At 52.7% G+C, this 61,883-nt stretch overlaps 2 protein-coding genes across 9 annotated transcripts; both read left to right on the forward strand.

Moving 5' to 3' along the window:
* The first annotated feature begins 15,460 nt into the window (after positions 1-15,460).
* Positions 15,461-35,476, forward strand: LOC118935963 (granulocyte-macrophage colony-stimulating factor receptor subunit alpha). Of its 4 annotated transcripts, none has more exons than XM_036932669.2 (12): positions 15,461-15,562; positions 20,662-20,763; positions 23,052-23,194; positions 24,186-24,309; positions 27,158-27,287; positions 27,385-27,557; positions 30,368-30,501; positions 30,788-30,817; positions 31,470-31,605; positions 33,034-33,130; positions 33,975-34,056; positions 34,319-35,471. In XM_036932669.2, exons 1-12 carry the CDS (start codon positions 15,502-15,504, stop codon positions 34,412-34,414), a joined length of 1,308 nt encoding a protein of 435 aa, XP_036788564.2. In that variant the 5' UTR covers positions 15,461-15,501; the 3' UTR covers positions 34,415-35,471. The 4 variants fall into 4 exon arrangements, with proteins under 4 accessions (XP_036788564.2, XP_036788565.2, XP_036788566.2 ...); XM_036932670.2 differs by having other exon boundaries at positions 15,471-15,562; positions 23,061-23,194; positions 34,319-35,476; XM_036932671.2 differs by having other exon boundaries at positions 15,471-15,562; positions 23,064-23,194; positions 34,319-35,476.
* A 3,707-nt stretch (positions 35,477-39,183) lies between these two features.
* LOC118935958 (granulocyte-macrophage colony-stimulating factor receptor subunit alpha-like) lies at positions 39,184-60,386 on the forward strand. 5 transcript variants are annotated; one of them, XM_057495333.1, is made up of 11 exons: positions 39,184-39,283; positions 42,047-42,140; positions 43,284-43,426; positions 47,262-47,388; positions 47,504-47,633; positions 48,180-48,364; positions 49,427-49,566; positions 53,062-53,085; positions 54,940-55,075; positions 59,507-59,587; positions 59,755-60,386. In XM_057495333.1, the coding sequence occupies exons 2-11, from the start codon at positions 42,068-42,070 to the stop codon at positions 59,823-59,825; spliced, it is 1,110 nt and encodes a 369-aa protein (XP_057351316.1). In that variant the 5' UTR covers positions 39,184-39,283; positions 42,047-42,067; the 3' UTR covers positions 59,826-60,386. The 5 variants fall into 5 exon arrangements, with proteins under 5 accessions (XP_057351316.1, XP_057351313.1, XP_057351315.1 ...); XM_057495330.1 differs by having other exon boundaries at positions 39,187-39,283; positions 59,507-60,386; XM_057495331.1 differs by having other exon boundaries at positions 39,198-39,257; positions 59,507-60,386.
* The last annotated feature ends 1,497 nt before the right edge of the window (positions 60,387-61,883 follow it).

A 61,883-nucleotide genomic window follows, 5' to 3' on the forward strand; every position in this document is an offset into this window, starting at 1 on the left:
GCAGGGGATGGTTGACCATCATGCATGTGCTAAATGCCATCCGATTGTATCCTTAAAATGGTGCACTTTTTAAGGAGAATTTCTCCTGCAGCATTTTAAAAAAGATCCCGTGTACTCAGTCTGACAGGTCTGCCCAGCAGTGCCTGTTCCCAAAGGGAGCAGCTCCATGGATGTGCATATACGCAGAATGCAGAACCCAGGTGGAGAGCTCAGCAGGGCCAAGATGGGCAGCCCCCTGTGCCCACAGCGGGCCATCCTGGATGCACCCCATTGGCTGAGCACTCTCCCGGGGCCCGGCCAGCACCCCCTGAAATACAGGGAACCGTGACGCTGTCCGCAAACCTCATTAAGAATAATAAGGGCAAGCCCAGGCCAGTGTCCCCTGTGCTGCCCGCCCCAGGCTCACCTCTCCACGCAGTCTGCTCCCAATCTTGGGATGCAAAGAGGAACTCGGCAGATAATGTGTAGACGGGGCATCCACACTGCCCAGAGACTCCCGAGGCCGAGAGGAAGCCGTGTGGAGGGAAATTGCAGAAGTGGGTTTTATTTCAATTTAAACTTTATTTTTAGAGCAGTTTTAAGTCGACAGCGAAGTTGACGGGAAAGTACAAGGACTTCCCAGATGCACCCACCCCACACGTGGTTCCCTGTCTTCACATCTTTCCTGAGCTGCTTCTGTTTACAAGCCGTGAGCCGATACTGATACACTGTGATTATCCATTCATTAGTGTCAGTGTGTGATTAAGGTGCTATCCCTACAGGATGCATTATTACTAACTAGACATTGGAGAGCAGTTTAAGCAAGCAACCTATCTTGGTGCACATTGTGTGAGTTTGCACAAAGGTGTTACGAGAACAGGAGGACCCAGAGTATTTCTCTGTATTGGTGACATTGGCCAAAACAGGACGTGAGACCACATGGAGCCAACCAGGTGTCTCCCCTGGGAGGCGTGGGGTGGGGCTTTGTGGGGTGTGTCTGCGTGCTTTGGGGCCACAGCCACGGTTAGCTCAGGGGACACTAGCCAGCCCCATGGTGTATCACCTGCAAATGTCCCCATGGCTCATGGTCCTGACCCATCCCCCATGGCAGAGGCTACGGGGGTGGCGCACGGTGGGAGCTGCATGAAGAAGAGAAGCAGTCGGAGCCAGAGGCTGATCTATGCAGAGGCATGACGGAGCCATGCCCGGCGGCTGTCACATCGAAGTATCAGGTACCCGCTTTCCTGAAGGCTGGAGGGCTTGTGACATCTGTCAGCTTTTCAATATTTCCACCTTTCTTTCTTTCCCATTCCAAACGCACATTTGCTTTCCTAGTTCATGAGGACCACTTTTCTTAAAGAGCCCTGATGGTAAAGGTTTCAGGCGGCACCAACTGAGATCTGTCCCCAGGGTTTAATGCTGGCACAGGTGTGGGACTGGTGGGTTCCTTTCCCCAAGAAACTGCCTTTTTTTTTTTTTGCCCTTGCTTGCATCATGATACAGGACTTCCCCCCACCTCCAAGGGACCAATGTTCTGGTGTCCCAGCCTGTTCCTAGCAGCTAGTGAGATGCTTGGCTGCACATTTTGGACACATATGCATTTTAACTTATGTAAGTGCTTACAGCCCAAATGCAGGAAATACAGGAAAGGGGTCAGTCTCCTGACACGGAAATTCTTTTTACCTTGAGAATAAATATTCTGCATGAGAACTCTGCCGTCGGGGGGAATTACCCTCCTCCCCCAAAGCCTGACTTGCAGAAACCGGCCTGGGAGCCCTCAGAACCATATGCTGAGGTTAATCTGCTGGCTCAGAAAAGGCGCTCGGAAATGCCAGAGCAGCCCCATGAACTTTTCTTTTCCTGGTTTAGAAAACCCGGGCTCAGGTCCCACAGGCCGTCCCGGCGCTAAGGGGATGGGGGTTCACAGATGGAGGGAAAGCTATACAGGGGACGTGCCCTTCCTGGATACCAAGGGTCTTGAATGGCCGTCTCTGGATTCTGGTTTAACAACAGGGTAAATGATGGAAATGTGTGGTGAGTCTGGCATCTGTGGGGTGAGTCTGGGAATTGGGGGTGAATGCAGGGGGGTTTCTGGCGTAAGTGGTGGAAATGTGGGGTGAGCCCAGAGGACTCTGGGGTGAGTCTACAAATTTGGGGTGAGCCTGGGGTCCTTGGGGTGAGTCTGGGAAATTGGGTGAGACTGGGTGTCTCTGGGGGTGACTGTGAATCGTCAGAATTCTGGTGAGAAATCCACGGGTTCTCTTGGAAAAGCGTTCACATTACAAAGGTAACTGCTGCTGCTTCTGGGGCACAGCGGGGAGTCCCCCTGACATGCAATCAAACCGGGTGATCAGAGTCAGCGGGTGGGCCAGGAGCGGTACTGCCAGAGAGGGACTGTGGTCTGAGGGCAAGACCGCAGGAAAACCCGAGGGCTGCCCGGAGACACCCCCAGACTCGTGTCCGCGTTCTTGACCCCAGCTGGGGAGTCCCACCCAAGAGACCGGGGAGTAAAAGCCCCCTGAGTCTTTCGAGGTCCCTGCTTCTCTCTGCCCTTCAGATTTCTGGGAGCAGAAGCCTGGAGGGAGTTTCCATAGCCGCGTCCACAGAGAAGGTCACCCCAGAGATAAGGGTGCTCATCTCCTATTAGATTAGAAAAAAAAGACAACCCATTTCAGAGCCGGTTCTGCAACCGCCAGAAAGATAACGGAGCCGAGCTCCAGCCGGGGGCTCGGAAGGAGGCTCCTCTGGGGTGGGGCAGGTGCCCCCCAGCAGGGAGCCCACCGGGGTGGGGCCGCAGGCTGGGCTCCAAAGGGGGCTGAGTGTCCCCTTGCACACAGCTCATCACAAGCACAGCAGTCATTCCCGGCTCTGGCTGACACTTGGAACCGGGAACACAAGCCGCAAACTGTCTCTCCGCTGCTGGCGTCACGGGGCATCCCCAGGAAGGGGGAGTATGCGCATGTTTGGGAAAATCTGTGCTTCCTGAGGAAGCTTCCTGGGTCAGCCGGACACCTGGTGCCCCAGGCGGCACAGACAGGGGCAGAAACCCAGATGCCACAGTCCCCAGCTGCGTGGGGCGCCAACCCCCACAAGGCACGGTGGAGGACAGTTCCAGGGTCAGCAATTTAGCCACTGCCCAGGACAGGAAGCCCCTCTCCCAGCCCAGCCTGCCAGCTCCTGGTTTCCAGAGACGCCTACTGACCCCTAGTGACCAGAACTTCCAGCCCAAGGCAGAGCCCCAATGGGGAGCCCCCACCCCAAGCCCGCAGGATTTGGACCTCTCGTCACAGACCGGCGCTGCCAGGCCTGCCTGCAGTCACCTGAAGCCGGATGGCACCCAGAGGCTTTGGGCTGGAAACGGGGTCACAGCTGTTCTGCCCGTGCCACACACACCCCGTGGGTTGAATTCTGTCCCCAAAACCCATGTGTTGAAATTTGAGCCCCTTGAACTCAGGAATGGACCCTAATTTGGAAACAGGGTCTCTGCCGATGGGATTAAGTACAGGATCTGGGGTGAGGTCGCCCTGGACGAGGGTGGCCCTGCACCCAGTGACGGGTGTCCTCATAAGAGACGAAACAGAGACAGACATAGAGGGGTTGGCCACGTGGGGCTGGAGGCAGAGACGGGAGGGACGCGGCCACGGGCCCAGGCCGCCTGGAGCCCCCGGATGCTGGGAGAGGCAGGAGGGACCCTCCCTGGGGCCCGTGGAAGGAGCGCAGCCCTGCCCCGCAGGGTGTCATCAGTCCCACCGCCCCTGGAAACTGACGAGTCAACTTCCCGCTTCCCGGGGTCTCCCAACCCGCAGATACAGGGCATGGCCAGCAGGTGGCGCCGGGCCCCCTTGCAGGGACCGTCTGTGTCCAGAGCGCCAAACTCCGCAGGCCGGGGGCGGGGCGTCCCCCAGGGTCAAGGCCCTGCCTGGGTGTGGAAGTTTTGGCCGCTAGGGGTCACTGACACTCCCTGGAAACCCCAGGCTGGCGCGCCTGGCACCACACGGAACGGAAAGGTTCAACTGGGGGGCAGCTGGAGAGAGCCCGCCTGGCATCCAGGAGACCCCAGGGAAGGAGGGAAAGCGGGACCCCCCTAAGTCTGCAGAGGTAGCTGGACAGTGGCCAGGGGGCTGCCCAGGGGCTGGAGAAGCCACCCACGGCAGGGACGTGCCTGAGACGTGGTGCAGGCAAACCAGGGCCACTGGGAATCAAAGTCCAAAGTCCAAAGTCTGGGCTTCAACAGCCTCTGGGGAGGCACTGTTCAAGGTTAACTGTTGGGAAATACTCAGCCTTTGCCTAATTTATAGTCACAAATTACAGGGAGTGGGGGAGAAAAAAGAACAAGTCTTGTCACACAGTACTTTATCCACACAGACTTTCCTGGCTGTACGGTCATTGGCCCATCTTTCTAAAACACGACAGGGAATCATTTATACTCTATTGTGGTTTGTTATATACACAATATCATTAAATTATATCACATCATATTGCAGAATCACATATATTTTTCCCCCTCTTCTTGAGGTGTAATCAAGATCAAACCCAAGCAAGGGTGATACGATGGAAGGAAACTGCATATGATTTTACCCTCGTATTCTCATCAGGCTATGAATAACATGAAGAGGCCGGGAGGACTCTCCCCACCTCCCAGGCTAGGGGACCATTTGAGAAAAAAAATCACCAAAAACAGAGTGCGGCCTGAGCTGGGAATTTATAAGGGCTTGTGAAATCATGTGCAACGATTTATTGTTAGAATTCTAGAATGTGCCGAAAAGTCATGGTGGTCTCAAGATTACCGTATTTCACGAAGTTTTATGCCGGATAGAGCCTGAAAATCCATATTCTCACATTTGCCAGAAATGCAATTTTCTGTAATTCATGCTGTGTTCTGTTGAACTTTGGGGGTTTTAGAGGGATGGTGGTGGGGTGGGGGACGGGTGGATAAGCTTTGTCTCTGGATGGGAAATGGCTCAGACTTGGAGCCTGGCCACCCAGAAGGCCCCAGAAGACAAGGTCACGTGACGAGAGATTTCAGGACTCAACCCTGGGCTCCAGACACAGTTGTAGGAGACGCAGGGGCTGGCAGGCAGGAGGGAGAGAGTCCTGGGAGAGTGGGAGAGGCCCTTAGCGGCTCCCGGAAGGGTCTCAGAAATACAGATTTTATGTGGAGTGATTCTTGCAAAGGTTAAACTGGTCAAAGTCACTAAGATGTATACTGAGGTTTGGACTTTTTATATAAAATACAATGTATATATTATATGTTACATAAAATATAGTAGATACATATTACCTAAAAATACAGATTAGATATAATATATACATATAGATATGTGTAATATATAACATGTGTAATATACAAAAAATAAAGTATACATGATGTAAAATAAATGCAAATATATGAGATTACATATTGCATAAAAGTGTATGTAATATATAATATATATATGATGCATTATGCATATGATACATAACAACATGTATTATGTGTATTACCTAAAAGTAGATTTTCTGTTACATAAGCATACTTATGACTGTATAAGAATGTATATATTACATAAAGTATAGTAGATACATATTACCTAAAAATACAGATTGGATATCATATAATAAATGCATATAGATATGTGTAATATATACAAAATAAAGTATATATGATGTAAAATAAATGCAAATATATGAGATTACATATTGCATAAAAGTGTATGTAATATATAATATGTACATGATGTATTACACATATGATATGTAACACCATGTATTATGTGTATTACGTAAAAGTAGATTTTCTGTTACATAAGTGTACTTATGACTGTATAAGTATGTAATATATAAAATGTAATGCAGGTATTCCATAAAGTATACATTGTATGTAGTAGAAATATAGACATATGTATATAAACAATATGCAGTATAAACTGCAAGAATGTGTATCTTATGCATAGTATAAATATATATGTTGTATATAAAATATAAATGCATGCATGAATAGATTTATGCAGAGTATAAATACACAGATTAGACATCATATAACATGCATATCGATATATGTAGTGTAGATAGAATGTGTGTAATGCATATAAAATATATAAAAGTATATACGATGTATCAAACAAATACAAATATATAATAGGCTACATATTGCATAATATGCAATATAAATGTAATATATAATATATACATGATATATTATGCATATATGTAATGCAATATATATTGCATATAATGTGTATCACCTAAAAGTAGATTTTTCTATTATATGAACATATATATGACTATATATGTATGTAACATATGTAAACAAATTATTGTCAATAATAGAAATTATAGACTTATGCAATATATACAATGTACCTTATACATCGCATGAATGCATATGTTATGCATAGTATAAATGTTATGCATTAAATATAAATACATGCATGATCTATGTTATGCATAGCATAAACATGTTATATATAAAATAGAAATTCATGGGTAACACGTAAGACTGTCTTTGGCAGGGTTGTGCAGTCAGGCAACTAGAGAGCTCAGCCGCCTCTCACTCCAAACAAATGATGTGACCTATTGGCCCAAGAGGGGGCATCTCTGCTTTGCTGTTTTCTGAGACTCAAAGCTCATCCCCTAGTGAGGCTTCGTCTTCGTGCCCTGGAGGTGAGGGAGGAAGAACCCACCAAGCAGGTGAGCCTGCAGAACCTGGCCCAGCCTCACAGGCCCTGGGGTTGGGGTGGCGGGGAGGTAGGGCCACTGCCCCCTCCCCAGGAAGCTCTGAGGCCCACGTGGCCCATCAGGAAGTTACAAAATCCCGCTGGAGCTTATTTGGAAACACGTCTCACAGTATCCGCTAGCAGTTCTGGGAAAGGAGATGTCACAACCTGCCAGGGCAGCACCCGCCCCAGAAAGCTTGCTGCCGGTCCCTGCTTCAAGTGGGAGTGGCCGCCCGCCTGCCCTCTGCCCTGCCCTTCTCTGGAAGCGTGACAAGGACTGCCCCCTCCGTTCTTCTCTGGAAGGAGGGTGTGAGCAGGGAGGGAGGACAAATGTGACCAGGAAAGGGGGACAGCGGGCTGGATAGGGCAACTTGGCAAGTGTGAAGGGCTGGGACTTCTCAGCCTCTGCAGCACAGACATCTGGGTCCATACCACACTCTGGGGTGAGAGTCCGGGGTTCTGTAGGGTGCTGAGCAGCAGACCATGTCTCTGAACCCACCACCCCCAGAAGCCAGGAGCAGAGCCCCCAGCGTGACACCCGAAAATGTCCCGGACATCATCCTGTGTATCCTGGAGGCAGGGGTGGGGTTTGAGCAAGATCTCCCTCCACATTACTAACCTCTGGTGGAGGTCATCTGGGCAAAACAGTGTAAGTGCAGCCTTCCGTGGTGGTGGTCGGGGGAAGGCGGATTTGCAGTGCAAAGCAAATGGGAAAATACCTGCTCAGGGGTCCACCGTGGGCCAGGACCCCAGCTCTGTGCATAAGTGAGCAGGCAGACCTCACAGGGAGGAGAGTTCTCCCCAAGCTCTGGCCCGCGAGGTTCAGGTCTGTTCATGTGCCCCGTGGTGGCGGGCATGGACGTGCACGCTAGGAAGGTAAAGGAGCAGTGATCCCGTGTCCATTTAGGGAGCACGCCGCATTCTCCCCTCCTCCTGGCACACCCCAGGTCACTGTCAGCTGGGTTTTTATAAGGGAGGGGCACCAGGCTGAGGAAATGTCCCCACTTCCCTATTTACCAAGTGGTGTCAGCGGAGCTGTGCCAGGGAGTTATTTCAGTGCAGACGGACAGGGCAAAAACTCAAGGGACAAGGAATCTCTGAAATCAAAGGGTTTACGGAGCCATTGCAGATGGTGCCTAAAAGCACTGAGCTCCTGGCACAAGAAGTTTCTGCTTCTATGGCTGGGAGCTGGGCACCCGGTGAAGCCTCAGCCTGGATGGCGGGGAGGGTTCTTGCCTCTGAATGAGAAAGAATCCTCCAGCAGGTCGGAAGAGTGTGGGGAAGGAAGGAATTCATTCGGAGAGGAGTCATAAAGGGCAGCAGCCTTGCAGGCAGCTGAGGGCATTAAAGTGCAGAGGGAGGGGGCAGGAGTTTGCTGAGCTTCTGGGCACAGGAAAGTCCCCCTCACCAGCTCTGTGTGCACTTGGATCTGCACAGTGTGGGGGCTAGCTGCTACCGCCCCAGGATTTTGGGAACCTTGGAGCACGGGATGCAGTGAGATTATGTTCTGAGAACTCCCCAAAGAAGGGCTATTTTCAGACAGGCTCCTGCAGGCACAGTTGCTCGGGGTCATGCAGACGACTGGGAGCGTGCAGGCCCAATTCTGAGCTCTCAGCAGCCCTTCCCTAAGCACCAGGAGTAAAGCAAAGACTAAGGGAAGGCTTGGCCGGGTATCCGACACCCTGTGCCCTCGGCCAGAATCAGGAACATCACAGGACGGGCTGTGCCTGGTTGTGCCTGTCACATCCTAGCCATTCAGGAAATGGACGTTGTCTCCATTGATTAAAAAAGCAGATCCATTACCAGGAATAAAAGCCGAGGCATTCGTGCATCCGTGGTGAGGCAGGCAGAGCAGAGCACTTTGGGGAGGAGGCACTGACGGTTGGGAGAGTTATGACATGACGAGTGTGGGGTACAGCTCAGGGTTCCCCAGAGACACAGACTAGGGTAGGTGGCATCTCATCAGCTCCTCCGGGGATGAACACAACGCATGCCCCATCTCCTTGCGACCAGCTCTTCACCCAACAGACCCCAGAAAAATCAGAATCATCCCCGGGGTGCCCCAGTGGTGTCTGTTACCACGGATGGAATCCCTCACCTGTGGGATGTTCCTGACAGTCCATGGGATTGTTGAGTGCACCCTAGTACACGGGGTGTAGCAACCCGGTCTAAATAAAGGCGTTACTCCTCAGTCCTAGAATAATACTTAGAGATAATGCGTTGGGACAACATAGATGCAACATTCTTACCATGGACCAACTGCAAGATGTGGAAACAGATTGTGTTGTATGCATAAGGGTGGGTCTCCACCTCTCCCACCTGGATGTTTCTTACTGTATTTGACCCGAAGTATCATCTGGTTTTACATACGAAAAGGGAGATCTTTATTTTAGGAAAGATTCACCATTTCAATAGTCCCTTTATGTAAGCCAATGTGGACGAAACATGCATTTTGTTACAGAAATGTGATAGAATTAATTTGGGCACCCCTGTCTTCAGTTAATGGGTTAATTTATCACCCTATCCCTCCTTGCCCAGGGGCCTGGTGGCTCACCCTGTGACCTGTGTGTTCACGGTGTCTCTCATCCCCCATGTCAAGAAACAGCTGGAGAACTACAGGACACTGGGAGTTTGGGGTGCCCTTCTCACTTCCTCCACCAAGCTCCTGGCCCCTTCCCACCCCCCTGCTGAAACCTGCTTGCACTCTAAGGAAAGGAACAGAAGGGGGGCTCAGGACCACAGATGGCATCGTCTCAGAGAGAACTTCAGGTCAGGAGAACGGAAAAGCCCAGAACAGCTCACATGCTGCGTGTGCAGACGTGTGTGTTTCTAGTGTGGCGTGCCCGTCTGTCTGTGTGGAGGTGAGCGTGTGTTTGTCCCCCTCTGACCTCCTTTAACAGCTGCCACCCGTCTTTGGTCTGGACTCTCCTCAGCTCGGCTCCCAGCCTACGCCTGCATGTTCCAAGCTCACGGCTCTGCACACACTTTCGGACACTGCCGTTCTCTCCCTGGATTCCACGGCGTTCTGGGCTCCCATTCTCTTCTTCATCTTCCTCTGTGCCCAGTCAAATGCCCAGTCCGTGGAGCTCAGTTTGTACCCTGCTGGACCCGAAAGCCCGAAAGCCCCCTGCCACTCAACCTCCCCACACTGACTCTCCACCTCTGGCCCTGCAGCCCATCACTGAGACCCTCTCATGACTAAGGACACCTATTCACACCCAAGACCCACAATCGGGACCCCTCAGTTCTCTTTTATGCCCTGAGCTCACCCACCAGTGACTCTCAGTAATGATATTCCTCCCCAGCTCCTGTTCCTGCGTCTTCCCCGCCACTGCCAACACCTTAAATGCCTCCCTGTGCTTCCCCATGGGGGTGGTGGCAGGGCATGTGAATGTGACCATCAGGGGTCCACGCACCAGCTGCACAGTGTCCCCTAGGGGCCTGCCAGTCTTGCAGAATCTCGGCTGCCTAGACCTACTGAGTCATAATCTACAAACAAGGTTCCCAAGGGGCTCTGCATGCGTGAGTCTGAAAATCTGCCCAGCTAGCCCCCATGAATACATGCCTATTGGTTTCCCCCCAAAACACACCTGCTTTACAGCTCCAACAGGGGTCTATGGTCAATCGGTTCTGTCTGGGTGGTGGACATGGAACGTGAATCCAAGCAGCTAGCCAGTGCCCCCTCACCCGGAACCATGGTCACGGGAAGACGCCACCTCTCCCTTTCTCTTTCCACTGCTGCTATGGCCAAGTGAGCCCGGAGCCTTGAGGGCTGCCAGAAACCCCCACCGCCACAGGAAAATCACCCTGAGGACACCAGAGAATGGCCACATTGGGGAGCTCAGTCCCTTGATCCAGCTGTGCCTGCAGTCCGCCTTCCATGGGTACCAGACTGTTTCACCCACGTTGAGCCCCCTGACCCGTGACGGCACTTCCAGACTCTGTGACCTGGCCTCTGTTCTAGTTTCCATATGGCCCCTTGTGCCTACTATCGGGCATATACCCAAGAGAAATGTAAACATACATCGTAGCAAAACTTGTTGCCCATGTGTCCACAACAACACTGCACACAAGAGTCAAAAGGATGCCCGCGCATGGACGGATGGATAAACACAGTGTGGTCCAGCCGCATACGGGAATATTATTCAGCCAAGAAAAGGAAGGGCATCCTGATACACACAGAACAATGTGGCCGATCCTTGAAAACATCATGCTCCCTGAGAGACGTCAGACACAGAAGGACACATAATGCATGACTCCATTTATATGGCATATCCAACACAGGGACACCCATAAAGCTGGAGAAGGTAAGTAGTAGCCAGGGGCAAGGGGGGGCAAAGTAAGAGGAGTGACAGCTTACTAGCTATAGGGTTTCCTTTTGGGGTGAAGAGCATCTTCTGGAAGTAGGTAGTGATGACGGTTGTACAATATTGTAAGTTGTACCTCATGCCAGAAATGATACCTCCCTAAATGGTTAATTTTTCTGCCTTGTGAATTTCAACTCGATTTTTAAAAAGGTAATGAAGCAGTGATCCATGCCACGACCTGGAAAAACTTCAAAAACCTTCTTCTAAACCAGTCACAAGTGACTTCACCGGGGGTGACTCTGTTTATATAAAGCATCCACAACAAGCTAATCCATAGAGGCAGACAGTGGGTTAGGGTTGCAAGGGCTGGGGGAAGGCAGTGTACAGTGGGGATACTGAAGGGGTAAGGGGTTTCTTTTGTGATGGGCTAAAAATGTTGTGTGATGGACAGTGGTGACAGTTTCACACATCGGTGAATGTACCCCAAACCACTGGATTATACACTTTAAGTGAATTTTGTGGGACGTGGGCCATTGCATCCTGAAGCATGGCACTGCCTCCTGTCTGTGCTATTCCGGGTTCCTGGAGCACTCTTTTCCCTTTGCCTTCTGCCCGCAGACACCCCCAATATGGTGATTCAGCCGAGGGGTCCCCCAGGCACCCAGAGTGCCTCAATTTCCACACGAGTACACACAGGCATTTGCTTCCCTTTGATATGGGACTTGTGAGCTTCTGGGGGGTAGAGAGTGCTTCTCAAGGAATAGCATCCTAAGTTTCTGAACGGGTTCTGGGGCTTCTGGAATTGGTTCTGTACTTTGATTAAAGGGTGGTGATCACTGCCCAGTAGTGAAGAGAGCAGACAGTCCATGATGTGCTGTGACACTAGAAGTACAGCACATACCACTACGGGATGCTCGTAAGGACTTCTGCCTCCAGGCAGCCTTCAGACTTGACCTTCAACATGCGGTCTTCCTTGGGTCTCAGCCTCTGGGTCCACCCTGCAGATTTGGGACTTGCCAGTCTCCACCACTGTGTGAGCAGTTCTTTAAAATAAAGCTTCTACTGACAGACACATCCTACCGGTTCTGTTTCTCTGGAGAATTCTGATTGATTCGGATTCTGGACCAACCTGTGGTCCCTAGAAGGTGGCCCCGAGTATGGGATGTGGGAGCCCCTATGTAAGAGTTCTGTTAATTTGCCCATTTAGAATGATGGTAATTCATTATCACCATCGCCATCATCACCACCATCAAAGGAAGGATGGATTGTTGATCATGTGCACCTGAGAAATTGTCCTCTTTCTTTATTTTCAAGGGAAAGGGACCATTCAGGAGGCCTGGGTGTTTCTAAGTTTCTTTCCTTGCTCACTTCATCCCATAGATGAAAGAGGAGGGTATGAGGGCATCTTCATCCACTGTGTCAGGCACTTGATCATGTAGAAATGAGCTGCGGGCACCCAGCGAAGATGGCAGTGGCCTCTGAGTCACTGCTGGCACGTCAGGCACCAATGGGCTCCTTGGAGTGCGTGACGGGAGCTGACTTCTCTCTCATCCAGCAATGCCAGCCGTGGTGACCAGCCCCGAGGCCCTGAGAGATGTCCAGCCCTCCACATCTGCTTGGCTGGAGTGACAGTGCCAAGGAAGATGGATGGGTGCTGCAGGGAACAGACTTACATTGCCTGCATTCTGAGTTCCTGGAAGGCCGCGCTATACCCACCTACTTCCACATCCAATTCTTAGGAAGTAGCCTACAGAAAGGTTACGAATTACTGCATCAGGAAAAAAAAAAAAAAAAAACCCATATCCCAAATAAAATGATGATTGGTGTGTTTTGTTAAAGTTGCGGAGTCTCCTCACCAGCTGCCTAGTAGGATAGTGGTCACTGCAGTTGACCCCCACCCCCATGCTCTCCCCAGGCAGTGCAGCAGGACCCTACCAAGCTCCTCAAGACCAGGCAGGGTATCCCTCACCCTCCCTTCCCTTGTCCACACCCTGGGGGGAACTCTGAGCAGATCTGGAAAAGCCCAGGAGCAAATAGCTGAAGATGGAAAGCACAGGTCCCAGGTGTTAAGTTCAGGGAGAGAAAATCCCAGGACAAAAGACCTCTAAAACTGAAATCACTCAAAAGGAGAAATAAAGTGTAAAACCCGTTGATTGCTTACAAACTGTGGTCTGGGGCCATTTCTCTTTCCTGCTCCAGCAGAAGCAAGCCAGCCCCCCACCCACTCAACCTCTCAGGTTCATTTAAGCCCTTGGTCGCCCAGGTAATTACCCATTGATATGGAGATGGACTACTAATCTCCACCCCTGAGGAACACCTGTTGATATGCAGATGCACCAAAGCCAGCTGAGATATCCTGGAAATATTACAATTTTACCCACACCAAGACACATCTTGTTCAGCCCATTAGTTATTAGCTTTTTCTGTGTGTGTCATGCTTGGCCGGACGTGGTGCCTGCACGGCAGTAAATAGGAATTGTGTCGGGTTCCCTAAGACACCTTCAGGTTCAACAATTCTCTAGACAGAATCACAGGACTCAGAAAAGCTGTTACACTCATGGTTCTGGTTTAATACAATGAAAGGGTGCAGATTAAAATCAGGAAAGGCAAAATGTGCCTGTGACAAAGTCCAGGAGACCGGAGACTTGAGCTTACAGGTATCTTCTCCTCTTGGAACTGTGGACATGCCTCCTTGTCCCAGCAACAATATGTGACAACATGCATGGTGTATTGCCAGCCAGGGAAGTTCACCAAACTCTGGTGTCCAGGATTTTGCCTGGGGTCAGAGTCACACAGCGTGGAAATACCCACAGGACTGACCTGAGTTCCTCAGTGACCAGTCCCTCCAGAGGTCTGATGTGGCAAGACCCAAAGCCCTAACCTAAGTCGCATTGCAGCACAGAATCTCCTGCCTGGCCCAAGGCTCTAGACAAACAAATGCACTCTTATCAGGAGGGACGTCCAAGGGCTCCTAAGTGACCTCCCAGAAGTCGGCCAAGGGTCAGACCTTTCTTTGCAATGGGCAGGGTGTGGACAACCCAGGTCTGCTAAGTTAACTCTTTACCACACAAGTGTGTTCTGGGATTTTCCATGCTGCAGAGACTCAAATGATAAATGACGGGCAACCCTTCCTTCCAGGAAAGAAGCTCAGTGCAACGTCTTCACATCAGTTCTCCAAATCTCTCCCTTGATTCCAACTCCCGGCTAGCTGTCCCACTTCACGGTTCCTCCGGGAAGTTACTTAAACACGCCAAGATTGAACACTGCCTTTCCTCCCCTAAGTCCATGCCCTGTGCCAGGTCCTCTTATTTCTGCAGCTCTGATAAGGCACCAACATTCCCGAATCTCATCAACCCTGAAGCCCTAGTGAGTGTCACGGAGGTGTCGTCTTGTGTGGACAGTCTTCTGCTCCTCAGCTTCCCGAGACCGCTAGGGAGGGAGGGTTCTCCAGCACAGACACTGCCATTGGGAGGGATGCCCTGGGCCAGTGATTCTCTGCTCACTTCAGCCTCAACGTAGACAAGGTTATGTGTGCATGACCTCTCCAGGTGGTTCGTCAAGTCTGCTCAGAACAGACACCACGGTGAGCCTTATTCTCTTCCACGGGACACTGCCAACCCACATGTGCTGTCGGGTGACCTTCCAGCCCAGCCTGCATCCGTGCCTCTCGTCATGAGAAGATGCCCACCACTCTCCCCAATGCTCCATAGCCCATGTGCACCAGCTCTGTCCCGTAATGCCCCTGGGAGTCAGTACATCCTCCGTGCCCCCTGGCTAGCTCACTCTTCCCATCTCCTCCTGCAGAGAACCCCCCCAGGGGACATCCAAAGGTGTGTGTGTGCCCTAAGTCCCCAGGTCTCTTCTGCTCAGCCTTGTCCCAGCGTGAACTGCAAACCTGCTCCCTGCAACTCCGGTAGGTTTTCTCCCCTGAGGTGCTTGGTGAAGGTCGGGTAAATTACTCCAAGTTGGCACCAGTTGGAGTAGACTTGGGGAACTTGTGCTCTTGAGATTTTAGGGAAGATGACCTTCTCTGCTGGTGCCGAAGGGAGTCCTTCCTTCAGGAACAGGGAACCATAGAGGCATATTCTGTCCAATCTGCCCTTCACCTTTGCTATCATTACAGTTCCAATGAAAACTTCCACGTTATGAGCATCTCCTCCCCGGGCTTTGCAATGGCACCGAGAGCTGGTGCCTCAACACATGTCTTCTGTGCTTGGCTTCTCCCAGCACTTTTAGGCAGCACGAGGGGGTTGTGAGAGTGTGTGTGTGTGTGTGTGTGTGTGTGTGTGTGTCTCCCACTGAAGCTTAGCCATCCAAAGGGGACTATCTTGGGAGCTGAAGACTTAGGCTTCACAATGAACTCACTGACCACACACAGGTTTCCCAATTGCATGTAGTGAGAAAGCGCCGCAGGAAGGGGGAGGGAATAAGGACAAAAAAAGGAAGTGTTGCACTGAAATGCCCCTGCAAGGTAATCAGTATGCTCACTTACTGACCAGGGAGAGGGTTGTCAGAGCCCAATGTTGGAGCCCCAAGGAACAGCGAAGGACAGCGGGTTGACGGGGAGCCTGGCGCAGTGGGGTAAGGTGGCTCCCATCCTGTGGTCCTCAAATGTGTCGGGTCACTACAGCACGTTTTCCTCCTTCAGCTTCCATGGCTGGCAGCTCGTGGTTTAGGTCAGTGAGGACCTGGGGGTAGGAAATGGGGACTGCTCGATGATGAAGGATGCCCGCTGAGGAGGTACCCAGGCAGTGACTCCAAGAGCCTGGGGGGGCACTCCCTGGCAGGTCTGAATTAGCCTAGGAATCAGCTGGCTTGCATGGGAAGTGTGCTGAGTTTTTCATGCCAGCCTGTGCATGTGAGAATTGAAACCTGGTTTGGACGTGGTCCCCCAAGCTCGGATGCATTCAGAAGTGGTGCATGCAAGCAGTCATCCACAAGGGGAATCTGGGCAGACATTCTGCTGACAGCAGCTTATCTCAGAGCTCGCAGCAGTCACCTGCAGAGCCGTGAAATCGAGATTGACCGCATGCCCCAGGCCCCCGTGAGCTGGGAATCCAACCTCGTGCAAAGGTGCCCCACGTCCAGCACCGCTGGGGTCTCTGACCTCACCCAGTGGGCAGAGTCAGAGCCTGTATCTGAGCTGTGGTTCCTGTGCCTCGAGTTGGAGAAGCACTAAGAGATGGAGCCCAGCATCTTCCTTCCAGGCCACAGCTATATAAAGCTGAAATCTAAAGAGGAAGAGAACTCAGTCTGGTGAGAACTGAAAGAAGAAGAGAAAGTAGGTAGGCAGTCAACCCACCAGCAAAAATATGATACCAGGTTTTGTGTATAGGAAACACCCAGAATGGAGAGCGCATGGAGACGGAAAGGAGATTGGGGATTGCCAGGGATCTGGGGCAGGGAAACAGTGAGGGGTGGCTTAATGAGGATGGGGTCCCCTTTTGAGGGGGGATGAGAATGTTCTGGAACAAGACATGCATGATGGGGAAACATTGCAGAAATGCTAAAGGCTGCCAAGTTGTGCGCTTTAAAAGGGTGCATTTGGCACCATGTGAATTTTGCTTGGATTTTTTTTTAAGTTGAGGCAAAAATAAATGAAAGGAAGCAGGGAGACCTCCCTGGACTCCAGTTTTCTAGCCACGTCTGTGCGGACACCGGGAGCTGCCCCCTGATGGGTATGGAAGTAAACAGCACCCGGTCATGGTATACCCCAGCACCCAATGAATCATCCCGCCATTTATTCCATGCAGTGCCCAAATTGCCCTTCGGAGGGCTTGTCACGGTCCTTGGCCAAGAGCCGTACAACATGACTAGCGGTTTCATCCAAACAGCACTGTTTGACTCTGGACCCCTGTGCCTGCTGCTTTGGGGTATTGGATGACTCAGTTGCTTTTTTAAAGGCAAGTTTGCCATTTTGCTCCATCATGATGAGCAAGAAGCCAGCGGGGTTGTGAGGAAGAAGAATGGGGAACTGTCTGGCCAAGGCCAAGTTTCCCTATGCCATAGTGTAGGGCGTCCCATTCCCGTGAAGAGGGTGGGCATCCGCGGCCACTTGCAGCAGGGCATCTCGCCAGCAGGTGCGGCGGAAGGGCCTAAGAAGGAGATGCCAGCTCACAGGCCGGTGGATGGATGCCAAGAGCACGTGTGGCCAGATGGGGACCTCGGGAGCCTCAGAATGCAGTCCCCACGTCGCCCTGCCTCACCACCCACACTCCCCCTGATCAGGGGAAGCTCAGCCCCACTGGCAGGGCGCTTGACAAACTGCAAGTGTGAAAAGCAGAGCAGAGAGGAGGCAAGTCAAGCAGAGAGGGAGAGCGCGGTGGGCTTAGATGAGCACAGGGTCCTCCCCGACGGCCTCTGGGCTGCAGTGTGGAGGCCCCTCGGCGCCGAGCGCTGCTGACCAGACCTGGGAAGAGGCTGGGGGGGCAGATCCTGCTCACAGGTGGAGTAAGGCTGGTGCTTCCCCATTGCGCCGAGAAGGGATGGGGGGCTGGCAGGTAAGGGAAGTTGAAATAAGTCTGGTCCGTGGCTTTTATTTCCTCTTTGATAGTAAATGAGGTTTTTGCAGGAGGAGGCGGGCTCAGGGAGGTTGGGAGGCAGGAATCTGAGGCTGGGGGTTGTCCCGCATGCACATGGGTTGGGGAGGTGGTCACATTCTCCACCACTGGGCTCCAGCTGGGACAAGGTGGAGAAGGTGGGACAGGTCCAGGGGGAGAAAGGGCTTTGGAATCCAGATGAGACCGTCCACCCTTCACTCCACAGATAAGGCAGAGAAAGAGGCAGGTGCTGAAGGGTCCAGGAAGAGGTGAGGGTAGCCTGGTGCTGGTGGGCAGTCAGCACCTGGGACTGGGGTGTGACTGACGTGAGCAGGTGTCTGAGATGGGCAGTCAGGCAGTGACAGGGGGGACGGGATGTGCGAGGGCATTGGGGGCATGGTGACTGGACCTCCCCTGGGCAGACACTGCACAAGACTAAGTAGGGAAGGGATCGATCAAGGAAACATCTACAAGCGAAGAGCACAGGAGGGTAGGAAGCAAATTTGCACCCCCAGGAAACAAATACACCAAAAAGTCAGCTTTCCAGAGGTTTCCTCCGTGAATGTGAAGAAACTACAGAAAACGGGATCATGTCCCATAAAACAAGGGGAACCTCAAAGGAAAGGTCAAGCGTTAAAAGCGCATGTGGACGTGAGGGGTGAGCAGGAAGGAAACACGCGCGGAAAGATGGAAACATTCAGGGACATAGAACCTCATGGCAGGAGTATCAACAGCCCTAAATGCCATTAGGGGAAGGGGGCTCAGACCTGGGGCCATCACCCCAAACCCAAGCTGAGGGTCCCATTGAAGGTGGCTTTGTATGAGGGCACTTGGCTTTTGTGCTTGTGCTTTTAAAAACACGTTTAATGAACTGTATTTTAGAGCAGTTTGAGGTTCACAGAAAAATTATGCGGAAAGTCTGGGGGTTCCTATACACCCATTTGCCCTTGTGTATGGCCTCCCCTATTATTAGCACCCTGCAGCAATGTGCTATATCTGTTGCAACTGATGAGACAGTATTGACACATTATTATTGATTAATGCCCATACTTTGCAACAGGGTCCCTGTGGCTGTTGCACATTCTATGGGTTTGGACAAACGTAAGGGTGTATATCCACCATTATAGGATCATGCAGAGGAAATTCACTGCCCTAAATATCCACCAATATCAGGATGGAAATCTGACCCACCATTTCTTGTTCCACTCCCCAAAATCCAGTCCAATTCCTGCGGGAAAGTCAGAGCAATGAGAAACAGAGTGCCTGTCATTTCCCCCAAAATATCTTAAAATCAGTGCTGTGGGTCAGCCACGGCTTCAAGGCCTACGGAATCGTGGGCCAGTCAAGGTTCATACTGGACGACGTGCTGGTTTACAGGGAAGGCTCACCAGGGAAGAGGAAATCCCCACACACGCCGTCAGGGAGAGATACTGAAACTCCGTCTCAGGAAGTTGACTCTCCAGAAGAGAGAAGTCGGCCATATCGGTTCCTGGTTTTGAGGTCACACAGGCTTTGGAGTAGGTGGGGGGACGAAGGCTGGTCCCTGGAGGGGAGATTGGGCATCAGAGTCACTGAGAAATGACTAATCTCCCCAAAGATGCCGGCATCCTCATCCCCATGTAGTGGGCAGAACAAGGTCCCCAAAGATGTCCATGTCCTTCTCCTCGTGTGTGGACAGAATGACGTCCCTAAAAATTCCCAGGTGCTGAATGGAATAATGTCCCCCAAGTTGTCCACATCCTCAACCCCATGCGCTATGGATGTGTGGCCTTCCATGTGGTCGAGGACTGGCAGATACGATTCAGTTAAGGACCTCACCATGGGGATGATCCTGGCTTATCTGGCTGGGCTCCGTGTCATCACAGGCGTCCTTATAAGAGGGAGGCTGGGGTCCAAGGCAGAGGAGGACATGGGATGAAGGAAGCAGAGGTGGGCGTGACAAGCCATCAGGATAGAGAGGGACCCACAAGCCCAAAGGCACCTGTAGACGCTGCAGCGGACGAGGAAGCCAACTCTGTTGGGACCCTCCAGAAGGAAGCAGGTCTACCCACGCCTTGATCTGAGCCCCATGCAACCCTTGTGGGACTTGTGACCCCCAGAACCATAGGAGATCAAATGCACAGGTTTTGAAACGGCTGATGTAGTGGGAATCCGCTGCCACAGCACGAGGCAATGGGGCACAGCTCCCTTCGGGGGCAGGAAAGCACCCGCGTGGTCCCGCTCTGCGAAGGCTGTACATGCACATCGCGCTCAGACAGCGCATACACCACACAAGGGGCCAATTCTCTGCCTCTCCTCCTGTGCATGTCAATACCTCCCTCGTTGGATGAGAATGACGTAGTGAACACATCGTGGAAAATGGTCCGAGATACACAAGCTCCCAGCATCGAGAGGCTACAGATCAGTTTACAAAATGTCCTTGTGTATTGTTTATAAGACCATTCATAGTTGTAGGAATAGACATTACTTACATGTAACTCATATTATATATAAAATTGTACGTAAAGATAGATATTATCAATTAGATATGTCTTATAAATATACACCAGGGAATAATCAAGTGATTTGTGTGCCTACTTTTTTTACATATGACATCCCAAACTGTCGTAGTCCCACCGTCAGCAGAAGCTTGCTCTAGCACAGTGTGCTCCAGAGAGACGCTCCGCTCAGCGTGTAAAATGCGTGTGCAGAGCCCCGGGGCACTGGGGACCCATTTCCTGGGGACAGAGGAACAGCTATGGCTGGGGGCTCACAGTATCTTGGGGTGGAGAGGTGGGAAGCCCACTGAAACACGCTCCCGGTCACACGGCACACGGGGACCTGATCCTCGGCCACGGTGCGCGGCGTTTTAGTGCCTAGGAGCCAGGGAGTTGCTCCTGCAAGGGACAGACTGAGGGAGGCAGGCGGTGACAGGAAGGTGGCCCCGTGCCCACACTTCAGGACAGGCTCTCAGTTCCCGAACCTGCAGCCCCTCGGCAGCTGACGGTGACCTCAGGCTGGCCACCACGCTGGAGGGGGCGATGCTTTTGCCCCTGCGTGAACATCGCCCTGAGGATGAGGAGAACATGGCTGGGATGTCTGCCCCCAGTCCCCCACCCCCATGAGAGCCGATTTCCTCAAAACATGCCTCTCTCCCTGCAGCACTTCCTTCTCCATCGGCCAGCCCCGTGGGCCCCCTGGCAACAGCCTTTCTGCTGTCTCTGTTTCTGCACCCGGCGTCCCTTCTGACCCAGGAGCACCGGGGTAAGTGTGTCCACGCGCTGGACCCCATTCCTCACCGCCCTGTTCCATGTCATGGCTATGTGGGAACTCATGCCGATGCCTGTGTCCGATTTCATGGGACCTGCGTACGTGGGGTCGGCTGGCTGGCGTGCTCACCCGCTTCTGGGGAGGCTGATAAATGTCCATGCACTCTGCAGATGAAAAACTGAGGTTTAGCCATGACTGAAGCTAATGACCGTCCTCAAAGGGTGGGGCCGGGATGAGGACCGGGTCAGCCCTGCATCAAAGGATCTCCTGGCCCCACCCATGGGCAAAGGGGTGTCGCCCAGCAAGGGGGTTGCAGGAGGGACTGAGTGACTTAAACAGAAGGACAGAGGAGATGAAAAGAGTAAGGACTCTGGAATCCTGGCAGGGGGCAAAGGCCACAGTAACTGGGTACAGTGTGCTGGGGAGGGAGCAGGAATCACCACGGCCTGGGGGGACTGATCACATCAGGGGTGATTCAGGAAGGAGAAAGAGTGTAGAAAGTGCAATTTAGAAGGAATTCAGGTGGTGGGGTGTCTTGGAAGTAGGCATTTCCTGGGCTGCTGTCTGTTAAAAAATCAGTGCTGACCAATGGTGTGCGGGGAACAAGGACCGTGGTGGAGGGTCAGGTCCTAGAGACAGCAGGCTCCCTCCAGGTGGAACTCACCTGGTGGCAGGAGTTCATGCAGGTGCAGGAAGCTCATGTACAAGCGGCTCCCGGGGCTGGACAGGGACGCCATGATCCCCAAGGAACACGATCAGGGAACCCTCCCCGGGGCTGCGGCTCCTGAAATGACCGCTTGGGAACTGCTGGAGTACAGTTCGCTTTTGCAGCTCTTCACCAGCCTTGTTGGGGCAGAGACGTGATTGCTTTATGTAGCAGAAATGGAGACCAGGGAACAGAGAGGTTAAGCAATCCGCCGAAAGTCACACAGCTGGTGCGAGCTCAAACCCACATACGTCTTTCCAAACGTGGTTCTGTCTGAGTTGAAAATATGGATGGTGTGCGCACCCCTGTCTCTGTCCTCCCCAGCTCTCCCAAGACACTGTACAGGTTAATGGTGAGGTGGCTGCCTCCCTGTCCTGCATGAGGACTTATTGGGAACTGCACATGGAGTAGGATCGACTCCACTAGCTCTGGAGTCCCTGGGGGCAGGCAGGTGCAGGAGCTCGCTAACACCAGGAAGGAAGTGTTATTCCAGTGTATCTGCATTCCCAGAGGTCTGTTGACCGTTCAGGGTGTTCCTAGTTGGGTATGAACTCGAGAGCTTTTATGGAACCCACAGGTTACAATGGAAGGTCCAAGATCTGTAGATGCCTTGGGGACCGATGTTGTTCATCTCAGAAGTTTGATGTGAAGGGAGGACTAAGCCTGTGGGAGACCATGGGGTTGCTGGGGAGGGAGGAGGGTCAAGAAGCCGAGGAGGTGACTCATCGGGTTTTAGGGCCCGGACACCCGGAGACAGGTGGTCTCTGGGAGGGGCGCACGGGTCCACAAGTGTGAGAGCGAGGCACCGCACAGAGACACTGTGCAGAGTGGAGTGAATATACAGCAGAGAGCAGCCAGGACATAGTAAAAGCAGTGCCCTAGCCCACGATGTCTGCAGCCGTCTGAGCAGGGAACCAACCCCCTGTCTACAGTAACCAGCCCTGGAAGCCAGCCCGCTGGCCCCAAGTCCGCCTTGTGGGAAGCAGATTGCTATCTCTAGAACAATCCAGGAAGCTAGCATAACTTCTGGAACAATCAGTCCAAAATGCCCAGGACTTGATCAATAACTGATGGGTTCCGTAGTCTTGTCTCTGCTTCCAACTTAGGATCAACCAGAGAGAGCTGAAAATGCTCTCCTAACCAGTCAGTTAGGATACCCTGCTTCTAGTTAGCCACCCACATCTTCTCCAGGCCAGCAGCCTCCGGCCGGGGCACAGCCCAGACTGCCTCTTGTCCACTATAAAACTTGCCCACTCCACGGCCCACTCTGCTAAATGCAAATGATGGCGGCGGAGTCCCTTACAATAGCCAGTTCTGAATACAGTCTGGTTGTTTCCACTTGATTGGTCTTTGTTGACTTCCACAGTAGATATCTCTGCTTGGAGAAAGGGCTAGGAGAGATGGAAAGGAAGGTGGTTCTGAGGATGCACCAATGTCCTGGGACCGCCTGGGAGCAGAGAAGGGGCGACAGCTTGTCCCAGCCCTGATCTTTGCTTTCAAGACATGGGACGTGTCTGTTTGGGGGAGTGGAGATGGGAAAAGAGTCATTTTTGCATCCAGTAACCACATCTTTCAGATTTTCCAGCAGTAGAGCCGATCCCCAGTCTAAAGATGAAGTTCGACCCCAGGAGAATGACGTTGACTTGGGACTGCCAAGAAAATGCCACCTACGTGGAATGTGTGATGTTTCACAAGGAAAAAGGACCAATCGCAATAATGGTAAGATGACTGTGATGTGCGCAGTTCTCGTCGATCTAGAAACAAGATAACAGGTACAAATGAAACACACGTGCATGACTTGGGGACATGTCTAAGAATGACAGCTCTAGATGCACAGCTCAGAGCTTCTGTGAGGTCAGACCCAGCAGAAGCTACAGGGACTTAAGGGGGTGGGACCCTCAAGGACAATCAGCTGCCCAAGGGACAGGAAATGGGGCTGGCTGGTAGGAGGAGAGACCCAGGGAGCAGGGATAGGTCCCAAGCAGACACTGGGATGCTCCCAGAATTCTCAGGGATATCTTTCAGTGGGATGTAATTTCCAACAGTAGTGATCCGGAGAAAAACAAATGGTTATTCTGCGACCTACAGACTTCTGTTCCCCTTCGGCGGGTGTTTCTTAGGGGAACTTCCTGCGTTGCCTGCATGGAAGGGCAGCCTTTGGTCAGTTGATCCATCAGAGATCACCCACATGGTAGACTTAATCCTCAGACAGAAATGGCAACAGTCCTGACAGTTCAGTGAAAATATACGGACTTGGATACAATGTAAGCATGAAGCCTGTGGGAGGCTGGTGGGTATGAGATAGGACAAGAAAACTCAATAACTTAAAAGAGGGTACGTTAAGCTCCACAAAGTGTAAAGCGATGAGGGATCTTGCTGCTCAAACGTGGTAACCCAGCATCCCCTGGGAGCTTGTTACAAATGCAGATTCGCAGGCCCCCATCTGGGACTAGCCAAATAGGAATCTGCTCTTTAACAGGATCCCTGAAATGTGAGCTGGATTCCGACCTTCTAAATGCTGCTATAGGCCATCAGGTTGGGGTCCCACCTTCAAGCTGGCCTGCAAGGCATCGCCCCAGAAAAGGCATATGGGGGAGATTTCACGAGGGGAAGCAGATGGTGTCACAGGGTTGATGTAAGAGCAAGGGACATGAAGCTGAGTGGAAAGAAGCCTGTTTTCCTAATTCTCTGGCTGGTTTTAACTTTGTAGCTTACGGACAAAAAATGTCGCTGCAAATTTCCAGACTCTTCTCTCCATGGAGGTGTCACACTCATGGTTACAGCAAATATCAGCCAAAGACTGATTTCAGAAAAGCTGGTCTACCCTAACCCAGGTAAGGAAAACATCACAGTGACCCTTCTGCACCCCCCCCCCACTTGCATGGAGTTGGATCTCCCCTTTTTCGACTTTATTGAAATATAATTGACACGCGGGAATTATGCATGTTTATGGTGTAGAAGTTTATGTTCTAATATACATATACAGTGAGAAACAATTACTACAATCAAGCCATCTACATATCCATCTTGTCACCTACTTGCCATTTTCTTTTATTATTTTTTGTGTTTGAAATATACTCTCAGTGAATTATGAGTAAGCAGTATGTTATTATTAACTATATATGTTAACAATATGCTGTACTTTAGATCTCCAGAATACATTCATCTTATAAAACAACCTTTGTACCCTGTGACCAATATCTTCCATCCCTCACCCTGACCCCCAGCAACCACCATGATACTCTCTGTTTCTATGAATTTGTCTATTTTAGATTCCACATATGAGTGAGGTCATACAGTATTTGTCTTTGTCTTTCTCTGACTTATTTCGCTTAGCATGATATCTTCTAGGTGGCTCTGTATTGTCCCAAATGACAGGATTTTCTTCTTTTTATGGCTGCATAATATTCCATTCTATATATGCACAAAATCTTCTTTATCCATTTACCTGTGTATGGATACTTAGGTTGCTCATGTTTTGTCTGTCGTGAATAACTATATAATGAACACAGGGTGCATAGATCACGTTCGGATCCAGATTTCTTTTCCTTTGGATTCAGAAGTTGGATGGCTGGATTACATGGTAATTCTATTTTGATTATTTTGAGGAACCTCCATGGTTTCCATAATAGCTGCACCAATTTCCATTCTCAAACAAAGGTTCCTTCTCTCTCCATCCTTGCCAACACTTATTATCTCATCTCTTTGATAACAGCCATCATAACAGGTGTGAGTTGATATCTCACTGTGGTTTTGATTTGCATTTCCCTGATGATTAATGATGTTGACCATCTTTTCATGTAGCTGTTGACCATTTGTATGGCTTCTTTGGGAAAATAAATATTCAGACCCTTTGCCTGTTTTTTAATCAGATTTGGGGTTTTTTGTTTGTTTTTGCTGTTGAGTTATTTGAGTTCCTTAAATATTTTGGATATTAACCCCCGATCAGATATCTATGGTTTGCAAATAACTGCTGCCATTCCATAGGATGCCTTTACATACTACTGATTACTTCCTTTGCTGTGCAGAAGCTTTTAGTCTGATGCAATCCCAACTGTCTAATTTTGTTTTTGTTGCCTGTGCTTTTGGTGTCATATCCAAAAAATCATTGCAAATCCAGTGACAAGAAGCCTTTTTCCTATGTTTTCTTCTAGTATTTTTACAGTTTCGGGTCTTATATTTAAGTCTTTAATCTACTTTGACTTGACTTCTGTATAGGGTGTGAGATAGGAATCCAGTTTCATTATCCTGCATATGAATATCCAGCTCTCCCGCAATCATTCAGTGAACAGGCAATCTTTCATCCATTGTGTGTTCTTGACCTTCCTGTCAAAGATTAGTTGAGTGTAAGTGTGCAGATTTACTCCTGAGCCTCTAATCTGTCCCGTTATCTATGTGTCTATTTTTATTCCAGTCCCACAGTATTACGATTTCTGTAGATAGGCAATATATTTTGAAATCAGGCAGTGTACTGATTCTCACTTTGTTCTTCTTGCTCAAGATTGCGTTGGCTACTTGAAGTCTTTTGCAGTTCTGTATGAATTTTGGGGTTGTTTTTCTCCATTTCTGTAAGGGATGCCATTGGGACTTTGACTGAAGTGATACATCACTTTGGGTACTATGGCTACTTTAACAATATTCTTTCCATCTATGAACATGGGATGCCTTTCCATTTATCTGCGTATTCTTTAATTTCTTTTATCAACATTTTATAACACTCATTGTAAAAGTCTTTCACACCTTTCGTTACATTTATTACTGTTTATTTTATTCTTTTTGATGCTATAGCAAACGGGGTTGTTTTCTTAATTTCCTTCTTGGATAGGTCGTTGTTAGTGAATAAAAATGCCACTGATCTTCATAGCTTAATTTTGTATCCCACAACTTTATTGAATTTTTTGGTTAGTTATAACTTTTCTTTGTTTAGTCTTTATGGTTTTCTACATGTATGACCACATTATCTGTAAACAGAGAGAATGGTACTTACTCCTCTCCAGTTTGGATGGCTTTATTTCTTTTTCTTGTCTAATTGCTCTGGCCATGACTTCCAGTACTATGTTGAATAGAAATGGCAAGAGAAGGTACATTTGTCTTGTCCCTGATTTTAGAGGGAAAGTTTTCAGTTTTTCACCATTGAGTATGATGTTATCTGTAGGCTTTTCTTATATGTAGGCTTTATCATGTTAAGGTAATTTCCTTCTCTACTCAAATTGTTGAGTTTTTATCACGAATGGATATTGAATTTCTGTCAAGTGCTTTTCATGCAGCTATTGAGATGATTATGTGGTTTTTCCTCTTTCATTCTGTTAATGTAGCTGATTATCAAATCCAATTGATTTGCACATGGTGAATCATCCTTGCATCCAGGGATAAATTCCACCTGGTTATGGTATGCAATCCTTCTAATGTGCTGTTAGGATTTGGTTTTCTAGTATTTTGTTCATGATTTTATTAGGAATCTTGGTCTGTAATTTTCCTGTGTCTTGTCTGGCTCTGGCATCGGTGTGATGCTGTCTTTATAAAATGATTTTGAAAGTGTTACCTCTTCTATTTATTGGAAGAGTTTAAGGATATCTATTTATTTTTCTTGGAATGCTTGGCAGACATTCAAACCATGAAACCATCTGCTCCATCCCCTTTTAATTCTCATGCATAACATATTTTATCTCTGCCTTTTCCCAGGTGAGGAGGGCACAGCTGCCCAAAACTTCTCCTGTTTCATCTACAATGCGTATTTCATGAACTGCACTTGGGCAAAGGGTCAAGCAGCCCCCGATGATGTCCAATATTTTTTATATATACGAGACTCCAGGTAAGTGTTGACCTCATGTACAAAACCATAAAAAATACAGGGAAGGGGGGTGAAATGCCTTGAATCTTCTGATTCCAAAGTATTTGGAATCTTACAGGAGAAAAATTGAAAGAGAGTGTCCTCGTTACATAGACGACTTGAAAATCCACGTGGGATGTCACCTCAAAGACCTCTCGGGATTGACTTTTCATAATTATTTCCTGGTTAATGGTACCAGTCAAAGAACAGGAATCCAGTTCTTCGATTCCATTTTGTCATTAAAGGCAATAGGTGAGGACAAGGACTTGTGATTTAATGTGGTTAATACACCAGATTCCTGGGATGTCGTAACAAACGACAAATTGGAAGGCTTAATGTGATGGAAATGTACTGTCTCACAGTTACGGAAGCCAGAAACCCAAAAGCAAAGAATTGTCAGGGTTACTTCCTTGTGGGCGTTCTAAAGATTCTCTGCTCCCTGCCTCTGTCCTAGCTTCTGGTGACATCAGGAATCCTTGTTGTGTAGACCCACCGGTCCCGTCCCTGCCTCCATCTCCACGAGGCTTCTCCTCTGTGTCTGTGTGTCTCCTCTTCTAAGAAGACCAGTTATTGGATTTAAGCATCCCCTTAATCCGTGCTGACTTCATCTCAAGATCCTTAATTATGTCTGACATTATTTCCAAATAAGGTCACCTTCTGAGGTTCTGGGTGGACAGAAGTGTCCAAGCCACTACAATATACTCATGTCACTTGTTTGTTTTAGAGTTTGCCAAAATTAGGGATGCATCCGTTTGCTTGTTCCTTTTGGTCCTATGGAAGAATATGGCCACATACCCAGGACAGAAGTCGGCCACAGTGTCTCCCCAATCCTTTTACTCTGAATCAAAAGCAGTGACAAGATGAGACTGCACCGTGGGTGGGCTCCCACCCCTCAGAACACGAGGGCCCTTCCACTCCCCCTGGAGCCCCCAGGGGTCTGGCACTAACACAGCCTGTATATGCAGCCCCTGTACCCCAGGACCAAAGAGTGGGAAGATTAGGTAGGTGTGGGGGGCGGTGCTGGTCGCTTCATGGACCTGCCCCATATGGTAGCAGCACAGCTTTCTCTTGCATTTTGGGGGACTCGGTCATTCATGTCCCCAAATTAGAAAGTCACCCCCCAGAAAAGCAAGCAAGCAGATTCTAGACCAGATCCTCCAGCTGGGCTTCAGAGGTTCCCAGATTGCTTACTGGGTGCTCCTTGGGTGCTCAGGTAACTTGTTAGGATCCCTTAAGAATTCCCAGGTCCCCGTGGCTAATCCCACCCACTCCCAGAGCAGGGCGAGGTGGATGTCATTGGGAATTTGCAGAGGAAAATTCAGCAAATGCCAACTCTTGGGTTAACCTTCAGAGGCCACGAGTCCCCCGGCCTCTGGGCTCACTTGTTGGGGGAGCTGCGCAGGCGTGTCCCTAGCCAGGGGCAGGTGTACTGGCCAAGCCTGCCCCCTGCTGTCTGCGATTCCTCACTGCAGGACAAACCTCTCCCGGGGCCTTAATCCGGCCACCCTCCTGCCAAAAGAATCCCCATCTGTTTTCTCCCCGCATGTTCCTAGCATTTTTATTTAACCCAAGAAATCCAACTATTATGCAAAATGCAATCCTGTGATATCGTAATTTATAATAATATATATTTGCTCTTTGTCCCAGTTCCTGTCTCCCAGCTCCTAAAACGCTTGGAATTTCCTGTGAAGGAGTTCGACAAAGGTGTCTTTTGTTATGGGAAGAAGTGACTCTGAGAAAGCCCCCAAGGAAGGGGGCTGGTTGCCAGGGGAACGAAGCCCAGGATCAGAGGGTGGACCGTTCAGCCCCACCCGCTGACCTCCGGGGTGGGGAGAAGGGCTGGGGATTGAATGCATCCCAGTGGCCAAGGATTTAATCAGTCAAGCCTACAAATGACGCCTCCATAAAACTAAAAGGGTTTGTAGAGCTTCTGGTTTGGTGAAGGCGTGGAGATTCGGGAACTTAGCCGCTCAGAGAGGGTGTGAAAGGTCCGTGCCCCTTTCCCCTGCCTGGCCCCCTGCATGTCTTCCCTCCAGCTGTTCCTGAGTTACATCCTTTTACGATAAACCCGGGATTTAATGGGTAAACTGTTCCTCTGAGTTCTGGGAGCTGATCTAGCAAATAAATTGAACCCAAGGAGGAGTTGGATCAGAAGTGCAGGCTGGGACAGTGCCTCGAAATCTGAAAGTGAAATATATGCCCAGATGCGTGGAAATGTAGATTTCCCCAAGGAAGGGAATTCATACGGCCATGTCCAAGAGTCCCTGAAAGGGTTCCAGCCAAGGCTCACGTTTTAGGATGGAATGGCTGCTGACCAGGGTGGGACCAGATGCAGAACTCCCATCCTGCTTCTTGCTGAAGCCACTGTAGCGGCCACAGGCGGACGTCTGTTTACCGTTGAAGGACGGGCTCCTTGACCTGTGCAGACATGCCTCCACTCCCCCAGCCAGAAACCATGCCTTTACCAGCCCCATGAGGACTCCATGTCCCCAGACCCCCGTCTTTACCCCCTTCCCTTGCCTTGGGTACGCCGGCCCCTCCCCACAGCCTGCTGGCCGGCTCACAGGTGCACACTGTCAGCCCTGCACAGATGCGACCTCCTCCATCCCCCCTGAGAATCTGGAACCGTCTGTCAGAGCCTAAGCACCTCTTCCCATCCTGAGCCATCATCCTGGTATCAGCCCTTCTTTTCAGCTCTTTCTCTCTCCAGGGCTCTGTCCCAGGCTGGCCTCTCCAGGAGGACCCCTGTGCCCACACAGTCTCTTGCAAAGCCAGCCTGTCTTCTACCTGCAGGCTTGCTGATCCGTAGGTTGCTCCAGGCCACTAATGACATGTCAAAGGAGCATCCCTCCAAGCGCGTCACCGCCTCCCTCCCCAGGTCTTCCGGACCCCCCCAGAGCAGCCTGGTGCTCATCCCCAGGGGAGCCGGCCCCCTCCAACACCCCACCCCACCACCGCACCTCCCGGTGGCCTCCTGGAGCTGGCTGGCAGAGCCGGGGCTCTCCTGCATGGCCCAGAGGACGCTCTCCAGCTCAGGGGTGTGACCTGGGTCCTCATTGCAGAGAGATACAGCCCTCCCCACAATGTCACCGTGCACTGCAACGAATCGCACTGCCTCATTCGCTGGGAGAAGCCCAGGACCCTGCAGAGCCTGACCGGCTGGGAGTTCCAGTACCAGCTGGACATTCAGAGGCAGGTAAGTGGATGCCATTCCTCCTGGGGGCACCGCAGCAACCCTAGGGCCATGGGAGGGCCGGGCCGCGGGCAGTGGCTCAGACGGGGCACAATGGAGCAGCACAGGGCTCCTCCTGGTACAGGCGCCCACCGTCCAGGCAGGCGGAGTCCAGCACCACGGGCACGGGGGTCTCAGCCCTCCCTTGGCCATCCTGGTTTCCCAGCTGCATCAAAGGGAGATGAGGCAGAACCTGGGAAAAAAAACCCAAATGCAGAAAAATGAACCCTCCTTTTTTTTTTTTTTTTAGAGCACCATGCAACATAGTGGAAATCAGCTGGTGAGTGGAACTCTGACCCACAACCCACCCTATGGTGTAACTGTCCATTAGTCAAATGGACACACACACCATGCACACCTGGCAGATGGTGGCCATGCCTGGGGACAAGCATAACTCTGAGATGACGTTGAGGTTTAAGATTTAGGTTTATTTCCTCCAGAGCACCTGTAGATCATTGTTGCCCTTTTTGATCAAGGGTCAGGACCTCTGTGAGCTCGGAATCCTCCTCCGTCTGGTGAGGAATTTTAACTGGGTTACCTGAGTATCAGTAGGTGGGACCTCCCCCCTCTACTGGCCTGTTTCTCCTGCTGCGGCTGCTACGTATTTTCAGCATGTATGTTCACAATCCTTGAGACCCCAGGAATGGTTTTCTCAGTGGATGGAGGGATCTGTCATTGTTTTGCACTTGAGCATTCCTCCCGAGCCTTCCGTACACAGAGACACGTGTTAACGTTATAAACCACCTATTTCTGGACAGCACGGCAGCCGCGTAGCATGAATGAACAATAGCTTTTGCTTCCCTTACAGAATGGCCTTGGTGTCCTATAAAGGCGGGAGAGCGTGTTCATCTCTCCTCTGTTTTGGACGTGCCGTTTGACGCCCTCGTTGTCTGAGCACAGCTGACAACCCTTACTTTCCATCTCCTCCAAAGATTGAGGTGTCTGGTGACGCAGAAAATAAATACAACTTTCCGAGCCCGGAGCCCAGGGGGAAACATGCGGTGAGGGTGAGAACCTCAGACTCGCGGATCCAGCACTGGAGCGCGTGGAGCAGACCCGTGGAGTTCGGTAGGTGCTTGCAGGGACTCACTGCCCAGTGTGACCTGGGAGCTGCTTCCCGGGGAGCTCAGGGAGCCGGGGTGTTCGGGTGGCCTCGCTCCCCGGGGACTCCGCAAAGGCTGATGAGGTGACTCCAAAGGAGGGCAGGCACCTAGCCTCTTTCCTAAGGCGCCTGCCCACCTGGGAGCCATCGGTTGGTCCTGGTCCCGACAGCCACCTGCCGCGGTTCCTGGTCAGGGAACACCTATCTCAGCTCTGCGGCTGTTTCCTCCTCATCAGGACAGAACTCGTCCAGAGAACTAATGCAGACACACCCGGCAGGCTTCCTACCACTGACTTTCACAAGCCAGCAAGGAGTTAGATGTTTGTAACACCCATCATGTGCTTGGAAGCTACATTACCGGCACCCCCTCACCCTCCCCACATTTTCAAATGTAGTATTTCAGCCACTAGGGTGATGCCTACAGTATTTTTGGTTTTCCTGATTCAAGATGAATGACTTTGGTAACGGCCAGTGTAAAATTGATCTGACATAGTTAATTCAGCAGGAAATCAATCATAAATGACCACGGGCAGCTAAGGAATATATTTGCAACATTCCACTTGCAATCGTGGGCTCTTAGCTGTGACACTGAAAGCAGACACAAAAAAAGAAAAGAAAATAGTTAAACCGGACTTCATCAAAATGCAAAACTTTTGTGCAGCAAAGGACACGCAGACCTTCCAGAGGCAACTCATGCAACGGGAGATGTGGGCAAGTCGTATATCCGATAAGGGACCAAGGATCCAACATATAGAAAGTACTCTGAGTAGCCAACAAGAACACGAACAACTCAATTTAAAAATGGGCTTTAAAAAGGGACAAAAAAGGAAAAAAAAAATCAGACATTTCCAGGAATAGAGTTTTCAACACAGGGCACATTTTATCTGTCCGTGTAGAAAACTCCCACAAGAGCAGACACAAAAATTGGTTAAAAACAACCTGGATAGAATTGTGTTTGTCAATGAGAGTTTTAAATACAAACAGATAAAATGTGTCCTATTATAAAAACAATTAATGTAAAAAGCGCATATTACAGTTGATAGGCAACAGTAAAAGCTTAATCGTGGATGCGAGTCAACTTTGTTTAAACTGTTTGCCTGGAAATTTGGAGAGGGGGGCGGTTCGGTCCATCTTTAAATTGGGGAGTCATGGGCTCAGAGTATTTTATATGTTTGGGATTCATTCTCATGGGGTTGGTTTGTGTCGTGAGCATCTTCTTGATGGTTTCAGGACTGGGTACCACCTTTGATTAGATTTCCCTCCTGGTCTGAGCATCTTTCCATAGCCAGGAACTAAGGAAAACTTAGTAAAGGAAGGGAAATATGGAATGTGGTGAGCTAGCCGTGTGTGGACAGTTTGTTCCAGGGGGCTGGTGGGTCCCCCTCTCTCCGCAGGCTCCGAGGAAACAGAAGCCAGCCTCGTGCATGTGTATGTGCTGGTGGTCCTGGGAACCCTCGCGTGCGCCCTGCTGCTCGGCTGCCTTTTAAAAAGGTAACCCCAGGAAGAGGCTGGTGTCAGCCCTGCAGATGAGAGAGACGAGAGAGGCTCCTTCGCAGGCCTGCCAGCTTCTCCCGTCAGGAGAAACGCGCCTGCCGAAGGTCCAGGAGGAACCAGCAGTGGGTTCGTCCATGGGTTTTCTACCGGAAAACCTGTCTTGGAGAGGGAGGCACGTCAGAGAGCTGGAGCAACAGAGAATGACAGAGCGGCCCGGCGCGGGGCTTGGGTGGAACTCAGACGGCCGGTGGTGGAGCCACTGAGCCACGTGGTCCGGCGGGCAGCAGACGGGGTCCCATCCTGGTGCCGTGGGCCATGTGAGGCCCACCCTCCTGGCCCCACACTGCAGCCGGACATGGCACCTCCTCAGGGTCAGCTGCGCTCACGGGGGTCCCCATCGGCCTCCTGTGCTGCATCCCCTTCCCTCCAGCGCCACCCCACCCCCAGCCATCAATGTGCCCCCATACGTCTTACCGGACCCTCGGGGTCCAGAAAGCCTGCCCTCTTCCTGGAAGGCCTCCTGGGATCCCAGCCTGCAGAGGCACGTCCACCCCTACTGTCAGGAGGCTCCCCTGTGGGAGGCTTATACCAGGGGGTCAGCACCAGGCAGGGTGTGGGGGCGCCACGGCAGGGCTGCCGAGCAAACCCCGCGTGCGTAGGACAATCACTTCTCGGCGGCAGGCACTGCACAGAGATCTGAGGCTGCCGTCCGAGCACCTGCGATGCTTGTCCTGAAGAGACAAGCCCAGATGCTTCTCCCGAGGCCCGGCAGAGCGGCCCCTTTGGTGCAAGAGGAAGTTGAGCCCCTGGGCCTGCCCCTCACACCGTCTTTGTCTCATAGGGTCATTGGGAAGTACAAGCTGTTTCCACCGATCCCACGGATCAAAGATAAACTGACGGATAACCATCAGTCCGACCAGCAGGTGCATACAGGGTGGGAACAGGATGGCGGAGGGGAAAGGGACCCTGGGGCTGCCCTGTAGTGTCCGAGCCCAGCCGAGGGACCCCAGCGTCACGGGCCCCAGGACCTTAGCACCTCCTCCACCCTCCCACCCCGTCAGCAGCTGTCCCAGGGCAGATGAGATCCGAGGTGCAGCGGATCTCAGCACCCCTCACTTACTGTGCTCTGGCCGGCCACTGCCCACGGGCTCCTGACCAGCGGACACCCGTCCTTTCTGTCCTCAGATGATCTGGGAGAAGTTCCCACCCAGCGCAGGCAGAGGGGACAATGAAGAGGTCTTAACCGTGGAGGAATTGACGGAGGCCCCCACAAGCCCCTGACTTCTCATGCCCACACCCCCAGATGTTCTGGAAGCCATTTTTTGTTCTGTTTTGAGCATTTGTATAGCTTTCCATTTTTGTACTTAAAACAGTGATTTTTGCAAAGATGCTTGCATTTGGAGGGGCTGCTCCACGTCCTTGATCCCGACCCGGTGATGAGCCCTCTCTGTCCCCTGGGGAGCAGGGGACCTTCCTCACAGAGGGTCGCATCTGGTCACAGAGCCTCGGCTCTCCCAGTGGGGACACGCTGCTTGTCCACTCCCACCATCAGCTGCTGTCAGGCAGACGATGGGTTTGCTAACAAATGGCCCAAACCCAGTGATGTGACGCCACACAGATCTACCATCTCATGGCTCGTGGACACACCACCTCCCCATATTAGGACCCTTGTGACCATGTCAGCCCAGCCGAATATTCCAGGGTTGTCCATTTCAAGATCCTGAACTTTGTCATTTCTGCAAATTCCCTTTAGCCTCGTAAGGTCACATATTCACAAACTCATGGGTGAGGACATGGAGTCGTTGGGGACCTTATTCTGTCCACACACAGGGTGGTGAGGAAATGGGCATCCCTGGGGACCTTATTCTGTCCCCCACGAGCAGGGGTGAGGACACGGACTATTTGGGGGTGTCATTCTGTCCCCCACGAGCAGTAACTGGCCACCATTCAGACACTGAGCGTGCCAGAGAACAATAGCCCAGCAGTATGACAGCTGATGCCACGGTGCCAGGGGACTTCAGAGGGAAGAGACGTCCCCGGGGCGTGGGGTTTAGGTGGAGAGAGAACCTACCTGAGGTCTGGGTTTGGGATGTGACCTTTGGCCTTCCCCATGTGTATCCCGTGTCTGTTCGTCAAACACTAGCCACCAGGGGCGCTTGTGGACCAGGCAGACAGCGGCTTCCAGAGCTTCCTGGTCCGGCCCTGCAGGTCCAGGGGCCAAAGCCCAAGGAGGAGATGCAGCCAGAGTCCTGGGGGGTGAGGGAGGGGAGTCAGGGAAGGAGGGTGGGAACTGTGCAAAAGCCCGTGTCCCCAGGGGAACGCCCAGACCCGGACCCCCAGCCTGCAGAGACCCGGGCCCACACGTACCTCTGCAATTGAAGTCTTGAGGCTGGAGAAACTCATGGGCCCTGAGTCTAAGGATGTCAGCAGCGTGGAGGCAGATGGGGGCAGGGGGCTTCAGCAATGGGTGAGAGGGGGCTTCCGAGCCTGGGAGAGCCCTCCAGAAGGGGGTGGAGACACTCTGCACCCTGCACATTCATGCAGTCAGCAAGGCAGGGTCTACAAAGTGGGGGGTCTCAGCTCCCATGCAGGATCAGGGATGGGAGCGGATGGGGGGTGGGGGCTCAGGGAACACGATGAGGGGGCTGCCGATCATGAGTCATGGACAAGACTCTGGTGCAGCCATACAGACAAAGGCAATGGTGACTGTTCTCAGACCCCAGGACTCACGCTGGAGGCCAGCCGTGGAGGCCCTGGGCCCCTGCAGCTCTGCGCCCTGTGCATCCCCTGGCTGGCTGTCCTGGAGTTGCATCCTTTCTGATAAACTGGAGAACCGAGCCAGTCTCCTCCCAAGTCTAGCAACAGGGCTGGCAATCCAGGGACCCTGATATGGGGGTGGGTGGAAGCCCTAGTTTCCCGCTGACCAGTCAAATGGAAGGGGGGCGGCACAGGGCTGGAAACTGGTGTCGGAGGCAGGCACTGGGGACTCCGAGCGTGGGTTCTTGGCACTAGCAAACAGCCCATCATATGCCAGGCACACAGAGAAAGGCCCCGAGCTGTGTGCCTGGCAGTGCAGCCACTGACTGCGTTTAAGTGACAAGGGGAATAAGAAACCTGTTTCACCAGACACCCCTCGCTCAGAGCCACGTGCCCCTGGACTCCTGGGGCCCCACTGGGGACCAGCCCCACACCCTGTCGGACGCAGCATGAGGGCCCTGCCAGGACACGGTGTGCACGGATGGGCGTGCTTGCCCAAGGCCCCCACTGCATCCTGGCCTCCAGGGCTCCTGGTTCCATGTCCTGTTGTCTCTGGAAGAAGGGCCCCACCATCCCGTCCCTGCGTGGGCAGCCAGTGCTGGGCCAGACAGGCAGAGAAGCACAGCACGGACCCTCCTTGTGGCTCGTGTGACGCTACCTTTGTGCTGTCTGTCTGGGATATGGCCACAGAGGCGGTGTCTCCAGAAGGTGCTGCCCACAGCCTTGCTCAACAGGATGAGCCGGGCGCAGTGTGGGTGAGGCCAACCGTCTCATGTCGTCTCCCCCCGGAAAGGCCATGACTGAGCAGGTGCCTGCTGGGGGCAGCTTCACATTTGGCACAACTCCATACGCCCCTACCGGGTCCCCACAAAGACAGTTCACGTGCGTGCTCAGCAGATGGTTACTGGGCTCTGTCCTAGGCTCTCAGTGCCACAGGGGCATTGGAGGGAGGCGGAGAAAAATTCCTGCCTCTGCCAGGGGCCCAGGAACACGGGAGGTGCTGGCTGGGAAGGGGAGAAGCCAGACTCTTTGTGGGAGAATTTGCCTCTGGATGTGTAGGCAGGGTGGCCCTGGGCCGGGCAGGGCAGCGTGGCACACGTGTGGGGGCCACAGTGGACCACCATAGATGGGGCTCTAACACATCACACGTTCGTCCTCCCAGCTCTGGAGGCCCGACGTCTGAGGTCCGGGCCGGGCAGGGCTGCGCTCCCTCCACAGGCACCAGGGGAGGCTCCTTCCTGCCTCTTATGAGGACAGCTGTCATTACATTTAAGGCCACCCTCCCCCAGGATGACCTCACCTCACATCCTGCACTTCATCCCACCTGCAAAGCCCTGTTTCGGGTCATCTCCCTTTCCCGGTTCCTGGAGGCAGGATGTGAACAATTCCACCCACCACAGCCTGCTAATGAGTGTGGCTTCCCCACCCCCCCGGCCCAAGCCCCTTGCCCCGAGTTCTGCCCCAACCCGCCTTCAGCTCCTCCCCTGCCCCCAGCACGTGCCCAAAAACACTGGTCTCTGAAAACCAGCTGACCTCTAGGCTCCACAGACCAATGCCATCCCTACCACGTGTCCTCCTTTGTCTAATTTTTGGTGCAACCATTTAAAATCAGGACCCTTCATCCTGCCTTCCAGGCCCTCGGATAGCAGACCCCAGGATGGGTTTGGCCAGCACCCCTCTCCCCTGGCATACACCCATCTTGGCACTGAAACCCCAGGATGCGAGGTTTGTAAAGGCAGATACACATTAAATTCAGAGAAGTTACTTTTCGTTTTCCTGGTTCAACGTCAAGGCAGCTGTCAGTGGGCTCCGGGCTCCACATGTGCGATGCAGGTCCTGGCATGAAGGTGGAGGGCTTATTTTTTTCTCTGGTGAGGCAATTACCTAACCCAGGTGGGCTCCCCGTCAGCAGGTGCATTTGGGATGAACTTCATGTGACAACCGCTCCCAAACAGCCTCCAGCTTGAGGACACATGGCAGTTCACCTGGAGAATGTGGATAGACTGGGGTTCCAGCCTGGCTGTGCAAAAGGGTTGTTCATGCATCTGTGGGAAAGTTTTCTGGGTTTAATTAGGTTTTTCCAAAAGTTGCAGCTGAGAATCTGCTGTACGTGGGGCCCCAGCATCAGAAATGACCCTGACGCCATCCCGGCGGTCACCTCCTCCATGCCCCTCCTCTGTGCCTCCCCAGGGACATCGGGAGCAAGGTTTTCCTGCGGTGCCCCTAAGATCTGGCCTTTTGGGAGGATCCCTGTATCCCCAGCCCCTCTGGGTCTTGGCACCTGGCTGAGCTCAGACTCTCATGCAAACCTGGGGTCCTCCTGTCCTGCTCTGTGGCCTTGGGCCACTTGTTTGACTTCTTTGTGCTCTATCCACTGCATCTACAAACTGAGATTGAAACAGCTCTTTCTCCGGGGGGCTGTGGGAATTCCAGGGGCCGGAAGCCCCAAGTCCTTCATCCCAGCCTGGGGCTTGGGTGCGGGGGTAGCAGGCTGAATAAACCACGATCTCCTTGGAGACCTGGGGACAGATTTCTGGCTCACAGGACACCTTTGTTCCTGCTCTGGGTGGGACTGGGATGCAGGGACCATGTCCTCTCGGGGCTTATATCCCCTCGGGGCGGGTGGAGGTCAGCCAGTCCCAGAAATCTCCAAGAACGAAGAAGATGTGTGCTTCCCGAGGAGGAAGGTGTGTGCTGCCAGGCAGAGACAGTCACTTTACACTAAAGGTGAGGCTGTGGGGGCACCCCAGGAGCTGCCGAGACCAGGGCCCAGCTCAGGGCACCCTCAGGGACGTGGACGTGGACCAAAATCGCACCCATGTTTAGGAGAACCCGGGACCTAGGAAAGGAATCTTCTCCCATGGCAGGAAAGAAGGCATGCAGACGCTTGGATGGTGGCTGGAAATCTCCAGGACGTGGGACAGAGGATGGAGCCCCCATGGCCCCGAGCACCCCGAGGGACCGGGTGGCCCCATAGCCAGAGACCTCCCCCCTGGAAAAAGGGGAACCTCAACATTGATCAAAACATGGGCTGGCTGCTTGCTTGAGTCAGGCGCCCGGCTGGGTTAGAACATTTCCTGTCCGGCCGAGATAAGCCTGGCCTGGCCACGCATGGTGACGGACACTCAGCTGACAGGTGCTGACATGCAACCGGCTCTTTAAAAAGATACCAGTTAGAGAGGGGGAGGGGGCATGGCCACACAGAGAGCTGACCCTTGTCGCATTCCCTGTCCTTGTGGCTGATACTGTGCCAGCTGCCTACAGGACGAGAGAGGGGCCCCTGGAGCGTCCGGTACCCTCCAGGCAACAGGACACCTTTAAAACCCATCAGAACAGCCCAGGAGAGAAGTTCCCGGGGAGACAAGTGGTGAGCTGACTCTGTCCCCTTTTCAGGTCAGTTGCTTTGCAGAGTCCTGCGGCCGGGTGGGCTTGCTGGATGGTTGGGGGTGGTGGGGAGGAGGGAAGCAGTACCAGTCGTTCATGGGAAGGCAGGGTGGGCATTTAACTAAGGCTGGTTGACAGGGAGGAATGGCAGAAGGGGCTCCGGAGGCAGCCACGAAGCATTTACAAACCATTGCAGCAGCGTAAGAGGTCCGGCCTCTGGCAATATGTACACGGCGTCTGCGTCCTTTCTTGCACACTTACCTATACACGAAATATCTCCCTTTGGGTTGTTTCAATATTAAAGTCATCAATGGTTGGTCTCAGAAGCCAGCATGCCTGCCATTGATGGCCCAGGTCCTGTGGGGGTGCAAGCTCCAACGGCCATAAGGTGCCTTTTCCCCCAAGCTCCCAGGGAGGTCCCAGAAAGACTGTGGGGTCTCGCCTGGCCAGGATTGAACTGATGCCACTGTCCCTCCACCTTGCGCGAGGTGAGGCCATGACCTGTAGCCTCTGATGATGGGTGACCCTCCGACTGCCAGTGGGTTGCACCCTGAAATCTCAGATCTTCATTCCTGTGACCTCCAAAAAGTTGACAGCTAAGAAAAGCAGCGGCCAGCGTCAGAAACAAATTCACAGAACGTGGACTCTGCTAAAAGGTGTCAGGGTGCCACATGCAGGGGGGATGGACACACAGGGCAGGTCCCCAAAGCACGGAGGGAGCGCCTCTTCAGAGATGTGTCTTTGGGGACCCCAAGGAAGAAAGGACAGAGATGCCTGATGCGGAAAGGAACCTCTTTGAATTAAGGGTTAGTTTTCGGTGTGTTCAGGACATGGCGGTTGCTTTTTGAAGCATCCTGTGGCTCAGAAGCACGTGTCGATGTAATTGTGACCTGTGAGCTTAGGGTTCCCTCAACATCCCACGGGAGGGGGGCATGGGTGGGGACGCACAGGAACGGACGAGGGGGAGTTGGCGATTATCTGAGAGCCTGTGGGATCCTGCCTCCCTCTGCCCCATGAAGGTGCACGGGGCCAGCAGCGACTTGCCTCCAAACGCCTGGAAATTTGTACACGGTTCAAGGAGAGTCTTCTTAAAAAGGGTGGCCGTGGGCATAACCAAAGGAGCAAGAATCATATCCCCCTGTGAGAGAAGGAGGGAAACGGGGGTTCAGAACAGCTGGTGGGTGAAGCTTTGGTCAGTTTGCATTTAAGGCTCCGTCCGGGCACTGTCCCCTGGAGTTTTTGCCACAGCCGTCAGGCGTGGACACGCACACATGTTCTGGGACACAACGAGACAGCATGCAGAAGCGTCGCACGTGAAGTTCATGAACAAATGCAGGACTTCAGGACTCAAGAGGGCAGCTGGTTCCTCAAGGGGGCCCTGGGGTCAGGACACAGCACGGGGACTTCTGATCTGTCCACACGGCCCGATGCCATCAGGTGGCGGGAGCATCTGGGAGCCCATCCACATGCAGGCAGCACCCTCGTGACCTCTGGCTGCAGTTCACTCCCTAAAACTGACCATCCTGCCTTTGGGGAGAGGTCAGGTCTGCAGCTGCCTTAGCCAGTGTCCCCCACCCCACTCCTGGGCGTTACAAACCCCCACTGTTGCCAGCCCCACAGCCAGGCCGCCCACAGGGCCACACCTGGGCCATGCAGCAAGGCAGGCTCCTCCCCCAGGCTCCGCACGCTGGACCTAATGCAGCAGACAGTGGTGCCCACTGTCTGCTCCAAGCCTTATGCAGATGCTGGTGAAGAGATGCCCTGGGCATTCACACCGTACCACCTTCCATTGCATTCCTGGCAGCTCTGCTGTGTTAACTCAAGCAGTTGAAGCAAATACCCCACGCAGGGTGGCTGGAACCACAGACATTACTGTCCCCCATCCTAGAGCTGGACTCTGAGACCCAGGGCTGGCCCACTTGAGCCTCCCTCCTGGGAGTATAGACCCGTCTTCTCCCTGTGTCCTCAGGGGGTCGTCCCTGTGTGCGTGTCTGTGTCTTCATCCCCTCTTCCTATAAGGACACCAGTCCTAAGGGATCAGGACTCACTTTGATGACTTCATTTTACCTTAAAAGCCCACTAGCAGGAAGGTATGGGCTATGAGGCAGCGAAAATCCTTGGTCAGACATGGGCAGGCAGAATGGCCCATACCACACACCTGCTACTGGACCTTTGTGATTAGAGGAAAAGGGCAGGCCCAAGAGGCTTGGCTCAGCACATGACAGAGTTGCCTCATACCCCAAAGTGGCTGCAGTCAGCTGGCTTCCTCATCTTACATCCCTTCTTCTTTTCACTGGGGCCTATCTCTCTCTCCCCTCAGCCACTATTTATGACAAGAGAACCTTAAGATAATCTTGATACCAACTCTGGGATGTTTCATGGGCCCCCCCACTGCCCTACAATCTACAGGAATGTGCACCGGTGGTGGCCAGGATGGTGGGTGGGGAAGGATGTGCACAAAGAGCCCAGAAAATGTTTCTGCAATCCCAGGTTGCTCAAAGTTGACATCACAGCTGTGTGTTAAGTTACTGATGCTCTGGAGGGGCAGGTCAAGGGAATCCGATTTTGACAGGTGACCCCGGGGTGTGTGAGTAGGATGGTAGCCACACACCAGACTCCAGTGGGATATTGCAGACCAAATAGGGATGTGGGAACCACCCCAGAGCCCTTTCAACTGCCAGAGATACCCCTAGAAGGGGTGCTGAGAAGGGAGGGCTCCTGCCCATGTTGGAATCTAACCTCTGACCTGGTGTCTCTTCTGTGCATGCCTAGGTCCAGCTGCAGGGCTGGGACATGGCAGCCATACTGGATTTCACAAGCTTTCTGGTGCTCCTGAGCTCAGCATGTTGCAGAGACCCCCAGCTGGGTAGGTAGGTGCAGGCACGTGCTCCAATGCCCGGTCTGGTGAGAGGCTATTGGTGGTTGAGGCGGGGAGGGGAGCAGTTATCCTCCAGCCCAGTCAGGGACTCAAAGGTGAGGGTGGTCCTATAATGCCAGCCCTCATCCCCAAACCCACCTGAGGCGGTAGAGCTTCTGCCTACATGGGGAAAAATTACTAAAACCTGCCAACCGAGAGAACTTCAGCACAGAGGTGGGAGAGAGAAAAGTAAATCTTATTGTAAAGGAAGCAGAAAACCAGAAGCAGGTATGCCATATAGCCAGCCTGCTGAGAGTTAGCCATGCAGAAAGAGGTCTCAGCTGGTTATAGAGCCAGGTGCCTACCACCCATGACCTAATGGGTTTGCAATTTGGAGCCAGGTGCCCACAGATATGAGACCCCCTTCTGGGCTTTCTGTTCTGCTCCCTTGATCTATGAGTCTGTTTCGATGTGAGTACCATGCTGGTTTGATTACTGTGGCTTTGCAAGATAGTTTGATATGTAGCCATTGGAAATGTTTGTATATGTGTGGAAAAAGCAAAGGGAGAAATCCTGAAAAAATAGTGAAGTTTGGGGCAGGGGTCTTTTCCCCATTTTTTCGACAGGGAAAATTAAACTCCCCCATGATTTAGGGTCATGCCCCACCCTGCATCCTACACTGCTGGCCCCCCTGAAAGGGGACAGCCCTGTCCCTTCTCCTGTCCTGAATGCCTGCAAAAGAATCTGCTCAAGGAGATAGACACACAACAGCCCCCGTCTTATTCCCACCCTGGGTACCAAGGTCTCCAATTCTGCACATTGCCTCCCACAATTATTTCCTGGGTGTGTTTATTGCTAGCATTGACCTATGGGCTAAGCGGCATCTCACTGTGGTTTTGACAGGCATTTCCCTAATAAGTAATGATTCTGAGCATCTTTTCATGGGCTTGTGTCCCTGAATGGTTCCCTTTAAAACAGTTACTTTTATGCCCCTGTGAATTTGGCCTCCATAAAACAGCAAAAACCATACCCATCCACCCTGATGCTTGCCAAATGCCTTCCCTCAATGGTAACTATAAGGTCAATGGTGGGGGGGACAAAGGGGGGGTAGCATCCCAATCTCCACTAAGTGTTCATTCCGTTAAATTCTAGTCCAGGAGGACACGTCTCCTATTATCAACATGAAGCTAGATTCCAGGACAAGGATGTTAACGTGGAATTACGTGAGAAACGTGACCGAGCAGGAATGCAGACTAGACACCCCACAGGGCTCCCCCACCATGCAAAGTCCACGGGTGAGTCCCCCCTGCCTTGTACACCTACAGCCTCCCTGGGACGGGCCTGTGGGCCGGAGCTGCTGACCTGACACCTTCTCCCCATGGACGTCCTGCATGTGCCATCGCATCAACCCGTTTCTTTACGCCGTCCTCGCCTTAGGGACATAAACCCGAGGCTGTGTCAGTAGGGCTTTTGTAGAGGACCACAGAGTTCAGTCCGTAAAGATGATAGTTTGGGGTTTACTGTGTGTTTAGTGGAATGGCTCTTTATTCACTCCCCTCCCGAGCTATGCAGGGAGCCACTTTTCTGTGAGCCGTGGGCATGGTGCTTACGAACCCCTGCTTCCCAAACACGGCTGATCAAGTCTGTAAAGTCGCTGGGCCCTTTCTTTGCCTAGGCGTTGGGTGCCCTTCCTAGCATTCTGTGGGCCCCTAGACCCTAGGCTCCAGCCGCTTCCTGGCTCCCCCAGCATGGGGCAGCATCGGGCTGCTGCTAATCTTTCCGTTTCCTTCAGCCTCTGCAGATTTGTTTAAAGGGTTTATGCTCCTGGAGAAATTACAGAAGAGAAACTAGTTCTTTGCAGGGGCCGGGCTCTAATGTTTCTAATGGGCTGGCTGGCTGAGGCTGAGGCTGGTAAGATGCTCCCAAGGCCCTTCCCGACCCCTTTTATCTGAGTCACGGCTTGTGACCCCCTCCTTTCTGAAGACTTACATAGGGGATTGCTTATCGTGTTTTTTTTTTAACTTGAGGGCCTCTTTTTTTCAACCTCAGTGTTGACCAGGGTTTTCTTTTTTGGAAAATTCAGAAAACATGGCTGTGGCATTTCTTTGCTGGGGGCACACAGGTTTGGGTTTTGGAGGAGGTGGAATTCGAAACAAGTGTTTTTCTGCCAGTGCAGAGAGCAGCCGGCTTCCTGGGGAACAGAGCCAGGCCTGGGCTGAGCCTTTGAATGGCGGTTCCTCAAACGTGCATTTCTGTATTCCCCTCTCCTCTGGCCCTCGGGAGAATCAGCTGGGGGCTAGGGCAGAGGCTCAACACAGAGCAACGAAATAACTCGGTATATAAATAAATACGTAAGTAAATGAGACGAGATCTCCCACCTATCCACAGACCTGTGCACAAAGGCAGAAGAGACAGAAAATAGTTTTGTCACTGCAGAAGCATGAACCAGGGTGGACCGTGCACAGCAGGCCATCTTCCAGGACATTGCACAGACAGGCAGAACCTCCCCTCCCCTCCGGGCAGGCAGGTAGCATCCCTCACACACAGGTAGGAAAGCTAAGCCTTCTCTCATGTTCTTGACAACCAGGAAGTTACCTCTTGGGGCAGAAACTCCAAGAGGCGGGAAGTAGGACCCCTAACTGATGTTCGCTTTGCATGAGGTCCCCCCAAGACCCCGACACAGACATTCCTGGGACACCAAACTGGCCAGAGGTCCAGTTTTTAAAGAGCTCTACATGCATCTCAGGGTGGCCCTGAGAGCCAAGACAATGCAAGTTTCTCCAGGGAATGCCAACGGGAGAGGAATCAGGGCATTTTCTTTCCTTTTTGGAACTGGGGAAAATTAATTTCCTTTTTTAGATTTGCATTCAGGCTTAGAGGGCACAACTGGGATATTTTTGTGAGTCCTTGCTCACCTAAGAAGGTCCTTCTCTGCTCTTCTCAGGCACCACGATGCTCAGCTGTACCTCAACTTCTTTTGAGGTATTTTTCCCCTGGCTCTGAATAGGTTGACCCACACCGGCGGGCTTCCATTTGCTGTTTTAAGGCTGTCAATCATCCTGATTTATATGTCAATCACAGATTTTCCTGCTTTGGCATTTCCTGCTTTGTGATTCGTAAGTGTTGTTCTCAGAACGGTCCGCATTCCAGCCCGCATCCGCTTCTCCTCTTCTGTCATCTTTGTTCCAAATCCTACGTTTCCTTTTGTGTTAGGATTTCCAGGGAACCGCTCTTATTATTTTTCTTCTGAAGCAAATCCTTTTCACAAGAATGTGTTTCCATAGAAATGGGCATTGAATGTGTTCTATCTCTAGAAAAAAAAATCCTGGCTATTATTTCCCACGGCAGAACCATTTCCTGGACTCCTTACTTGGAGCCTGTTGATTCATCTTGGAAGGAGGGTGGGGGACCAAGCCCAGGCCCGGTTTGCGCCAGGGACAGAGTCTGGGAATCTGGAATTGCCCCCGTTGTTACTGGGGTGCATCCAGAAGCCCCTTTCAGATTCCTGAATGCAGGCCTGACTGGAGTCTGACGGCTCTTCACGTCTCCATTGATGCCCGCATCCCACAGGGGTCTGTGACGCTCCCTCCCCACACGCACCCCCCCCCCAACTTCCATCCCTGGGACACTAGTTGGGGAAATAGAGTTATAAAGCAAATCCCCTGCCAACCCAGAAAGTGAAAGGCAAAGAAAAGAGCCGTATCCCTAAATGAGCCTTAAAACCTGTGGACGTAAACGCAGAGGCTGTTACTACAGTACTCGCTCTGGGAAGGGACTCGGCCACTACTGGCTGTGTTTGGCACAGCCTCCAAATCAGAAAGCTACATAGTGGGGCAGGGGAGGAAAAACACCTCCTCTACACTCTTAAGGGGGGGTCCTTGAGGCCCTGCAAATTAGACTGACAAAAGACAGATTCACTGGAGGAAAAGGCAAAGACATTTTACATGATTTAAAACTTTTCCATGGCATGGTGGCAGCGAAGCATTGTAGACAGAAGAGAACACCCCCCAATAAAGCAGGTTGACCTGACAGTTCTTGTACCATTTTAAACAAAGAGCAATACACCGTGATGTGACAAGACAAAGGGAAGTGCGTGTTAGGCTTCCATGGGCCGCAACTGTGGGTAGGCAGATATACCGGGAAACTACCAGAAAAGAAGGGTTACTTTAGTAAGGTTTGCCGGTGCAGGTTCAGCTCGGTGCTGAACTTCCGTTGTCTTCAGGGCCATAAAACCTCCCCAGAGACACAGGACCTGGCTGTGCTCATTTCTTAGAAGTTTCTGCTTTTAGCCAGAAAAGGGAAGCTCCAAGAGGCTTCCTCTGACACCTGTTGATTCTCAGTTTGTGTCCAGCTCAGAACGATCCATACGCCACGTTGGAAATGGGGACAAGATGAGGGAAACGGCCAGTGGTCAATCAAGCCCAGGCCATTGGGGGGCGATTTTACGGGGGGCAACCATTAGCTTCCTGGATTGGCGGGGAGATAGCGATCCAGCTTCCTGAAGGTCTGACTTGCAGAGAGCAGGTTGGGCCTCTGGGCCCCACACTGCAGACGGGGGGTTGGCACCCTGGGCAGGTGCACGCAAATTGTGGCTCAGAGTTCCATGTCTACAGTTGGGGGGAGTACCTGATGCAAGATAAGGGCTGTTTCACTGACGTGTCACATACATTCCTCTCGGTGCCTTCTTTACACTTATTCGAGTTTAGCCTCGTTCCCCAGTGATAAGACTCACTCCCCACGAGGAGGCAGATTGTGGGGTGCAGGGCACCTTCAAATAGGGAAATCTACGCCCTGATCTTAGGCAGCTAGAGGAGGGCAGACCGCTCGTTGGGCATTTGCTGTTTGTCAGTTGACTTCAGCAGAGCACCCGACACTCTGTGAGCCGGCGCAGTCTGCTCCCCGACAGGGTCAGAGGTGGGGGCGCTTTTCCATCATCTGTTTAGCAGGGTTCTTTGCCAAAACGGGGCTCGACAGGCCAGGGAGGAAACCTGGTGGAGAAGTAGGCTCCAGGAGGGAGGCTGAGTGACATGTGACCCCAGGGCCACCCTCAAGGTCTTCTCGTGGAACCTGCAGCACAGAATGGGGCCCGAGGGGGCCCGAAGTGCAGGTCTATTATTTGTTCTTTTCCAGGTCAAAGAAAACAACACCTATTTCTGTGTATTTTCCAACTCTGTGCTGCACAGGGGGGCCACCCTGATGGTGAACGTGACTTCTGCTGGGACTGCATTCCAGGATGCCCTGAACTTTACCAACCCAGGTGACGGGGCCTCAGCCGGTACCCCACTTTTCCTGCAAGGACCTGCAGGGACCCCGCGGTGCTTGTGCTGGGGGCGGGGGTGCAGCAGTGGAGGATATGGGTTGATGTCTTCCAGGCAAGGAAGGTTCCAGTGCTGTGAACTTCTCCTGCTTCATTTACGACGTCCGCTTCATGAATTGCAGCTGGACTCCGGGCCCGGCTGCCCCTGCCGACGTCCAGTACCACCTCTACGCATGGGCCTCCACGTAAGCAGGCCACCTCTGAGCGGCTAAGGCCAGTCTGGGCCATGGGGTTCATTGGTAGAGAAGCCACAGGCCAGCCCCACATTTCAGGGCCGGGGGGGGCATCTCTCTGAAGTACCCCAAAAATCCAGGGAGAAGATGCCCACTTCCCCATCTCCTGGGAGGAGAAACTTTGGCCGTAGCCTGGCTCCTGAATGCAAACCGTCCTCTGGTCCTTAAGAGATGGGAAACGACCACTTTTATCTTGAGAGCATGAAAGGAACGGCCTGCATCATCTTAGTTCTGCATAAAGACGCCCTCTCCCCACGTCCCCAATCTCTTAGCCGATTGTCCCAGATGTGCATCACGTACTGGTTTCCTGCTTCAGTGATAAAAAGTGTCTCCTTTTTAACCAATGTTTCGATTTGATACGTTGAATGTTATTTTCATTTAACTTACAGATTTAATAACATTGTCAGCCTCTTTAGAGGGTTCTCTGCATTGAGGAGAGATTTTTGTGTTTGATGATTCACACTCCGGCCTCTCCTTGATCCTTTTTGGAAACTGCAGGGACGAGGAGGAGGCCGAATGCCCCCACTACATCACAGACTCCACGGGGACACGCGTGGGCTGCCATTTCGATAAACTCGGAAAGCCCAGAAGCACAGATAATTACTTCTTCTTGGTGAACGGAACCAGCAGAGAGACGGCAGTCCAGTTTTTGGACTTTACTCCGTTTGTAGCTTATAGAATCGGTAAGACAATTTCCTACCTTGCATCAGCCCCTGTCTAGCTTTTATTGCATTTGGGTTTGAACCAGGGCTGGGTGGTATGGGATGCCAGCTCCCAGACCAGCCCCATTTGAGCAAGACCCAGGATCCAGATTCAGCAACTATTCAAAGAAGAAGGCAGGGTGGTCATGGCTTCCCCTTTCGGTGGGATACGGGAGAGGCACATATTCGTGTCACTCATGAAAGATGTCAGATAGAAGCCATTCCCATTATTTATGGTTGTGATGTCCTCTAAATTCCCCGCAAACACTGACTTAGCAAATACTGAATCATTCCTAGGAGGAAATACAAAGTTAGCCTCTGGTCACAACATTTTCATCGACTCATCAATACATAACCTTATATTATGTGCGTCTCTATTTAAAAACCCTTAATTTAATGTACATTGCTGATGCATTGACATTGAACTCAAGCCTGAACAAAGACCATGTAATATATGTATTTTTCTCCATAAGACACAGGGCAGCCTTCTTGGCCACACAACTTTTCCAGAGAACGGACTCACGGAAGTCTTCATTTCTCGAGTTGCTGCTCTTAGTCAGATAAGGGAAGCCCCAGGAAGGCGTCTTTCTGCATCTGTTGTTTCTCAGTTGCCTTCAGTCAAAATAATCAGTATGCACTTGGATGACCTCAAGATGACCCCAATCAGCCTGTTTTCTTGGCTCCCTGTAAATGCCGGGTAACCTAAGTCCCCAGGCTTGTAGAGCATCCCAGAGGAGGTGAGGGATGAAGAAGGAGGGAGGTCTAACCTACTGGCTTCTCTGCCAGAGGTTTCAGCACTCCTGCAACATGGATGCAGAGGGTGGGTACCTGGTCAGGCGGGTTTTCGTGCAGAATGGAGGGAACATCCTGAGGTGCACACTCAGCTGACCCGAGGTCTTGTTTCCCAGGCCCAGTGGCCTTTTCTCTTTCATGCAGGAAAAAGAGAATGGGACATGTGACTACCAAGACACCTTCAGCTAATTCTCCTGCGAACAACTCCTCTGTGATTTATAACTTGTTGCACCATTTGTGTTTTTTTCTTAGAAAAGTATAACCCACCAGAAAACATCACAGTTTATGACAATGGATCACATCACATTATCCAGTGGGACAATCCCAAGATAAGATTTGACATTGACATTGCAACTCATATGTTGTATTACGAACTGGACATTCAAAAAAAGGTAAGAACCCCAAATCTTTGGGAGCCACAGACCACGTGTGCCCCCCTTTCTCCTGTTTCAGGTAGAATGGTTCCTAATGAGAGTGGAATTCTGCTCCAGAAAGCTGTCCTTTGTTAAGTCATTTAGCTTCTCTTTGTCATAAAAGTGTCATTTTTTTAAATGAAGTCCAATTATTTATTTTTCTTTGCCATATGATGAAGTCACAAAGATGGCACCTGTGTTTGGAGTCAGATGCATTACCCTTGTGCCATGAGGTCAGCCAACACCTGTGTTTGATTCTAAGAGCTTTTACAGTTAGGTCGTTCATCCATTTTGAGATGATTTTCTTTATTCTATCCTATTGGTCTGTGTCTATCTTTATGCCAGGACTACCACTGTTTTGATGACTTTAGCTCTGTAGTAAGTTTTGAAATCAGGAAATGTGGTGCCTCCAGCTTTGTTCTCATTTTTCAAGGTTGTTTTGGCAATTCAGCATTCCTAGAAATTCAATACAAATTTTAGGATCCGCTTGTGCAATTCTACAAAAAAAAAAGTCATTGCAATTTCGATAGTGTATTGAATCTATCAATCAATTGGGGGTGTTACCATGTTAACAAGATGGGGTCTTCTGATCCATGAACATGGGATGTCTTTCCTTTTATTTTTTTCTTTTATCTCTTTAGCAATGTTCTGTCCTTTTCAGTGTACAGTCTTGCACTTCTTTCATGAGATGTATTCCTAAGCATTTTATTCTTTTTGATGTTGTTGTAATTGAACTTGTTTTCCTAATTTTATTTTCAGATTGTTTATTGCAAGTCCTTCATAACTTTGTTTTTCCTTTGAAAGAGACTTTGTTCTTTAGAAGAGTTTTAGGCTCACCGCAAAATTGAGTAAAAGATACAGGGATCTCCCATGTACCTTCTGCCCTCACACACGTAAGGCTCACCTGTTATAAGCGTCCCCAGCAGGTGAGACATTTGTCACAGTCGATGAACCTACACTGACACATCCTGGTGTTGGACATTCTATGCATTTGGACAAACGTATACTGACGTGTAGCCACCATGATAGTATCTTACGGAGTATTTCACCACCTTAAAAGTCCTATGTGCTCTATCATCCCTTCCTCCTCCAAACCCTGGCAACCCCTGATCTCTTTAGTGTCTCCATAGTTTTGCCTTTTCTGGAATGTCTTATAGTTGGAATCATACAGCTTTTAGCCTTTTCATTACTTTTTGAAACAAAATCTGACAATGGTCTTGAAAAGCTAGCTCATGGGAAATCCAGAGATGCCAGCCCAAGTCTTAAACCTGTCCCCATCCTTCAGCACCCCTCGTCCCACTGTATGAAGTGAGATTTTGGAACCTCAGATATGGACTTGGAAGAGCTGATTCTTGGAAGGTGGGGACTTCCCACCGGTCACATCACATTCCCATTTCCCCACAGCCTGGAGCCTCAACCCACATCCCAAACCCAGAGTGAGGGGTGGATGTGAAACTCAAGCTCATACCCTCATCCCAGTTCTCGTCCCAGACCCTCCTGCTTGGCTGTTAATGGCATACATTAATCAGGCACACCTGACATGTCCTTCTCCCAGGCTACCCCCTGGGCCCCAGCTGCAGCAGCCAGTCCTCAGCACCCCAGACCCCAGTGCCTTTGCACATGTGTGTTCTTGTCTTTCTTCTTCCCAGAGCTGATCTGAAATTGTCCCTACCTTAAATGTTCTTGGCTGAGGGGCTGAATTCCTGTGCTTTCTGCCTCTTACCTGCAGAAGGCAAGTTACCTTAGAGCAGCACACTGTCATCATACATAGGCCTACAGTGCCTAGCACCCAGTAAATATGTGCTCAATGAATAAATGTTCTGAACATTCATGCATGGCTCACCAGGCAGCCACTACCCCCAGGTCACCGTATATTCCCCACAGGGCCCATCCCCAGCCCTGGAGTCTGCTGTCCCACACCCCTGTCCTTTCGGTACACTTTTATCCCCTCCACATCTGTCAAGCCCTAGCCTCCACCAGCCTCTGTCCAAGGCCCTTGAAGTCACTACGTGGGGCATTTTCCAAAGCTCTGCCGGTGATCCCAAGGCCCACGCCAGGTGTGAAACACTCGGTTACAGGGCTCTTTCAAAATGGAGATGAGGCTGTGTCCCTCCGTGCCTTACAACCCTTCCAAGAGGTGTGGTTTGGGTCTTGGGTGATAGTCGGGCCCTGGATGTGGCCTCCTACAATTTGCAGTGTCTGACCCAGCCTGCTGACAGCCTCCTCCCCAGCATGCACACAGGTGGCATTACACAGGTAACTGCACACAGATGACCTCACAGAATTGACCTCATACACATTCCCTTTCACTCATTAACACCGTCAGAGCAAATTCACCAGCTGGAAGTAAATGCACAAGAAGAGAACTGTGTTGGGGAGGAAAAACTTTCCCTCTACCCACTTATGCCTTTTCCTGGGGGCATGCAAATTAAATCATCAAACCCCAGATAAATAAATAGAACGGGGCAAAAAGCAAAGTTTACTCACAGGCATTTGGAAGCTCACAAAAGAAGTGACTCTTAAATAGCTAAGGTTAGGGGCTTATCCACTGAACTAGGGGAAAAGAAAGAAGACAGAAAAGGCTTCTTCTATAAGAAAAACAAATGGGTTTCTTTGGAAAGACAAAAGAATGGGTTTCTGGGGGAACAAATGGGATATAAGGCAGTTTCTGATAATGTGTGTTGATACAGGTATGAGCGATCCTTTCTGTTTTCCTCCCAGCATAAAACTCTCCTGGAGATGGAATTTATGAGAGTTACACTCGCCTTCCCTCCGGGAATGAAATCTCCCTGAAGAGGGAATTTATAACATTCCTCATTCCCGAGTGTCACGCCAGGTGAAGGGTGTTGCCAGCTGTGGGCAAGCTCACTACGAATTCTGAGACTGAGTAACAACAGCGGAATGCTGGCCGTAAAAAATACGGGCTCCTACCCTGCTTCACTCTAACGGCGTTCACCCAGAGGCAGGTCCGTCTAGCCTGCAGCCCTGGCCCCATCTCTGCCCCGGGCACCGACCCCCACTCCTAGCTCCGTCCCCCATTCCCTCCCGCTGTCTTCTCTAAACTCCCTTCTCTCTTCCCAGCACAGGGCTCTGCTGCTTCTCTCTTCTCTTAGCACCAGGTAGACCTCTTCTTAAAGCAATATTGGCCGTAAATAGCTTGTTGCCAATAGGTATGCAAGTAGGCACCTGTGCAGTAGGCAAAGTATTACTTCATCCCACTTATACAACGGGCGAAATTAGGATCAGGTGAGAACCTGCCTGTGGAATTTCCATTTTCCCTGCACAGAGTTTTCTGCTTTTAACCAGATAAAGGGAGCGCTGAGAAGGCTTCTTTCTGCTTCTGTAGAATCTCAACTATCTTCAACTTAAAATGATCCTCATACCAACTCTAGGGTTCACGGCAGGTTCCCATATTTGAATACAGTGCTGAAGACACAGCCGTTGACCATCTTTCCTTTGCTTTCATTTTTACAGGGCAGCAACTCTAAAATAGATCCTGTAAGTACCCCTTTCTATAAAACATGCATGTACGGGCCCTAAAGTTCCTCAATATACAGCCCTCACCCTGTGGCCCAGGGTCCCCTGAGACTTTAGCCTCAGATTGAGAAGCTGTGTTTTCTTGAATGCCTGCAACTCAGCACAAGTAGCCGGTTATCATCAACCCCATGGACAGAGCAACGTCCTTCATCCAGACGCAGCCCCTTAAACCTTTTCCGTTCAAAGACTATAGTGAGTTGAAGAGCATCCCACCAAAAGACACGTCTACCTGGAAGCTCGGAATGGGGCCAGGTTTGGGAAATAAGGTCTTTGCAAATATAACAAGTGAAGGATCTGTGATGAGGTCCTCCTGGATGAGGGGGGCCCCAAATGCAATGACAGGTGCCCTTATCAGAGACAGAAGAGGAGACACAGACAGAGAAGCCATGTGGAGACGGAGGCAGACGGGAGGGATGGGGCCACATGTCCAGGGCTGCCTAGAGCCCCCAGAAGCCAGAAGAGGCAGGAAGGAGCCTCCCCTGGAGCCTGTGGAGGGAGGCGGCCCTGACCCTCCTGGACCTCAGAGCCCCGCCTGGTCCTTAGAACACTGCTTGAATCTCAGAAGTTTGGTCTCCAGAGCTGGGAGAGGAGGATTGCTGTGGTTTTAAGCCCTCTGTTTGTGGTCATGACAGCCACCCCAGGACACTCACAGAGGTGACCATCCCCTCAGCCTCTAGAGGGCAGTGATCCCCCGACAGGTGCCCTTTGTTCCATCACCTGGCATCCTTCAGTCTTCCCGGATCCCAGGTGGTGCCAATTCTGCTGGTGAGAGGTTGAGCCACAGGCCACCCCAGGAGTAGCCCAGAGAGAAGAGGCACAGAGGTGTCTGAAGGCACCAGCTCCGGGGACATACCTGTCTTTTCTGGGTGCCACCTGTTGCTCAGATACCTGAGAGCCAGCCCAGTGCCAGCATCATACCCCCAACACATGTGTCCTCCCCCTGCCCGGGGGCTCTCCTAGTGGCTGGCGGCATGTCCGGGCCACTCTCAGCTTCCGTTATTTTGTGGGCTGGCTCAGCACCTCCCAGCCCCCCTCTTCCCCTCAGGCAGCTGCCCGGGAGCTGTGTGGCTGGGGTGGGATCTGCTGAGTCTAAAAGGAGAGATACAGCTGATAAAAAAGGTTTTGGCCACACACATGTGCGTGCAAGAGACGACCTCGGTGCTCAGAGCCAGACGGAGGGCGAGGACTGTTCTTGGCGCCTGTTGGTTGTGCAAACTCGGAACACTGTCTGTCTTAATAAGAAAGTTCCAAATGCACGGAAACGTCATGGCCTTTGAGACACTCAGGAGGGCACGACCCGTCTGTCCCACTCAACCCTGGCCCCTAGCAGACCTGGCCCCCAGGCAGCATCTGGCAATGAGACAGGAGTTTGCACGGGGAGCTTGGCACAAGGGGCTGGGACCTCTCAGGAAGCAGCTCTGATTCACGCATGATCCCCTCCTGCCCTGAAGACCCCTCCAGGGCCCTCCTTCCTTCCCTTCCTGACCAGCCGTCCCCCTACGTCATCTCACTCTTGCAGCCACTCCAAACGCACTTGTCCCAGGACGCCAGGGTGTGGGGGCTGTGCCCGCCAAGTGGGATGGGTGGAGGGCTGTGACACCCACCGTGCTGTGGGGCCCACATCCCCAGGGCACAGGCCCTCACCGCACTTGCTTCAGGCAGCAGAGGTGTGACCAAGAAGTCAGGGCCCACGCCCCCACCGGGTTCCGGGCCTCTTCTGTCCAAGCACTTCCATCCCAACAGGACTGTCACACCTCCCGCCTTCCCCCTGAAGCTGTCACCAATGCCGGTCACAGCAGCTCTGTTCTTTTCAAGATCTTCCAACGAGGGGAGGATAAAAATGTGTACCTGCTGCCCAGCTCTGCCATGAGGGCTGAGAGTACCTTTCGAGCGAGAGTGAGGTACATGCACAACAAGCTCTGGAGTGAGTGGAGCTCGCCCCTGTGTTTCGGTGAGTGTGTGCCAGGAACTCCTGTGTCACATGGGATGGGCAGAGGGCCTTGGTCTGTGTCCCGCTGCCCAACCTCTTCTGCCTCTTATGAGGACACCTGTCCCCAGGTTTAGGGCCACCTTCATCCAGAATGACCTCATCTCAGATCCTGCACTTAATCCCACCTGCAAAGACCCTGTTTCCAAATAAGGTCCAGGGCACAGGTTTTGGGGTTTAGGATGTAGACATATCTTCCTGGGGGTCCACTGAGCCCACTGTGACCCCTCTGGGTACAGGGGACCCAGGGCAGCTCCTGCCGGTGGCTCTGTGCCTGAGCACACCAAATGTAGCCTGTCCTGGTCCCCTGCACCCCCCTCCCATGTTTCTGGGCTCATCCTGTAGGGAGATCCCCTCCCTCCCTCAGCCTCAGGGACACAAGCCCCTCTCATCTTTGTCTCCACTCCAGTGGTCTGTCTCTAAGACCCCGGCTGCCGGCTGCCCCCAACCCAGGGAGCTCACCTCCAGGGGGGGCCAGCCAGGGGGCTCCGACTTTCTGCCCCATGTGGAGTGCCACTCCACAGTACCCTGTCATGCCTTCCTCCTTTATGGGGCAGGAAGGGGCTATCACAAATTGAGGGGCCTGCAGGGGTGACAGTCGCCATCACCTGGAAGCACTCGTAGCAGGAAAAGCCCCTGGCTGTCCCCATACATGTAGGGTGTGGAGCTAACAGACCCCATGCAGTCTCCCAACATGCCTGCCTGCTCAGACCTGCAAAAAACCCACAGGGTTGGGACTTGTCCAGCGCCTCTCTCCAGGGGCCCCTTGGCATCCCTCCAGGACCAATTGGGCATGAGCTCCAAGTATGCATCTGCCTGATGCTCAAACCCTACACAGGCTGCCCAGCAGCCCCACCTGGGAGGAGCTGCCGAATCCATGTGCCAGCCTCCTTCCTCCCAGAGGACAGGTTCATGGCTCGCAGACGTGGTACAGGCGGCAAAGCCTAGTCAGAGTTCCCCAGGGGAAGCCTCCTCTGCGATGGAAAAGCAGCTCTGTCCCTTGACATTTCACCATTCCTCATTCACTCCTTTGGCTGTGCCCTGCCATGTGGAAAGTAAATGTGCCCCAAGAGGGAACGCATCAAGCCCTCGTGGCAATGTATCTGCTGGGCCACTCCTGTGAGCAGGGCGTGGGGGCGAAGGGGACAGCAAGAAGGGGTGGGTGGGGCAACTCTGGATGCAGGGTAGGGTAGATTCTTCACAGACAGTGTCCTTACCTCCCTCAGGCCCTGTGTCCAGAAGCGCTGTACTCACATCAGCCCTGCTTTCCCCCCAGAACACCCCCTACCTGTGGTCTGATGGCGGGCGTGGAGGGGCTGACGTGTGCCACAATGACCTTGGGTCCCTCCTGACCCTCTGCTCCTCCTCCCCTCAGGCCACACAGAGCTGCGTTCCAGCAGGACCACCGTGGCCCTGGCCGGGCTGGTGGCAGGGGTGGTGCTGACTGTCACGGTCCTGATGTTCCTCTGCAAAAGGTTTGCCCCCAAACCGGGACCCCGCCTGGGTATGAAGGGGGCCAGCCGCAGAGGCTGCACTGACTGGACCCCCCCAGACAGAACGGCCGGGAAGGGCAAACCCAGAGGCAGGAAGTGGGTCTGAGGTCACTTAGGGCTCGGGGAGGGGATGCACAGAGACTAACGGGGCTGGGCTCCTGTGGGTAGGATGCCCCGTGTCCTCGGGTACGATGCCCCCCACCCTGCACACGATCCGCCTCCTTTAGGAGTGCCTCCTAGTGTCACAGTAGGCATCCCTCCTGGGTGCCCATGGCCTTCCTAGTACCGTGGGGACAGTGACAGGAGGGACAGTGGTGTGGGTGGGTCTGAGCCCGGAGTGCGTGGCCCTGGCCCAGAGCTGTGGGGGTGGGGGCCACCTGGCCAGGAGGACCCACAGGGGCCTGGAGAGCCAGGGGCCACCAGGGGAGACTGGAGTCTGGCGGTGCCTGCACATCCTGGGGCAGAACCCCCAGGTGTGGGGGACGCCTGCAGGCACTGGAGGGAGAGGTTTCTGAGGGTCTGGGGGCCGCATGGGCCGCAGGATTGCGCTGGACAGAGGCAGAGGCCCAGTGCAGCCCAGTGGGCAGCTGGGGGCTGCATCTGCCCCTGGCATGGGGGGAGGGTTCCAGCCCTGGATGGTGGGTGGGAGCTCCGGCTTCCTGCCATCTCGGCCATCAGCATCCCTGCCCTGTGAGCCAGTCTGGCCTCAGCGGCCGGCCAGACACACGGGGACACTTAGGTGTATGTGGAGGTGAGTGGCCCCAGGACACCAGCCGCCCTGCCCACCGCCAGATGGGTCCCCAGGTGGGGTCCACGAGTGGGCCCCCAACGTGGGCTCCTAGGGCTGGTCCCCAGCCGTAGCCCGGGAAGCCAGCCTGTGCCACTGACTGGGCCCCAGTCCTGACCCCCGGCCATGCAGGAAGCCAGCTTCCAGTATCCCTGGGCACAGCCCTGGGCCCCCCGGTTCAGGCTGCTGAGCATGGGGCCGCCTCCCCTTCCGTCTCTTCTCACCAGGTTCTCCCTGAAGCAAAGGCTGTTGCCCCGGATCCCACAGGTGCACAGGGAAGTCACGGGCAGCCTCGCGCCCCACCTGGAGGTGAGCGCAGCCCAGGCTTGGCCCCACTGTCTCGGAGCCCCGGACTCAGATGGGAGGAGGCCGGGTGTCTCGGGAGGTGGGGGCCACCCTGGGGACACAGTGCCTGCAGACACCAGGGTGGAAGGGAGGGTGGGGTTCTGCCATGCAGCTGCCTTCCCCGGAGAGGTCCCGCCATCCTGGCGTCACAAGAACAACACAATACTCGGAGACACTGGAGAGAAACAGTTCCCAGGGCAGAGGAAGGGGCCAGGGCTTCATGCTTGTTGACAGCCCTCGGCTGGCTCATTGTCACCCTTTGTCGGGGCCCCTGGACCCCCCAGGGTCACCTCATCTCCATTGTCCAGTCATATCCACAGAGACCCTATTTCCAAATACGGTCCCCTTCTGTGGTTCCAGGCAGATGTGAATTCCAGGGGGATGACAATCAAGCACGACAGCCGGTTCCCTGGGGGCAGCCAGGCACACACCCACCTGTGGCTGGTTCAGGGACCCTCCTGGGGGCATCTGCCCCAGCCCCTCCTGGTCTTCCGTTGAGCCCACCACACACACTCCCCCATGAGGAGCAGAGAGGTGCCCCAGATAGAGCCTCTGGCCCCCATTTACTCCGGCAGCCTTCCCTGGCTGCACCGTCCGGCTGCCCTGGGCTCCCACGAAGTCTGCCTGTCTGGCATCAGAGTTTAGGGTCCAGGGGAGCATCGGGGCAAAGTGGGCTTGGCCGTAGTGCCTTCATGTAGCATTGCAGGGACACAGACACCAAGGTGCAGACGAGCTGCCATCCAGGCTCCCAGCCAAAGCACCTCCTCTGCTCTGCACACATGACCCCTGACTCCATCTAGGACCCAGCTCCCAGGTGAAGGGTGCAGGGAGTGCTGCTTCAGTAAGAGCCCAGGGCAGATATCGGGGTGCTTACTCGGGGTCCTTACTCGGTTGATCACGCCCCGTCACGCTCCCACATGGGCCTGCAAACGTGCCATCCCAAGCCCGATTCTCCACCTCACCGGCCAGGATCACCCTCAGTTTGCAGAGGCCCCCAAGCTATGAAGCCATCGTGTGGGGGCTGGGGCAAACTGCTTGGGCTCTGGAGGGGGGTTCAGGGCTCACGCCAGACCACGGGGGTCAGGAAGGAACAGAGCGCACTCAGGGTCTCCAGGAGCAGACAGCAAGGCTGGGGCCACTTATCCCAAACTGGAGGTGTCTGTCTGTCCCAGGGGGCAGCTGTCCATCTCTCCATCTTGATTCCAGGCACCCCAGACATGGATGAGGCAGTGATGGGCAGGGGGGGTTGTTTTTAAGCAGCTGTATTGTGATCTAATCACAAGCCATACAATTTGCTGTTCCAACTGAACAGCTTGGGGCACTGAGTGCATTACCGGGTTGTGTGGGCAACCCCCTCTGGTTCCAGAACGTTCCACCTCCACAAAGAAGACCCATGCCCACGAACAGGCCTCCCCACCCCACTCAGCTCTGACAGCCACGAATCCACGTCTGTCTGTGCATCTGCCTGTTCCAGGCATTTCCTGTGAATGGATCCCACCCCGTGTGTGTCTGCATCTCTCCCTGAGCACCATGGGGTCAGGACCATCCACGCTGTGTGTGTGTGTGTCAGGGCTCCCCTCCTCTTCAGGGCTGAGTGATGTTCCCGGGCGTGGATGCACCATGTTTACTTAGCCCTCCATCTGTGATGGGCACCTGGGCTGTTTGCACCGGGTCACTGTGCCTCACGCTGACCTCAGCGCTGTTCCCTAGATGACACAGCTGGGGACTCCCTGGAAGGGGTCTCACCAGCGTGCGCCTTCTCTGTTTCAGGTGTCCTGGGACGGGGGCAGCCCGCCGCCAGGCTCACACAAACCCGAAGACATCCTCCTGGTGGAGGAGACGCAGTGACTGGTGAGGGGCATGCAGGGATTATGGGTTCAGCATCCCCCCAGTTCCGGGCATATCACTTCTGTGCCCCTTTCACCCCACCTGCAAATGGTTTCTGATGTAACTTGCCCCCCGACCACCAAATCCCAGCCCCACAGCCTTTACTGACTTTCCACTTCCACGCCGGGCAGCTGCGTGTCCCACCTATGGGAGGCCACCCCGACTGCTTCTCAGGAGCCCAGCAGAGGGGGCAGGACCATGACAGAGCCCCACACGCTCACCATGCTGGCTGCGTGCCGCCGTGACGAGGAAGCCGCTGGAAGCAGACAAGAGCGTCCAGGGAGAGAATCGATGTCTCCATAAGGGCAGAGATTTGGAAATGGGGACACTGCCGGCTACCTGTCGCCAGGATACAGCTGGTGAATGTGATGAAACGTGCGGACGATCGGGTTCTTAAAAAGCCCCTCTTTGGTGCATAGGCATATGTGAGCCATTCTGGAAGGGTGCCACCCAGCCGTGAGCAGGTGCAGGGCCAATGATGTGGGAGGAGACAGAGAATCATGGTTCCTGACGGGTCTGCCTCCACGTCAGGCTGTCCACCCCTCTTTGGCTGGCTCAATCCATTCTGTAGCTGCTTTTAAAGGCAGTGTGCCCCAGGGCAGGTGGGCTCCCCCGTGGTGTTGGTGTAAATCAAGGTGCCACCCTCCCCTCCACACCGTCCACTTACCTAAATGGCCAGGCACCCCACCGGCCACGGGAAGCATGAGATAAATCAAAGCTTTTGGACACGGGAGAAAGTTCGTCATACACCCCAGTTATGGAGACACAGTTGTACCCCAGGCCCGATGTCAAATACGGCTGCCATCCACCCGCTTCTCAGGTTGATCTATCAGATACGACCAGCACACAGCCAAGGTGTAGACACACTGCCATGCACGGAGTCCCATGTATTGTCCTAAAATGAAAACCCAGCTACATGTGTGTGCACGGACTTGTTTCAGAAGGACAGTGCAGGCTGCATCAGAATGGTGGCAGGTCACCAACATGGGTGTGTGCTCATCAGGAAAGAATTCACGATGTGTTTTGAGTAGGGTGGGACGTCGTGGTGCAGCACATAGGGGGAGTTCCATGCAGGGGAAATGGCACACCCGTGCCCACATGCATCTGCTCATCGGTGCCTGGGAATTCACACCAGAATGTACGCGGTGTTGCCCTTCAGACTTGAGGCTGTTTTTTTAATCATCTTTTTTATGTTGTCTGTATTTTTCCCCTGATTTTCCAAGTTACCCAGAGGGAATGTCTATCAACCTCAGTCCAGCTGGTTTTGTGCAAACTGTAGTGATATTAAAGAAGCCCAACCCACAAGACTGTCCTCAAAGGGATTCTGCACCACCCGCCATCCATGCTGAGGAAACCGTGGAGACAGAAGTGGTTCTCAGACGTAGAAAACAGATGGCGGTGGGGTGGGCATCCGGGAGCATGAAGGATCCTGCCCACGGGCTCCAGGGACAGGAGAGGCTTTGTGCCAGGAGTTCAGGCACCCCCACTTGGGACCAGGGTCCCCAGAGCAGAGGGGAAAGCCGAGCCTGGGGAGGGAGGTCCTTCCATCCGGGCGTCAGAGCTGGGAGGTCGAGTATCAGCAACTGCAGCATTTGCTCAACCCTCTCACAGGGCACATGGCCTGCATGGGAAGGAGGGTGACTGCACCAAGACCCTCTTCCCCATCTCTGTTGGGTTCGGGAGTCCAGGTGCACGCACCTCTCCGTCAGGGACCTGGAAGCCTCCGGTCTGGCCTCCCAGCCCATCCACCCTGCTGTCCACATGGTCCTGGAGTCTGGCTTCGCTGTCCCTTTCTTACGTGGCCCAGGCTCCACCTCCAGAGGGTGTTGGACAGGGGTCCTCAGCTGGCAACGCATACACCACTCACCTCCTGTGAGCCTCAGGGAGCCCCACCCACAGTACAGCCTCCAGCCGCATTGCAGCACACGGCATTTTGGGGCAACCCCATAGATGAGGATGCAGCCCTGCAATGGGGTCCTATGCAGCTGTAGTAGGTAATCACCCAAGGAGCTGTGCCAGGCAGATAGATCCAGGCAAAGAGGTGCCCCGCTCCAGTCCCGGACATGCTCCAGTCTCACACTCATGCACACACACTCCTTTTAGGATGACCAAAGGGGTTGCAGGACAAGACGGTGCACGGCACCCCAAGGTGGCAGACCTCAGTCAGCTGTGGACTGGAGACGCCACTGCCTGGCACCACCTCAGCCCATGGGGCATGCAGGTAGGGAGGCTGGGAGGCATGCAGGAGGCGTCCACGCAG

This window comes from Manis pentadactyla, chromosome X (genome assembly GCF_030020395.1).
Source record: "Manis pentadactyla isolate mManPen7 chromosome X, mManPen7.hap1, whole genome shotgun sequence".
Lineage (NCBI taxonomy): Eukaryota > Metazoa > Chordata > Mammalia > Pholidota > Manidae > Manis > Manis pentadactyla.

Coding starts and splice junctions, on each gene's coding strand:
- LOC118935963 (XM_036932669.2), top strand. CDS start 15,502: ATGTTGGAGCCCCAAGGAACAGCGAAGGACAGCGGGTTGACGGGGAGC. Junction 23,195..24,185: donor AAGGACCAATCGCAATAATG/GTAAGATGACTG, acceptor TTAACTTTGTAG/CTTACGGACAAAAAATGTCG. Junction 24,310..27,157: donor GCTGGTCTACCCTAACCCAG/GTAAGGAAAACA, acceptor GCCTTTTCCCAG/GTGAGGAGGGCACAGCTGCC.
- LOC118935958 (XM_057495330.1), top strand. CDS start 42,068: ATGGCAGCCATACTGGATTTCACAAGCTTTCTGGTGCTCCTGAGCTCA. Junction 42,141..43,283: donor TTGCAGAGACCCCCAGCTGG/GTAGGTAGGTGC, acceptor GTTAAATTCTAG/TCCAGGAGGACACGTCTCCT. Junction 47,389..47,503: donor CCTGAACTTTACCAACCCAG/GTGACGGGGCCT, acceptor GATGTCTTCCAG/GCAAGGAAGGTTCCAGTGCT.